This window comes from Tachypleus tridentatus, chromosome 1 (genome assembly GCF_004210375.1).
Source record: "Tachypleus tridentatus isolate NWPU-2018 chromosome 1, ASM421037v1, whole genome shotgun sequence".
Classification (NCBI taxonomy): domain Eukaryota; kingdom Metazoa; phylum Arthropoda; class Merostomata; order Xiphosura; family Limulidae; genus Tachypleus; species Tachypleus tridentatus.
The window spans coordinates 174701960-174774048 of NC_134825.1; the positions used below are offsets into that span (position 1 = coordinate 174701960).

At 34.1% G+C, this 72089-nt stretch overlaps 2 protein-coding genes across 2 annotated transcripts; both read right to left on the reverse strand.

Moving 5' to 3' along the window:
* Window positions 1-19810: 19810 nt before the first annotated feature.
* Window positions 19811-41885, reverse strand: LOC143257320 (uncharacterized). Its single transcript, XM_076515839.1, has 5 exons — window positions 41751-41885; window positions 39449-39497; window positions 33666-33739; window positions 32047-32348; window positions 19811-20173 (listed from the first exon to the last, which is right to left on the reverse strand). The coding sequence occupies exons 3-5, from the start codon at window positions 33676-33678 to the stop codon at window positions 19913-19915; spliced, it is 576 nt and encodes a 191-aa protein (XP_076371954.1). The 5' UTR covers window positions 33679-33739; window positions 39449-39497; window positions 41751-41885; the 3' UTR covers window positions 19811-19912.
* On the reverse strand, window positions 39445-57959 carry LOC143233657 (uncharacterized). The gene is made up of 7 exons (XM_076470126.1): window positions 57873-57959; window positions 55633-55695; window positions 47624-47675; window positions 46581-46773; window positions 45914-46025; window positions 41751-41829; window positions 39445-39497 (listed from the first exon to the last, which is right to left on the reverse strand). The coding sequence occupies exons 1-7, from the start codon at window positions 57957-57959 to the stop codon at window positions 39445-39447; spliced, it is 639 nt and encodes a 212-aa protein (XP_076326241.1).
* Window positions 57960-72089: the final 14130 nt, after the last annotated feature.

Consider the following 72089-nt stretch of genomic DNA (forward strand, 5'->3'; position numbering starts at 1 on the left):
CTATCACTGGTTCAAGGTATCATTTAAACCACTACATCTTCTATATTATAATGGTGGGGTCTATCACTGGTTCAAGGTATCATTTAAACCACTACATCTTCTATATTATAATGGTGGGGTCTATCACTGGTTCAAGGTATCATTTAAACCACTACATCTTCTATATTATAATGGTGGGGTCTATCACTGGTTCAAGGTATCATTTAAACCACTACATCTTCTATATTATAATGGTGGGGTCTATCACTGGTTCAAGGTATCATTTATATCTTCTATATTATAATGGTGGGGTCTATCACTGGTTCAAGGTATCATTTAAACCACTACATCTTCTATATTATAATGGTGGGGTCTATCACTGGTTCAAGGTATCATTTAAACCACTACATCTTCTATATTATAATGGTGGGGTCTATCACTGGTTCAAGGTATCATTTACACTACTACATCTTCTATATTATAATGGTGGGGTCTATCACTGGTTCAAGGTATCATTTACACTACTACATCTTCTATATTATAATGGTGGGGTCTATCACTGGTTCAAGGTATCATTTAAACTACTACATCTTCTATATTATAATGGTGGGGTCTATCACTGGTTCAAGGTATCATTTACACTACTACATCTTCTATATTATAATGGTGGGGTCTATCACTGGTTCAAGGTATCATTTAAACCACTACATCTTCTATATTATAATGGTGGGGTCTATCACTGGTTCAAGGTATCATTTAAACCACTACATCTTCTATATTATAATGGTGGGGTCTATCACTGGTTCAAGGTATCATTTAAACAACTACATCTTCTATATTATAATGGTGGGGTCTATCACTGGTTCAAGGTATCATTTACACCACTACATCTTCTATATTATAATGGTGGGGTCTATCACTGGTTCAAGGTATCATTTAAACCACTACATCTTCTATAATATAATGGTGGGGTCTATCACTGGTTCAAGGTATCATTTACACTTTCAAGGTATCATTTACACTACTACATCTTCTATATTATAATGGTGGGGTCTATCACTGGTTCAAGGTATCATTTAAACCACTACATCTTCTATATTATAATGGTGGGGTCTATCACTGGTTCAAGGTATCATTTAAACCACTACATCTTCTATATTATAATGGTGGGGTCTATCACTGGTTCAAGGTATCATTTAAACCACTACATCTTCTATATTATAATGGTGGGGTCTATCACTGGTTCAAGGTATCATTTAAACCACTACATCTTCTATATTATAATGGTGGGGTCTATCACTGGTTCAAGGTATCATTTAAACCACTACATCTTCTATATTATAATGGTGGGGTCTATCACTGGTTCAAGGTATCATTTAAACACTACTACATCTTCTATATTATAATGGTGAGGTCTATCACTGGTTCAAGGTATCATTTACACTACTATATCTTCTATATTATAATGGTGGGGCCTATCACTAATTCAAGGTATCATTTAATCTACTACATCTTCTATATTATATTGGTGGGGTCTATCACTGGTTCAAGGTATCATTTAAACCACTACATCTTCTATATTATAATGGTGGGGTCTATCACTGGTTCAAGGTATCATTTAAACTACTACATCTTCTATATTATAATGGTGGGGTCTATCACTGGTTCAAGGTATCATTTAAACCACTACATCTTCTATATTATAATGGTGGGGTCTATCACTGGTTCAAGGTATCATTTAAACACTACTACATCTTCTATATTATAATGGTGGGGTCTATCACTGGTTCAAGGTATCATTTACACTACTACATCTTCTATATTATAATGGTGGGGTCTATCACTGGTTCAAGGTATCATTTATACTACATCTTCTATATTATAATGGTGGGGTCTATCACTGGTGGGTGGGGTCTATCACTGGTTCAAGGTATCATTTAAACCACTACATCTTCTATATTATAATGGTGGGGTCTATCACTGGTTCAAGGTATCATTTAAACCACTACATCTTCTATATTATAATGGTGGGGTCTATCACTGGTTCAAGGTCTGGTTCAAGGTATCATTTAAACCACTACATCTTCTATATTATAATGGTGGGGTCTATCACTGGTTCAAGGTATCATTTAAACCACTACATCTTCTATATTATAATGGTGGGGTCTATCACTGGTTCAAGGTATCATTTAAACCACTACATCTTCTATATTATAATGGTGGGGTCTATCACTGGTTCAAGGTATCATTTACACTACTACATCTTCTATATTATAATGGTGGGGTCTATCACTGGTTCAAGGTATCATTTAAACCACTACATCTTCTATATTATAATGGTGGGGTCTATCACTGGTTCAAGGTATCATTTACACTACTACATCTTCTATATTATAATGGTGGGGTCTATCACTGGTTCAAGGTATCATTTAAACCACTACATCTTCTATATTATAATGGTGGGGTCTATCACTGGTTCAAGGTATCATTTAAACCACTACATCTTCTATATTATAATGGTGGGGTCTATCACTGGTTCAAGGTATCATTTAAACAACTACATCTTCTATATTATAATGGTGGGGTCTATCACTGGTTCAAGGTATCATTTAAACCACTACATCTTCTATATTATAATGGTGGGGTCTATCACTGGTTCAAGGTATCATTTACACTACTACATCTTCTATATTATAATGGTGGGGTCTATCACTGGTTCAAGGTATCATTTAAACCACTACATCTTCTATATTATAATGGTGGGGTCTATCACTGGTTCAAGGTATCATTTAAACAACTACATCTTCTATATTATAATGGTGAGGTCTATCACTGGTTCAAGGTATCATTTACACTACTACATCTTCTATATTATAATGGTGGGGTCTATCACTGGTTCAAGGTATCATTTAAACTACTACATCTTCTATATTATAATGGTGGGGTCTATCACTGGTTCAAGGTATCATTTAAACCACTACATCTTCTATATTATAATGGTGGGGTCTATCACTGGTTCAAGGTATCATTTACACTACTACATCTTCTATATTATAATGGTGGGGTCTATCACTGGTTCAAGGTATCATTTAAACTACTACATCTTCTATATTATAATGGTGGGGTCTATCACTGGTTCAAGGTATCAGTTACACTACTACATCTTCTATATTATAATGGTGGGGTCTATCACTGGTTCAAGGTATCATTTAAACCACTACATCTTCTATATTATAATGGTGGGGTCTATCACTGGTTCAAGGTATCATTTAAACCACTACATCTTCTATATTATAATGGTGGGGTCTATCACTGGTTCAAGGTATCATTTAAACCACTACATCTTCTATATTATAATGGTGGGGTCTATCACTGGTTCAAGGTATCATTTAAACTACTACATCTTCTATATTATAATGGTGGGGTCTATCACTGGTTCAAGGTATCAGTTACACTACTACATCTTCTATATATTATAATGGTGGGGTCTATCACTGGTTCAAGGTATCATTTAAACCACTACATCTTCTATATTATAATGGTGGGGTCTATCACTGGTTCAAGGTATCATTTAAACCACTACATCTTCTATATTATAATGGTGGGGTCTATCACTGGTTCAAGGTATCATTTAAACAACTACATCTTCTATATTATAATGGTGGGGTCTATCACTGGTTCAAGGTATCATTTAAACCACTACATCTTCTATATTATAATGGTGGGGTCTATCACTGGTTCAAGGTATCATTTACACTACTACATCTTCTATATTATAATGGTGGGGTCTATCACTGGTTCAAGGTATCAGTTACACTACTACATCTTCTATATTATAATGGTGGGGTCTATCACTGGTTCAAGGTATCATTTAAACGATACATCTTCTATATTATAATGGTGGGGTCTACATCTTCTATATTATAATGGTGGGGTCTATCACTGGTTCAAGGTATCATTTAAACCACTACATCTTCTATATTATAATGGTGGGGTCTATCACTGGTTCAAGGTATCATTTAAACCACTACATCTTCTATATTATAATGGTGGGGTCTATCACTGGTTCAAGGTATCATTTACACTACTACATCTTCTATATTATAATGGTGGGGTCTATCACTGGTTCAAGGTATCATTTAAACCACTACATCTTCTATATTATAATGGTGGGGTCTATCACTGGTTCAAGGTATCATTTAAACCACTACATCTTCTATATTATAATGGTGGGGTCTATCACTGGTTCAAGGTATCATTTAAACCACTACATCTTCTATATTATAATGGTGGGGTCTATCACTGGTTCAAGGTATCATTTAAACCACTACATCTTCTATATTATAATGGTGGGGTCTATCACTGGTTCAAGGTATCATTTAAACCACTACATCTTCTATATTATAATGGTGGGGTCTATCACTGGTTCAAGGTATCATTTAAACCACTACATCTTCTATATTATAATGGTGGGGTCTATCACTGGTTCAAGGTATCATTTAAACCACTACATCTTCTATATTATAATGGTGGGGTCTATCACTGGTTCAAGGTATCATTTAACCACTACACTACATCTTCTACATATTATATATGGTGGGGTCTATCACTGGTTCAAGGTATCACTTACACTACTACATCTTCTATATTATAATGGTGGGGTCTATCACTGGTTCAAGGTATCATTTACACTACTACATCTTCTATATTATAATGGTGGGGTCTATCACTGGTTCAAGGTATCATTTAAACTACTACATCTTCTATATTATAATGGTGGGGTCTATCACTGGTTCAAGGTATCATTTACACTACTACATCTTCTATATTATAATGGTGGGGTCTATCACTGGTTCAAGGTATCATTTACACTACTACATCTTCTATATTATAATGGTGGGGTCTATCACTGGTTCAAGGTATCATTTAAACCACTACATCTTCTATATTATAATGGTGGGGTCTATCACTGGTTCAAGGTATCATTTACACAACTACATCTTCTATATTATAATGGTGGGGTCTATCACTGGTTCAAGGTATCATTTACACTACTACATCTTCTATATTATAATGGTGGGGTCTATCACTGGTTCAAGGTATCATTTAAACCACTACATCTTCTATATTATAATGGTGGGGTCTATCACTGGTTCAAGGTATCATTTACACTACTACATCTTCTATATTATAATGGTGGGGTCTATCACTGGTTCAAGGTATCATTTAAACCACTACATCTTCTATATTATAATGGTGGGGTCTATCACTGGTTCAAGGTATCATTTAAACAACTACATCTTCTATATTATAATGGTGGGGTCTATCACTGGTTCAAGGTATCATTTAAACCACTACATCTTCTATATTATAATGGTGGGGTCTATCACTGGTTCAAGGTATCATTTAAACCACTACATCTTCTATATTATAATGGTGGGGTCTATCACTGGTTCAAGGTATCATTTAAACAACTACATCTTCTATATTATAATGGTGGGGTCTATCACTGGTTCAAGGTATCATTTACACTACTACATCTTCTATATTATAATGGTGGGGTCTATCACTGGTTCAAGGTATCATTTAAACCACTACATCTTCTATATTATAATGGTGGGGTCTATCACTGGTTCAAGGTATCATTTAAACCACTACATCTTCTATATTATAATGGTGGGGTCTATCACTGGTTCAAGGTATCATTTACACTACTACATCTTCTATATTATAATGGTGGGGTCTATCACTGGTTCAAGGTATCATTTACACTACTACATCTTCTATATTATAATGGTGGGGTCTATCACTGGTTCAAGGTATCATTTAAACTACTACATCTTCTATATTATAATGGTGGGGTCTATCACTAGTTCAAGGTATCATTAACACTACTACATCTTCTATATTATAATGGTGGGGTCTATCACTGGTTCAAGGTATCATTTAAACTACTACATCTTCTATATTATAATGGTGGGGTCTATCACTGGTTCAAGGTATCAGTTACACTACTACATCTTCTATATTATAATGGTGGGGTCTATCACTGGTTCAAGGTATCATTTACACTACATCTTCTATATTATAATGGTGGGGTCTATCACTGGTTCAAGGTATCATTTACACTACTACATCTTCTATATTATAATGGTGGGGTCTATCACTGGTTCAAGGTATCATTTACACTACTACATCTTCTATATTATAATGGTGGGGTCTATCACTGGTTCAAGGTATCATTTAAACCACTACATCTTCTATATTATAATGGTGGGGTCTATCACTGGTTCAAGGTATCATTTAAACCACTACATCTTCTATATTATAATGGTGGGGTCTATCACTGGTTCAAGGTATCATTTACACTACTACATCTTCTATATTATAATGGTGGGGTCTATCACTGGTTCAAGGTATCATTTAAACCACTACATCTTCTATATTATAATGGTGGGGTCTATCACTGGTTCAAGGTATCATTTAAACCACTACATCTTCTATATTATAATGGTGGGGTCTATCACTGGTTCAAGGTATCATTTAAACCACTACATCTTCTATATTATAATGGTGGGGTCTATCACTGGTTCAAGGTATCATTTAAACCACTACATCTTCTATATTATAATGGTGGGGTCTATCACTGGTTCAAGGTATCATTTAAACCACTACATCTTCTATATTATAATGGTGGGGTCTATCACTGGTTCAAGGTATCATTTAAACCACTACATCTTCTATATTATAATGGTGGGGTCTATCACTGGTTCAAGGTATCATTTAAACCACTACATCTTCTATATTATAATGGTGGGGTCTATCACTGGTTCAAGGTATCATTTACACTACTACATCTTCTATATTATAATGGTGGGGTCTATCACTGGTTCAAGGTATCATTTACACTACTACATCTTCTATATTATAATGGTGGGGTCTATCACTGGTTCAAGGTATCATTTACACTACTACATCTTCTATATTATAATGGTGGGGTCTATCACTGGTTCAAGGTATCATTTAAACCACTACATCTTCTATATTATAATGGTGGGGTCTATCACTGGTTCAAGGTATCATTTAAACCACTACATCTTCTATATTATAATGGTGGGGTCTATCACTGGTTCAAGGTATCATTTACACTACTACATCTTCTATATTATAATGGTGGGGTCTATCACTGGTTCAAGGTATCATTTAAACCACTACATCTTCTATATTATAATGGTGGGGTCTATCACTGGTTCAAGGTATCATTTACTAACTTCTACTACATCTTCTATATTATAATGGTGGGGTCTATCACTGGTTCAAGGTATCATTTAAACCACTACATCTTCTATATTATAATGGTGGGGTCTATCACTGGTTCAAGGTATCATTTAAACATTACTACATCTTCTATATTATAATGGTGGGGTCTATCACTGGTTCAAGGTATCATTTACACTACTACATCTTCTATATTATAATGGTGGGGTCTATCACTGGTTCAAGGTATCATTTAAACCACTACATCTTCTATATTATAATGGTGGGGTCTATCACTGGTTCAAGGTATCATTTAAACCACTACATCTTCTATATTATAATGGTTGGGGTCTATCACTGGGGTCTATCACTGGTTCAAGGTATCAGTTACACTACTACATATTTTATATTATAATGGTGAGGTCTATCACTGGTTCAAGGTATCATTTACACTACTACATCTTCTATATTATAATGGTGGGGCCTATCACTAATTCAAGGTATCATTTAAACTACTACATCTTGTATATTATAATGGTGGGGTCTATCACTGGTTCAAGGTATCAGTTACACTACTACATCTTCTATATTATAATGGTGGGGTCTATCACTGGTTCAAGGTATCATTTACACTACTACATCTTCTATATTATAATGGTGGGGTCTATCACTGGTTCAAGGTATCATTTAAACCACTACATCTTCTATATTATAATGGTGGCGTCTATCACTGGTTCAAGATATCATTTACACAAGTACATCTTCTATATTATAATGGTGGGGTCTATCACTGGTTCAAGGTATCATTTACACAACTGCATCTTCTATATTATAATGGTGGGGTCTATCACTGGTTCAAGGTATTATTTAAACCACCACATCTTCTATATTATAATGGTGGGGTCTATCACTGGTTCAAGGTATCATTTACACTACTACATCTTCTATATTATAATGGTGGGGTCTATCACTGGTTCAAGGTATCATTTAAACCACTACATCTTCTATATTATAATGGTGGGGTCTATCACTGGTTCAAGGTATCATTTAAGCAACTACATCTTCTATATTATAATGGTGAGGTCTATCACTGGTTCAAGGTATCATTTACACTACTACATCTTCTATATTATAATGGTGGGGTCTATCACTGGTTCAAGGTATCATTTAAACTACTACATCTTGTATATTATAATGGTGGGGTCTATCACTGGTTCAAGGTATCAGTTACACTACTACATCTTCTATATTATAATGGTGGGGTCTATCACTGGTTCAAGGTATCATTTAAACCACTACATCTTCTATATTATAATGGTGAAGTCTATCACTGGTTCAAGGTATCATTTACACTACTACATCTTCTATATTATAATGGTGGGGTCATCTTCTATATTATAATGGTGGGGTCTATCACTGGTTCAAGGTATCATTTAAACCACTACATCTTCTATATTATAATGGTGGGGTCTATCACTGGTTCAAGGTATCATTTAAACCACTACATCTTCTATATTATAATGGTGGGGTCTATCACTGGTTCAAGGTATCATTTAAACTACTACATCTTCTATATTATAATGGTGGGGTCTATCACTGGTTCAAGGTATCATTTAAACCACTACATCTTCTATATTATAATGGTGGGGTCTATCACTGGTTCAAGGTATCATTTAAACTACTACATCTTCTATATTATAATGGTGGGGTCTATCACTGGTTCAAGGTATCATTTACACCACTACATCTTCTATATTATAATGGTGGGGTCTATCACTGGTTCAAGGTATCATTTAAACCACTACATCTTCTATATTATAATGGTGGGGTCTATCACTGGTTCAAGGTATCATTTAAACCACTACATCTTCTATATTATAATGGTGGGGTCTATCACTGGTTCAAGGTATCATTTAAACCACTACATCTTCTATATTATAATGGTGGGGTCTATCACTGGTTCAAGGTATCATTTAAACCACTACATCTTCTATATTATAATGGTGGGGTCTATCACTGGTTCAAGGTATCATTTACACAACTACATCTTCTATATTATAATGGTGGGGTCTATCACTGGTTCAAGGTATCATTTAAACCACTACATCTTCTATATTATAATGGTGGGGTCTATCACTGGTTCAAGGTATCATTTACACCACTACATCTTCTATATTATAATGGTGGGGTCTATCACTGGTTCAAGGTATCATTTAAACTACTACATCTTCTATATTATAATGGTGGGGTCTATCACTGGTTCAAGGTATCAGTTACACTACTACATCTTCTATATTATAATGGTGGGGTCTATCACTGGTTCAAGGTATCATTTACACTACTACATCTTCTATATTATAATGGTGGGGTCTATCACTGGTTCAAGGTATCATTTAAACCACTACATCTTCTATATTATAATGGTGGGGTCTATCACTGGTTCAAGGTATCATTTACACTACTACATCTTCTATATTATAATGGTGGGGTCTATCACTGGTTCAAGGTATCATTTACACTACTACATCTTCTATATTATAATGGTGGGGTCTATCACTGGTTCAAGGTATCATTTACACTACTACATCTTCTATATTATAATGGTGGGGTCTATCACTGGTTCAAGGTATCATTTAAACCACTACATCTTCTATATTATAATGGTGGGGTCTATCACTGGTTCAAGGTATCATTTAAACGACTACATCTTCTATATTATAATGGTGGGGTCTATCACTGGTTCAAGGTATCATTTAAACCACTACATCTTCTATATTATAATGGTGGGGTCTATCACTGGTTCAAGGTATCATTTAAACTACTACATCTTGTATATTATAATGGTGGGGTCTATCACTGGTTCAAGGTATCAGTTACACTACTACATCTTCTATATTATAATGGTGGGGTCTATCACTGGTTCAAGGTATCAGTTACACTACTACATCTTCTATATTATAATGGTGGGGTCTATCACTGGTTCAAGGTATCATTTACACTACTACATCTTCTATATTATAATGGTGGGGTCTATCACTGGTTCAAGGTATCATTTACACTACTACATCTTCTATATTATAATGGTGGGGTCTATCACTGGTTCAAGGTATCATTTAAACTACATCTTCTATATTATAATGGTGGGGTCTATCACTGGTTCAAGGTATCATTTAAACCACTACATCTTCTATATTATAATGGTGGGGTCTATCACTGGTTCAAGGTATCATTTACACTACTACATCTTCTATATTATAATGGTGGGGTCTATCACTGGTTCAAGGTATTATTTAAACCACATCTTCTATATTATAATGGTGGGGTCTATCACATCTTCTATATTATAATGGTGGGGTCTATCACTGGTTCAAGGTATCATTTAAACCACTACATCTTCTATATTATAATGGTGGGTCTATCACTTGTTCAAGGTATCATTTAAACCACTACATCTTCTATATTATAATGGTGGGGTCTATCACTGGTTCAAGGTATCATTTACACAACTACATCTTCTATATTATAATGGTGGGGTCTATCACTGGTTCAAGGTATCATTTAAACCACTACATCTTCTATATTATAATGGTGGGGTCTATCACTGGTTCAAGGTATCATTTAAACCACTACATCTTCTATATTATAATGGTGGGGTCTATCACTGGTTCAAGGTATCATTTACACTACTACATCTTCTATATTATAATGGTGGGGTCTATCACTGGTTCAAGGTATCAGTTACACTACTACATCTTCTATATTATAATGGTGGGGTCTATCACTGGTTCAAGGTATCAGTTACACTACTACATCTTCTATATTATAATGGTGGGGTCTATCACTGGTTCAAGGTATCATTTACACTACTACATCTTCTATATTATAATGGTGGGGTCTATCACTGGTTCAAGGTATCATTTAAACCACTACATCTTCTATATTATAATGGTGGGGTCTATCACTGGTTCAAGGTATCATTTACACTACTACATCTTCTATATTATAATGGTGGGGTCTATCACTGGTTCAAGGTATCATTTAAACCACTACATCTTCTATATTATAATGGTGGGGTCTATCACTGGTTCAAGGTATCATTTAAACCACTACATCTTCTATATTATAATGGTGGGTCTATCACTGGTTCAAGGTATCATTTAAACCACTACATCTTCTATATTATAATGGTGGGGTCTATCACTGGTTCAAGGTATCATTTACACTACTACATCTTCTATATTATAATGGTGGGGTCTATCACTGGTTCAAGGTATCATTTAAACCACTACATCTTCTATATTATAATGGTGGGGTCTATCACTGGTTCAAGGTATCATTTAAACCACTACATCTTCTATATTATAATGGTGGGGTCTATCACTGGTTCAAGGTATCATTTACACACTACACTACATCTTCTATATTATAATGGTGGGGTCTATCACTGGTTCAAGGTATCATTTACACTACTACATCTTCTATATTATAATGGTGGGGTCTATCACTGGTTCAAGGTATCATTTAAACCACTACATCTTCTATATTATAATGGTGGGGTCTATCACTGGTTCAAGGTATCATTTACACTACTACATCTTCTATATTATAATGGTGGGGTCTATCACTGGTTCAAGGTATCATTTAAACACTACATCTTCTATATTATAATGGTGGGGTCTATCACTGGTTCAAGGTATCATTTAAACCACTACATCTTCTATATTATAATGGTGGGGTCTATCACTGGTTCAAGGTATCATTTACACTACTACATCTTCTATATTATAATGGTGGGGTCTATCACTGGTTCAAGGTATCATTTACACTACTACATCTTCTATATTATAATGGTGGGGTCTATCACTGGTTCAAGGTATCATTTACAACTATCTATATCTTCTATATTATAATGGTGGGGTCTATCACTGGTTATAATGGTGGGGTCTATCACTGGTTCAAGGTATCATTTAAACCACTACATCTTCTATATTATAATGGTGGGGTCTATCACTGGTTCAAGGTATCATTTACACTACTACATCTTCTATATTATAATGGTGGGGTCTATCACTGGTTCAAGGTATCATTTACACTAACTACATCTTCTATATTATAATGGTGGGGGTCTATCACTGGTTCAAGGTATCATTTAAACCACTACATCTTCTATATTATAATGGTGGGGTCTATCACTGGTTCAAGGTATCATTTAAACCACTACATCTTCTATATTATAATGGTGGGGTCTATCACTGGTTCAAGGTATCATTTAAACCACTACATCTTCTATATTATAATGGTGGGGTCTATCACTGGTTCAAGGTATCATTTAAACTACTACATCTTCTATATTATAATGGTGGGGTCTATCACTGGTTCAAGGTATCATTTAAACCACTACATCTTCTATATTATAATGGTGGGGTCTATCACTGGTTCAAGGTATCATTTAAACCACTACATCTTCTATATTATAATGGTGGGGTCTATCACTGGTTCAAGGTATCATTTAAACCACTACATCTTCTATATTATAATGGTGGGGTTCTATCACTACATCTACATCTTCTATATTATAATGGTGGGGTCTATCACTGGTTCAAGGTATCATTTAAACCACTACATCTTCTATATTATAATGGTGGGGTCTATCACTGGTTCAAGGTATCATTTAAACCACTACATCTTCTATATTATAATGGTGGGGTCTATCACTGGTTCAAGGTATCATTTAAACCACTACATCTTCTATATTATAATGGTGGGGTCTATCACTGGTTCAAGGTATCATTTACACAACTACATCTTCTATATTATAATGGTGGGGTCTATCACTGGTTCAAGGTATCATTTACACTACTACATCTTCTATATTATAATGGTGGGGTCTATCACTGGTTCAAGGTATCATTTACTGGTGGGGTCTATCACTGGTTCAAGGTATCATTTACACTACTACATCTTCTATATTATAATGGTGGGGTCTATCACTAGTTCAAGGTATCATTTAAACTACTACATCTTGTATATTATAATGGTGGGGTCTATCACTGGTTCAAGGTATCAGTTACACTACTACATCTTCTATATTATAATGGTGGGGTCTATCACTGGTTCAAGGTATCAGTTACACTACTACATCTTCTATATTATAATGGTGGGGTCTATCACTGGTTCAAGGTATCAGTTACACTACTACATCTTCTATATTATAATGGTGGGGTCTATCACTGGTTCAAGGTATCATTTACACTACTACATCTTCTATATTATAATGGTGGGGTCTATCACTGGTTCAAGGTATCATTTAAACCACTACATCTTCTATATTATAATGGTGGGGTCTATCACTGGTTCAAGGTATCATTTAAACATACTACATCTTCTATATTATAATGGTGGGGTCTATCACTGGTTCAAGGTATCATTTACACTACTACATCTCTCTATATTATAATGGTGGGGTCTATCACTGGTTCAAGGTATCATTTAAACCACTACATCTTCTATATTATAATGGTGGGGTCTATCACTGGTTCAAGGTATCATTTACACTACTACATCTTCTATATTATAATGGTGGGGTCTATCACTGGTTCAAGGTATCATTTACACTACTACATCTTCTATATTATAATGGTGGGGTCTATCACTGGTTCAAGGTATCAGTTACACTACTACATCTTCTATATTATAATGGTGGGGTCTATCACTGGTTCAAGGTATCATTTACACTACTACATCTTCTATATTATAATGGTGGGGTCTATCACTGGTTCAAGGTATCATTTAAACCACTACATCTTCTATATTATAATGGTGGGGTCTATCACTGGTTCAAGGTATCATTTAAACTACTACATCTTCTATATTATAATGGTGGGGTCTATCACTGGTTCAAGGTATCATTTAAACACTACTACATCTTCTATATTATAATGGTGGGGTCTATCACTGGTTCAAGGTATCATTTACACCACTACATCTTCTATATTATAATGGTGGGGTCTATCACTGGTTCAAGGTATCATTTACACTACTACATCTTCTATATTATAATGGTGGGGTCTATCACTGGTTCAAGGTATCATTTACACCACTACATCTTCTATATTATAATGGTGGGGTCTATCACTGGTTCAAGGTATCATTTAAACCACTACATCTTCTATATTATAATGGTGGGGTCTATCACTGGTTCAAGGTATCATTTACACACTACATCTACATCTGGTCTATATTATAATGGTGGGGTCTATCACTGGTTCAAGGTATCATTTAAACCACTACATCTTCTATATTATAATGGTGGGGTCTATCACTGGTTCAAGGTATCATTTAAACCACTACATCTTCTATATTATAATGGTGGGGTCTATCACTGGTTCAAGGTATCATTTACACTACTACATTTCATATTATAATGGTATCATTTAAGGTATCATTTAAACTACTACATCTTCTATATTATAATGGTGGGGTCTATCACTGGTTCAAGGTATCATTACACTACTACATCTTCTATATTATAATGGTGGGGTCTATCACTGGTTCAAGGTATCATTTACACTACTACATCTTCTATATTATAATGGTGGGGTCTATCACTGGTTCAAGGTATCAGTTACACTACTACATCTTCTATATTATAATGGTGGGGTCTATCACTGGTTCAAGGTATCATTTAAACCACTACATCTTCTATATTATAATGGTGGGGTCTATCACTGGTTCAAGGTATCATTTAAACCACTACATCTTCTATATTATAATGGTGGAGTATATCACTGGTTCAAGGTGTCATTTACACTACTATATCTTCTATATTATAATGGTGGGGCCTATCACTGGTTCAAGGTATCATTTACTCTACTACATCTTCTATATTATAATGGTGGGGTCTATCACTGGTTCAAGGTATCATTTACACTACTACATCTTCTATATTATAATGGTGGGGTCTATCACTGGTTCAAGGTATCATTTAAACCACTACATCTTCTATATTATAATGGTGGGGTCTATCACTGGTTCAAGGTATCATTTACACAACTACATCTTCTATATTATAATGGTGGGGTCTATCACTGGTTCAAGGTATCATTTAAACGATACATCTTCTATATTATAATGGTGGGGTCTATCACTGGTTCAAGGTATCATTTAAACAACTACATCTTCTATATTATAATGGTGGGGTCTATCACTGGTTCAAGGTATCATTTACACAACTACATCTTCTATATTATAATGGTGGGGTCTATCACTGGTTCAAGGTATCATTTACACAACTATATTATAATGGTGGGGTCTATCATGGTTCAAGGTATCATTATATTATAATGGTGAGGTCTATCACTGGTTCAAGGTATCAGTTACACTACTACATCTTCTATATTATAATGGTGGGGCCTATCACTAATTCAAGGTATCATTTAAACTACTACATCTTGTATATTATAATGGTAGGGTCTATCACTGGTTCAAGGTATCAGTTACACTACTACATCTTCTATATTATAATGGTGGGGTCTATCACTGGTTCAAGGTATCAGTTACACTACTACATCTTCTATATTATAATGGTGGGGTCTATCACTGGTTCAAGGTATCATTTAACCCACTACATCTTCTATATTATAATGGTGGCGTCTATCATTGGTTCAAAATATAATTTACACAAGTACATCTTCTATATTATAATGGTGGGGTCTATCACTGGTTCAAGGTATCATTTACACAACTGAATCTTCTATATTATAATGGTGGGGTCTATCACTGGTTCAAGGTATCATTTACACTACTACATCTTCTATATTATAATGGTGGGGTCTATCACTGGTTCAAGGTATCATTTAAACCACTACATCTTCTATATTATAATGGTGGGGTCTATCACTGGTTCAAGGTATCATTTAAGCAACTACATCTTCTATATTATAATGGTGAGGTCTATCACTGGTTCAAGGTATCATTTACACTACTACATCTTCTATATTATAATGGTGGGGTCTATCACTGGTTCAAGGTATCATTTAAACTACTACATCTTCTATATTATAATGGTGGGGTCTATCACTGGTTCAAGGTATCAGTTACACTACTACATCTTCTATATTATAATGGTGGGGTCTATCACTGGTTCAAGGTATCATTTACACCACTACATCTTCTATATTATAATGGTGGGGTCTATCACTGGTTCAAGGTATCATTTACACTACTACATCTTCTATATTATAATGGTGGGGTCTATCACTGGTTCAAGGTATCATTTACACTACTACATCTTCTATATTATAATGGTGGGGTCTATCACTGGTTCAAGGTATCATTTAAACCACTTGATCATCTATATTATAATGGTGAAGTCTATCACTGGTTCAAGGTATCATTTAAACCACTACATCTTCTATATTATAATGGTGGGGTCTATCACTGGTTCAAGGTATCATTTACACTACTACATCTTCTATATTATAATGGTGGGGTCTATCACTGGTTCAAGGTATCATTTACACTACTACATCTTCTATATTATAATGGTGGGGTCTATCACTGGTTCAAGGTATCAGTTACACAACTACATCTTCTATATTATAATGGTGGGGTCTATCACTGGTTCAAGGTATCATTTAAACCACTACATCTTCTATATTATAATGGTGGGGTCTATCACTGGTTCAAGGTATCATTTACACAACTACATCTTCTATATTATAATGGTGGGGTCTATCACTGGTTCAAGGTATCATTTACACAACTACATCTTCTATATTATAATGGTGGGGTCTATCACTGGTTCAAGGTATCATTTAAACCACTACATCTTCTATATTATAATGGTGGGGTCTATCACTGGTTCAAGGTATCATTTACACTACTACATCTTCTATATTATAATGGTGAGGTCTATCACTGGTTCAAGGTATCAGTTACACTACTACATCTTCTATATTATAATGGTGGGGTCTATCACTGGTTCAAGGTATCAGTTACACTACTACATCTTCTATATTATAATGGTGGGGTCTATCACTGGTTCAAGGTATCAGTTACACTACTACATCTTCTATATTATAATGGTGGGGTCTATCACTGGTTCAAGGTATCATTTAAACCACTACATCTTCTATATTATAATGGTGGGGTCTATCACTGGTTCAAGGTATCATTTACACTACTACATCTTCTATATTATAATGGTGGGGTCTATCACTGGTTCAAGGTATCATTTAAACCACTACATCTTCTATATTATAATGGTGGGGTCTATCACTGGTTCAAGGTATCATTTAAACCACTACATCTTCTATATTATAATGGTGGAGTCTATCACTGGTTCAAGGTATCATTTAAACGACTACATCTTCTATATTATAATGGTGGGGTCTATCACTGGTTCAAGGTATCATTTACACTACTACATCTTCTATATTATAATGGTGGGGTCTATCACTGGTTCAAGGTATCATTTAAACCACTACATCTTCTATATTATAATGGTGGGGTCTATCACTGGTTCAAGGTATCATTTAAACCACTACATCTTCTATATTATAATGGTGGGGTCTATCACTGGTTCAAGGTATCATTTAAACCACTACATCTTCTATATTATAATGGTGGGGTCTATCACTGGTTCAAGGTATCATTTAAGCAACTACATCTTCTATATTATAATGGTGGTGTCTATCACTGGTTCAAGGTATCATTTAAACGATACATCTTCTATATTATAATGGTGGGTTCTGTCACTGGTTCAAGGTATCATTTACACTACTACATCTTCTATATTATAATGGTGGGTCTATCACTGGTTCAAGGTATCATTTAAACCACTACATCTTCTATATTATAATGGTGGGGTCTATCACTGGTTCAAGGTATCATTTAAACAACTACATCTTCTATATTATAATGGTGGGGTCTATCACTGGTTCAAGGTATCAGTTACACTACTACATCTTCTATATTATAATGGTGGGGTCTATCACTGGTTCAAGGTATCAGATACACTACTACATCTTCTATATTATAATGGTGGGGTCTATCACTGGTTCAAGGTATCATTTACACTACTACATCTTCTATATTATAATGGTGGGGTCTATTACTGGTTCAAGGTATCAGTTATTCAACTACATATTCTATATTATAATGGTGGGGTCTATCACTGGTTCAAGGTATCATTTACACTACTACATCTTCTATATTATAATGGTGGGGTCTATCACTGGTTCAAGGTATCATTTAAACCACTACATCTTCTATATTATAATGGTGGGGTCTATCACTGGTTCAAGGTATCATTTACACAACTACATCTTCTATATTATAATGGTGGGGTCTATCACTGGTTCAAGGTATCATTTACACTACTACATCTTCTATATTATAATGGTGGGGTCTATCACTGGTTCAAGGTATCATTTACACTACTACATCTTCTATATTATAATGGTGGGGTCTATCACTGGTTCAAGGTATCATTTACACAACTACATCTTCTATATTATAATGGTGGGGTCTATCACTGGTTCAAGGTATCAGTTACACTACTACATCTTCTATATTATAATGGTGGGGTCTATCACTGGTTCAAGGTATCATTTACACTACTACATCTTCTATATTATAATGGTGGGGTCTATCACTGGTTCAAGGTATCATTTAAACCACTACATCTTCTATATTATAATGGTGGGGTCTATCACTGGTTCAAGGTATCATTTAAACAACTACATCTTCTATATTATAATGGTGGGGTCTATCACTGGTTCAAGGTATCATTTAAACAACTACATCTTCTATATTATAATGGTGGGGTCTATCACTGGTTCAAGGTATCATTTAAACCACTACATCTTCTATATTATAATGGTGAGGTCTATCACTGGTTCAAGGTATCATTTAAACCACTACATCTTCTATATTATAATGGTGGGGTCTATCACTGGTTCAAGGTATCATTTACACAACTACATATTCTATATTATAATGGTGAGGTCTATCACTGGTTCCACTCTCCATTCTACCTCCATCACATTTTTTCCATGGTGTAATTTGTATTTGTTGTGTTAATAATTGTGTTGTATTTATATTAGTAATGCTAAAAATGGTCATGGTATAATTTATATCAATAGCGTTAATAACAGTAATGGTGTAACTTATATCGGTAATGTTGATAACGGTCATGGTCTAACTTATATCGGTAGTGTTAATAATGGTCATGGTCTAACTTATATCATTAGTGTTAATAAAGGTCATGGTCTATCTTATATCAGTAGTGTTGATAACGGTCATGGTCTAACTTATATCAGTAGTGTTGATAACGGTCATGGTCTAACTTATATCGGTAGTGTTGATAACGGTCAATTGATATTAGAAATACAAAACTGTTCAAATGTCGAGTTCAAAGGTCAAGAGTGCGTTGTGCGGTATCATTAAAGCTGGATATATTACATGATTTAGAAATACCCAAAAATCCATGATTTTCACACGTTACAATGTTATCAGAACAGAATATAGCACACGTTACTAAATAAAGATAACATGACAACAGAACTTGAGATTATTAATTTTTCTCTCTGGTTTCAAACGACATAAGCTTGGTATCTGGTAATGAAAGAACTATATATATAGCACGTGCAGTTCATTATATTACAACTTCAAATCAGTACATTCGTCTCCGGCTGAACTTCCAGGATTCCTCTGATGGCGGAGGAGGTCGCAAAGGTGATGGTGAACGCAGTAGTTGCCATATGGGCGATCCGTCGGAATCAGAAGACATGGTAGTCAAATGACGGAGATGTCTACGGCGAGATCGAGTCTTCTCGGAGATGATACATGTGCTATTTGTCTGTACAGATTCTGCACTTACAGGCATATAGAAATCCAGAGAATCCAGAATGTCTGGATTAAACGTATCTTCAACCTGTAACAAAATAATATTGAAAGAGTAACCTTGCCTTAAACTTATGTTCAATCTGTAAAAAAATATTATTCAAAAAGTAACCTTGCCTTAAACTTATGTTCATTCTGTAAGAAAATAATATTCAAAGAGTAACCTTGCCTTAAACTTATGTTCAACCTGTAACAAAATAATATTCAATGAGTAACCTTGCCTTAAACTTATGTTCAACCTGTAACAAAATAATATTCAAAGAGTAACCTTGCCTTAAACTTATGTTCAACCTGTAACAAAATAATATTCAAAGAGTGACCTTGCATTAAACTTATGTTCAATCTGTAACAAAATAATATTCAAAGAGTAACCTTGCCTTAAACTTATGTTCAACCTGTAACAAAATAATATTCAAAGAGTGACCTTGCATTAAACTTATGTTCAATCTGTAACAAAATAATATTCAAAGAGTGACCTTGCATTAAACTTATGTTCAATCTGTAACAAAATAATATTCAAAGAGTAACCTTGCCTTAAACTTATGTTCAATCTGTAACAAAATAATATTCAACGAGTAACCTTGCCTTAAACTTATGTTCAATCTGTAACAAAATAATATTCAAAGAGTAACCTTGCCTTAAATTTATGTTCAATCTGTAACAAAATAATATTCAAAGAGTAACCTTGCATTAAACTTATGTTCAATCTGTAACAAAATAATATTCAAAGAGTAACCTTGCCTTAAACTTATGTTCAGTCTGAAACAAAATAATATTCAAAGAGTAACCTTGCCTTAAACTTATGTTCAGTCTGTAACAAAATAATATTCAAAGAGTAACCTTGCCTTAAACTTATGTTCAATCTGTAACAAAATAATATTCAAAGAGTAACCTTGCCTTAAACTTATGTTCAGTCTGTAACAAAATAATATTCAAAGAGTAACCTTGCCTTAAACTTATGTTCAGTCTGTAACAAAATAATATTCAAAGAGTAACCTTGCCTTAAACTTATGTTCAGTCTGTAACAAAATAATATTCAAAGAGTAACCTTGCCTTAAACTTATGTTCAGTCTGTAACAAAATAATATTCAAAGAGTAACCTTGCCTTAAACTTATGTTCAATCTGTAACAAAATAATATTCAAAGAGTAACCTTGCCTTAAACTTATGTTCAATCTGTAACAAAATAATATTCAAAGAGTAACCTTGCATTAAACTTATGTTCAATCTGTAACAAAATAATATTCAAAGAGTAACCTTGCCTTAAACTTATGTTCAATCTGTAACAAAATAATATTCAAAGAGTAACCTTGCCTTAAACTTATGTTCAATCTGTAACAAAATAATATTCAAAGAGTAACCTTGCATTAAACTTATGTTCAATCTGTAACAAAATAATATTCAAAGAGTAACCTTGCCTTAAACTTATGTTCAATCTGTAACAAAATAATATTCAAAGAGTAACCTTGCCTTAAACTTATGTTCAATCTGTAACAAAATAATATTCAAAGAGTAACCTTGCATTAAACTTATGTTCAATCTGTAACAAAATAATATTCAAAGAGTAACCTTGCCTTAAACTTATGTTCAATCTGTAACAAAATAATATTCAAAGAGTAACCTTGCCTTAAACTTATGTTCAATCTGTAACAAAATAATATTCAAAGAGTAACCTTGCCTTAAACTTATGTTCAACCTGTAACAAAATAATATTCAAAGAGTGACCTTGCCTTAAACTTATGTTCAATCTGTAACAAAATAATATTCAAAGAGTAACCTTGCCTTAAACTTATGTTCAACCTGTAACAAAATAATATTCAAAGAGTGACCTTGCCTTAAACTTATGTTCAACCTGTAACAAAATAATATTCAAAGAGTGACCTTGCCTTAAACTTATGTTCAACCTGTAACAAAATAATATTCAAAGAGTGACCTTGCTTTAATTTAGAATAACCTTGCTTTAATTTAGAGTAACCTTGCTTTAATTTTATTGTTTTGGTAACAAATTTAATTATCAATAATAATTAATGTTTTGACATAAAAATGTATTATCTATTTGTCTAATTACTACGAGATAATTTATTTAGAGATCTTGTACATTGCTAAACTGAACATCATCCATGAGGTTAGACAAAATGCATGACCTTCCTGCATGACCTTCCTTACGATTAGTTGATTCTATAAAATTCATATGTTTTTACAAACTTTTCACTTATAAATTATCGACGAGAAAATACCGTACTGACCCGATTATAGGGCGATCTCTAATATAAGGCAACCCCCAGAAAGCAAGGGAAAGAATAAAATGAATGTCATAACGTCTACTTTTTGGCAAAATCACAAACAGCTTAGAGGTGAATTAGTTGCAAGAATTACCGATGATTTTAAGCGAACGTCTTGCGCGCATATGTAAACTTTAAATCCGAGATCCCAACCCATTGATACACATCGCCAGCAACCAATTACCAACCCTTATAGAATTCACTACCACCAAAACTAACTTTATGTTTTATAACCAAAACTACCTGCAAATAAATGGCCTAAGAATGGGGAATCTCGTGTCACCAGTTCTATCCAACATTTTTATGACACATTGAATCTCAATCGATCAAATCAGCCTTACACCCACCACTATACTGGTACAGGTATGTTGATGATACAGTTGCTGAATTCACATCTACAGAACACACATTTAGTTTTTTCAGTCACGTTAACTCGATACATCCCAACATTAAGTTCACCTGTGATCAGGAATAAGATAACCAAATAGCATTTCTTAACATCAAAATCACTAGAACCGATACATAATTCAAAACAGAAATCCACAGAAAAATCACCCTTACTAGATTATACATTTCCTGGAACTTAGCACATGAAACAAAACAAAAACTCGACATATTAAGAAACCAAATACACACAACCACAAAACTATGTTCACCAGATAACATTAACGATAAAATCAACAAAATAAAACAATACTTCATCAACATCAACAAATGTCCTCAAAATAACGTGGAAAAAATTATACGCACACACCTAGACCAACAACAAACAAACAACAGTAAATCACAAGATACAATAAATTACAAAACATTATATACTGTTGCATATCATATGTTCCGACATCAGCGAAAAAATAACCAACATTTGGAAGAAAAACAACTTATAACAAAGCACAACATTCCAGTTAATACCAAATTTATTTTAAAAAACCAGTTATAAAACTAAAGTCCATACTATGTAAAAACTATACTGACAAACACAACGCCAACATAATTGATGAAATACAATGCAACATGTTATTTGTTATTCTGAATTTCGCGAAAAGCTACTGAAGGCTGTCTGCGCTAGCCGTCCCTAATTTAGCAGAGGGAAGGCAGCTAGTCATCACCACTCACTGCCAACTCTTGGGCTACTCTTTTACCAACGAATAGTGGGATTGACTGTAACATTATAACGCCCCCACGGCTGAAAGGGCGAGCATGTGTGGTGCGACCGGGATTCGAACCCTCGGATTAGGAGTCGAACGCCTTAACACACTTGACCATGCCGAGCCTACAATGCAACAACTTCCACGACTTCTATATTGGAGAAACAAGCAGAAAAATAGAATCTAGATTCAAAGAATACCTTTACACGTTTTTGAACACTGCAAATCAAATAAACACAACATAACCATAGAAAACACTCAGATATTAAATAGGGAAACAAATATAAACAAACGCAAATTAAAGAAGCCCTACTTATACAAACAACTAAACCCAAAATAAAGAAACACCTTTATACCTATACTAATTAATAACCTGACATTCACCTGTAACGCCCCCTATAATCCCGTACTCGTTTATACTTTCGTCCCTAAGACATGTGTCCGTCAATGGTCAATTTCAGACTCTCTCTTTCTTAACCTGAAGATGACCTAGGAAGGTCGAAACGTTGTTCTTTACTTTATCAGTAAAAAATATTAATACCCGTAGCAGCCGTTCTGAAATACATTTTTACTTCAAGTGGGTTTCTCGTCATCAAGAAGGAACTGTAGTTGGCCGCGATTATAAGGCGAACACAAATTTTACAGCCTCATTATTAATCGAAAACCACAGCTTTATAATCGGGCCAAAACGGCAGGTCCGCTCACAACAAGCGAGTGTTCTACCAACTCAGCTAAGGGTTAGTTAACCCGATAGTAACTGCGAATAAGGCATTATTTATAACAACTCAAACACCTACAACAGCATATTGTCCCATTAGTGAACCGTCAAGTTATGAACAAAGAAACATGGTCAGGGAAGAAAAAAAACGAGATAAACAATTAAGTATATACTTATTTTATATTTTTATCATTGGTTAATAAATCTTGATGAGTAGTAAACAATATCTAACAAGTCGAACTCAGCACGAGCCTCATGATGTATCGTATTTTTGAACTGTATATAAAATATTAATCATTTTGGCTCCATTACTTAAACCGTCTGTGTCTGTTATATAACCTATACCTAAACGATAGTTGTCAATAAAAAACTCAGTTTGTTCAGTTTCTGTTATTTATGTCGTAATCATCAGTTACTCAACATTTAAAGTAATAATCTAGTATCGCTTTACTGTTGTTGCTTTAGCGTAAAGCTACACCATTTGCTAACTACGCGCTATATACCCGAGGAATGGAACCCCATATTTCCGCGTTGTAAGTTCACAAACTTACCGCTAATCCTCCGACGGACGAAGCTGGTGCTAAAAAAAATGAAAAAGGCAAATGTTGGTGTATCAGATACAAGTGAATAATGAAGTGTTAATACGGTAGAATTGGAATGAAGTAAGTCATACACATTTTTAATTTATTCAATTACAATTTGTATTTGTATAAAATTTGTTAAATTTAGACTACTTACTGTAAAACATTTTTGTTTCTAAGTTTCTCATTGTAAGGTAATATGTTTCATTGGTATTTTGTTCTTCCTGGCAGAATATAAATAAAACTATAAAAACAATTAAAAACCAGCAGCATTTAGTGGTTTATATAAACATAATATTACTGGCGTTCCTTTATACCCTTAGGTACCAAACATTATATTACTGGCGTTCCTTTATACCCTTAGGTACCAAACATTATATTACTGGCGTTCCTTTATACCCTTAGGTCCCAGGCACTCGACTCGTAACCTGAGGGTCGCGGGTTCCAATCCTTGTCACACCAAACATGTTCGCCCTTTCAGCCGTGGGGGCTTTATAATTTGAAGGTCAATTCCACTATTCGTTGGTAAAAGAGTAGCCCAAAAGTTGGCGGTGGGTGGTGATGACTAGTTGCCATTATACTGCTAAATTAGAGGCGGCTAGCGCAGATAGCCATCGAGTATCTGCGCGAAATTCAAAACAAACCAAAAGAAAATCAAACCTTTATGTACTCTCTCTTCACACGATTTATGGTAGTTTACTTCAAGTGGATTACTCAACAAACAGAATTAATAAAACTAAAAAAAAAAATATTGAATAATCGTGCAAATTTGCATACGTTATAACCATCATGCATCGCCGGCTCGGAAAAGATGTTCACTCCATAATAAATGACGAACCAAGTTGCTCTCCACTCCCCCTGGTAGCCAGTAGTAAGTTCACAGTCTTACTCTGAATGGCTTGTCCCCCTCTTCCGGTTGGACAGTAGTAAGTTCACACACTTATACCAAATAGCTTGTCTTCCCGATTAAACATCAGTCAATTCACAGGCTTACAAACTTAAAATGCGATGAACACAGCAGATAACTCAACGTAGATTTGCTCTAAGTTAAACAAAATTGTATGGCTTATATAAATGTTACGGCCACTACTGTGTTTCTCGTATCCAAGGCGGAATGATGAGATCTGGACTGGGCGAAACGTGTCGTCGGCAACAGATGTAGCACATACAGTGTGGTTAGAATACTATTATTGTATACACTTCTAATTCTTGAAAATCCTTAAGGGAATAAATTACGAGAAGAGATTTCAGTCTTTAAAGATAGTTTTTTTTCATATTTACAAAACTTTATTTAAAGTAGTGTTTAAACCTGATATTCAAAGGCTAAGCTCTACTTCACAATGAAGGCCTTAACTCTAATACATTTAACTTGCCATCTACTCTTTGTGTGTGTACTTTTTATCAAGTCAAATTTAAAACTACATGTAAGATTGTAGTCATATTTTTGTTACTATTGGCAACCAGCCAATCCTCCAGAATTTCGTTTTCAGTACCAATCGGAATAAGCCCGACATGGCCAGGTGGTTAAGGAACTTAATCTGAGGGTCGCGGGTTCGAATCTCCGTTACACCAAACATACTCGCCCTTTCAGCCGTGGGAGCGTTATAATGTTACAATCAATCCAACTATTCGTTGGCGGTGGTTGGTGATGACTAGCTGCCTTCCCTATAATCTAATACTGCTAAATTAGGGACAACTAACGCAGATAGCCCTCGTGTAGCTTTGCATGAAATTCAAAACAAACAAATAGAAAAACTGGTGATTTGTGTTTTACTAAGGAAGTCTTATAACAACACCGATTAAAGGAAGTCATATAAAAACACCGATCAACACTCTTTCAGAGCCGTGCGGTTATGGCGCTGTACTCGCAATCTAAGGATCGCCGGTTCGAATCCCCATCACGAGAAACATGCTCGCTCTTTCAGCCGTAGAGGCGTCACAATGTGACGGTTTATATTACTATCCGTTTGCGATTGTTGGTGATGACTAGCTGCCTTTCTTCTAGTTTTACACTGCTAAATTAGGAACGATTGAAACAAATAGCCCACGTGTAGCTTAGCGCGAAATTCCAAAACAAACAACTAAGGATGATCTACTAAAACAAACAACTAAGAATGATCTATCAATACAAACAACTAAGGATGATCTACCAAAACAAACAACTAAGGATGATCTATCAAAACAAACAACTAAGGATGATCTACCAAAACAAACAACTAAGGATGATCTACCAAAACAAACAACTAAGGATGATCTACTAAAACAAACAACTAAGGATGGTCTATCAAAACAAACAACTAAGAATAATCTATCAATACAAACAACTAAGGATGATCTACCAAAACAAACAACTAAGGATGATCTATCAAAACAAACAACTGAGGATGATCTACCAAAACAAACAACTAAGGATGATCTATCAAAACAAACAACTAAGGATGATCTATCAAAACAAAAAAAACTAAGGATGATCTACTACAACAAACAACTAAGGATGATCTATCAAAACAAACAACTAAGGATGATCTATCAAAACAAACAACTAAGGATGATCTACCAAAACAAACAACTAAGGATGGTCTATCAAAACAAACAACTAAGGATGATCTACCAAAACAAACAACTAAAAATGATCTATCAAAACAAACAACTAAGGATGATCTACCAAAACAAACAACTAAGAATGATCTATCAAAACAAACAACTAAGGATGATCTATCAAAACAAACAACTAAGGATGATCTACCAAAACAAACAACTAAGAATGATCTATCAAAACAAACAACTAAGGATGATCTATCAAAACAAACAACTAAGGATGATCTACCAAAACAAACAACTAAGGATAATCTATCAAAACAAACAACTAAGGATGATCTACCAAAACAAACAACTAAGGATGATCTATCAAAACAAACAACTAAGGATGATCTACCAAAAACAAACAACTAAGAATGATCTATCAAAACAAACAACTAAGGATGATCTATCAAAACAAACAACTAAGGATGATCTACCAAAACAAACAACTAAGGATAATCTATCAAAACAAACAACTAAGGATGATCTACCAAAACAAACAACTAAGGATGATCTATCAAAACAAACAACTAAGGATGATCTATCAAAACAAACAACTAAGGATGATCTACCAAAACAAACAACTAAGGATGATCTATCAAAAGAAACAACTAAGGATGATCTACCAAAACAAACAACTAAGGATGATCTATCAAAACAAACAACTAAGGATGATCTACCAAAACAAACAACTAAGGATGATCTATCAAAACAAACAACTAAGGATGATCTATCAAAACAAACAACTAAGGATGATCTACCAAAACAAACAACTAAGGATGATCTATCAAAACAAACAACTAAGGATGATCTATCAAAACAAACAACTAAGGATGATCTACCAAAACAAACAACTAAGGATGATCTATCAAAACAAACAACTAAGGATGATCTACCAAAACAAACAACTAAGGATGATCTATCAAAACAAACAACTAAGGATGATCTACCAAAACAAACAACTAAGGATAATCTATCAAAACAAACAACTAAGGATGATCTACCAAAACAAACAACTAAGGATGATCTATCAAAACAAACAAGTAAGGATGATCTACCAAAACAAACAACTAAGGATGATCTATCAAAACAAACAACTAAGGATGATCTACCAAAACAAACAACTAAGGATGATCTACCAAAACAAACAACTAAGGATGATCTATCAAAACAAACAACTAAGAATGATCTATCAAAACAAACAACTAAGGATAATCTATCAAAACAAACAACTAAGGATGATCTACCAAAACAAACAACTAAGGATGATCTATCAAAACAAACAACTAAGGATGATCTACCAAAACAAACAACTAAGGATGATCTATCAAAACAAACAACTAAGGATGATCTACCAAAACAAACAACTAAGGATGATCTACCAAAACAAACAACTAAGGATGATCTATCAAAACAAACAACTAAGAATGATCTATCAAAACAAACAACTAAGGATGATCAATCAAAACAAACAACTAAGGATGATCTATCAAAACAAACAACTAAGGATGATCTATCAAAACAAACAACTAAGGATGATCAATCAAAACAAACAACTAAGGATGATCTATCAAAACAAACAACTAAGGATGATCTACCAAAACAAACAACTAAGGATGATCTATCAAAACAAACAACTAAGGATGATCTACCAAAACAAACAACTAAGGATGATCAATCAAAACAAACAACTAAGGATGATCTATCAAAACAAACAACTAAGGATGATCTACCAAAACAAACAACTAAGGATGATCTACCATCGTTTTTCGATATGTTAAAGTCCGTCTTAAAACATTACCAGTTTTAAATTTGTATTTTAAATGTTTAAAGTCTTGTTCAGGATACCATAACTTAAACTACATCGGTGGTTCACTGGTAAATCTGATGGTTAATGAGCCTATTGTCCTTACCACCAAAGACAACTTAGTAATATCCAAACGTATTGAAACCTATAAACGTTATATATACTTGTGTAGAATAAATAGAGAAATATTTACCTACAACATACACTATCTGAATAACAAACCTTACCTCTGTCATTTCATTCACTCTTGTATTAGTTTACAAATTCATTTGATTTATACACCAACAAGTATCATATATAGATTTTATTTGGAAAACAATTTAACATTTATAAAGTTACGTCGTTTCACGTGCTATTCACGTAAAATTCGCATTATTCGATCCAATCAAGAAAATTCTATATTATTGTTGTTACATGACGTCATACGCAAGGCTAGTGTATTTTACTAAGTAATTCGCAAATGAGATTCATAATTCAATAAACTGACAAGTATGAACACCCTCTCCATATATTTAAGTTTGGTATTTAAGACGTATTGAAGCAACATGGTGTAATTCTGTACTAGTCAAGACTTGTTGTTGTAGCCCGAAGTAACATTTTTCCACGCCTCTTGAATGCAACGAAACACGTCTTATTGATTTGAATAGCGCCACGTTCCTCTAGACCTAAAATACAGTTACTAGAATATTTGGTATTATGTTTTTTATTTCCGGTTACACAATCTTTCCTCGTCTCACCGCAGTCGTCATAAAGTAACTTATTACCATTCTCAATCAAAGTTTTAATCAAAATTGTGTCCTTAGGTTTAACCAAACTTCGCTTTTATGGGTTGTGAGAACTTGTTAACTTCAAGTGTAATACGAATTATGAACTTGTTTACGATTCTCCATACAATACTGTTATTTGTTACTTTATCACTAGCCCCGGGTATTATCCTAAAACTTTTGTATCCTGATTTCAACTACGAAGACCATAGTTCGACTTTTAGGGTTTTCCATTTGGTGTTTTCACTGTCTCGTTACTGAGTCAATGGGTTTTGAATAAACTATGTTACGTTATTTATTAAAATACGCTTTACGACGGAACATAAATAACGTTGCGTTTATAATTCATACATTACTCAGCCAAACAATAATGCAATTTAAGTGTGCACTGAAATAACGTATGGGTAAGACATTGTCTCTCAAAGCATTGGCATGACTAGTGCAGGATGTGTTGTTTATACAATTTGTTAAACAAATAGAGGGGAGTTTCAGATAATGTGTTTATTTATGTATATTCAAAATTATTACTTGTGTAGTTTATAACTGATGCTTTACTTAAATACAAATATGGAATGTTAACATAAATTTGGTAAAAACGTTTGAGCGCCATGTTTTAGTCGGACACGTCAAATGTGGAAATATTATGGCTTTAATACTAAAAACACGCGATTAAATTAGTTTGGAAAAGGAAAGTGTAAAACTTCGCAAGGGACTTCATTTCACACAAGCCTAACATGAAATTACTGCTACTGTTGTTTGTTTAAAAAACATGAAATTACTCCTACTGTTGATTGTTTAAAAAACATGAAATTACTCCTACTGTTGATTGTTTAAAAAACATGAAATTACTCCTACTGTTGTTTGTTTAAAAAACATGAAATTACTCCTACTGTTGTTTGTTTAAAAAATAAAGACTTAGTTTTATATGAAAGTGATGCCGTCGCACGGGCCCGGCATGGTCAGGTGGGTTAAAGCGTTCGACTTGTGATTTGAGGATCGCGGGATCGAATCCCGGTCCCACCAAACATGCTCGCCCTTTCAGCCGTGGAGGCGTTATGAAACTACGATCAATCCCATTATTCATTGGTAAAAGAGTAGCCCAAGACTTGGCGGTAGTTGGTGATGACTAGCTGCCTTCCCTCTTGTCTTACACTGCTAAATTAGGGACGGCTAGCACAGATAGCCCTCGTGTAGCTTTGCGCGAAATTAAAAACAACAAACAAGCCGTCGCACGTGGTCTTACCTTACTCAACGAACAATGGCAAAGACAGTTTAAATATGAAATATCAAATTGTGTTTTGATTCGTATAGTTGCACTGTACCATACAAATTAATACAAAATGACTAATAACTTACAAACCTAAGGTAAATAAAGCATTAAACTGAGTGAAATCTCTAACCCAATGTATGGAAAGAAACCTATCATTACAGGCCATGTAACTTTCATGTAATTCATTATTTCCTTCCATAACATAAGGATGTGTTAGATAGTAAGTTTTGGTGTGTTTCATGCTGACAACAAGGTTTCACAACGAGCTTCCAATTATTTTCACACCACCGGTATCGAAGCCCGATTTTAACATCGTAAACATGTAGATTAAGCCACTAGAGGGCATTAGTTACTGTTAGAAGCAATGAAAAAATATCATTATTTAAGTCACGTGCTTTGAATAAGACCGAAACTTCAAAAGTAAGATTTACGCCGTACACGGTGTATGTGTAACAGTTTACAGACCGTTAAGCTGAAGTCATTCATTGACGTTGTTTCCTAACAGTCATAATCGTCGCTATAACTGAAATTTGAAACAAGTTTCGTAATCACTTACAAATAAAGAGCGACAAAGTAGTATTCGATAATTTTAAATCATATTTCGAATTGTTGTCACTTTACGATAAATGTACAATTGGTTGGAAATCATGAAAAACAAGACATAATAACTGAGGAGACATATGACATTGATACATATCTGACCTTTTAATTAACAGATGTTTCAGGCAATCAGCGTTCTATGGGATAAGTCATACCTTTGAGACCTGATGTGGTACACCTTCATCTGGAAAGGAACCTGAAGAAGTCTTAGTACAACAAGAAAACCCGAGGTCAACAGTGGGAAATCTCGAACCATCTCCTCTGTCCATGAATACAGGTCTGTAAACTAAATCCTCCTGACTGGATGTATGCGCGTCTGTGAAAAAAAGTTTGAAGGGTTGGTTGGAATAATCACCTCTGTCCACCTGACTATCGTGGCTCGAGCTCTTGAGAAGTTTCGAATAGCAGCGAATAGTTTCAGCTGAACTGACAGTGTGACTACACACGGCAGCACTTTCTAAGAAGAACAAAAGCAACAAATTTGTTGTTGTGAAATCATAATATGTTACAGTTTCTACAGCAATTCTAAAGGGTTTGATTTGCTTTGAAATTCGCAAAAACCTACAGAAGGGCTACTCGTATTAGCCGTTCCTAATTTTAATTGGCACACTAGAGAACAGACACACACCTTCCAACACAAACTCACACGTGGAACTATGGGATTTTACTGTCACTCTTATTACTTAGTGTTATTCAACATCACATATTAGTCCACTTTAATAAACAGGCACACTTAAATATAAAACAATACGTTAGTTGTACAGTATTGCAAATATAATTGTTAAGGTTATTCAACATCACATATTAGTCCACTTTAATAAACAGGCACACTTAAATATTAAACAATACGTTAATTGTACAGTATTGCAAATATAATTGTTAAGGTTATTCAACATCACATATTAGTCCACTTTAATAAACAGGCACACTTAAATATTAAACAATACGTTAGTTGTACAGCATTGAATATATAATTGTTAAGGTTATTCAACATCACATATTAGTCCACTTTAATAAACAGGCACACTTAAATATTAAACAATACGTTAGTTGTACAGCATTGAATATATAACTGTTAGTTATTTCAGCATCACATCCACTTTGATAAATAGGTACATTTAAATATCAAACAATACGTTAATTGTACAGTACTGGAAATACAGCAGTTAGTGTTACAGAATTTCTATGGAATATACTAAACGCTTGTTTCAATTCCACTATGTTATAGATTTGTTTTTTTAAAGTACAGAACAGAGAGTGGCAACATTAAAGAGGTTCCAGGTTACGTACGTCACTAATCGATACAAACGGAACACCTTTGTTAAGGACTGTTATAACAGGTCCAAACCCAAGCTTCTTGTGGTTTATTATATAGACGTTCCGTAACAATTAGTTACGGCATCGAGATCAAGGTTCACATGTTCTGATGGGTTTACTTTTTCAAATAGAGAACAAATTCTCAGAGTAACAACATTATCTCTAAAATTCCATTATGCTCAAATAGGACATAAAATATCTGTTTCCGTTCTATTCTTATTTTCTGTCGTAACAACCAGAAATACTACAACATATTTCAACACCATTAAAAATAAGTATTATCGTAATTGTATGACTGTTTCTGACTACTGGATACTATATGTTAACATATTTGTATGACTGTTTCTGACTACTGGATACTATATGTTAACATACCTCACTGATTACTAAGGGTTATGTGCTAACATATCTGTGTCCGTGACAGCTATGTGTTAACATACCTGTATGACTTACTTACCTTCGTTCTCCATACGTCTTTCTGAATTGCTTTGCTGTGAATATTCTGACGTTGACTTCAACAAATTTCTTCTTCTAGAGTTTGAAAAAAAAATTGGTTAAAACGTTACTACATCATCAAGCGATGTATTCAGTAAATTAAACCATAAAATTCAATAACGATTGTACGCCCCCTATTTCTGTGGATCTGAAGGTAAAGTCAATTGAAGGCTAAGTTCTCACAATTTTGGTTTTACTCATGAGATGCAGTTAACAGTTTTATTAATTACGTACATATATTTTAATTAATTTCGAATTACTCTGTAGATAACGTACCAGCCAACCGACATCAGTGTACAGAAGTTGTATAATCTAATACTAGATCATCAATAGTACATTAAGCCTAGCGTATGTTTGCCCTGTTGCTATAGTGCCAAATTGAGAGTAGTATCCAGCAAATAGTAAATCGGTAAGCCTATTCATTAAATTTTAATACATTAACGTCTGGGAAGGGAGAAACTTCCAAATACATATAAAGAGTGAGATTTGGTTTAGAATAAGATATTGTAAATACAGTCTTGACTGTCTTAAACATATTATATTAAAAATGTAAAAAAAAACACGAAAACACCTAGCTGAATTAAGACTAGACAACTTTTTCTTTCAAAGTCTGGTGTAAAACATCAGTTTGGGTGAAACTAAGATTACAATAAATAACCTGGATTACTCTGGGCATTTATATACTATAGTGCTGATAGTGTATTGTGCGTGTGTTTGTCTTGTTACTATAGTGTCGAGTGGCATATAGGTCTTGAATTACGTCGTACTAAAAACACATTTCCATGCTATTTAGATTGTAAACTTGTTTAGAAATAATACCCCATCACACCAAACGTTCTCGCCCTTTCGGCCGTGGGAGCGTTATAATGTGTCTGTTTGTTTGTTTCTGAATTTCACGCAAAGCTACACGAGGGCTATCTGCGCTAACCGTCCCTAATTTAGCAGTGTAAGACCAGAGGGAAGGCAGCTAGTCATCACCACCCACGGCCAACTCAGCACGACCAGGTGGGTTAAAACGTTCGAATTCCCGTTGCACCAAACATGCTCGCCCTTTCAGCCGTGTGGGCGTTATAATGTGACAGTCAATCCCAATATTTGTTTGTAAAAGAGTAGCCCAAGAGTTGGTAATGGGTGGTGATGACTAGCTGCCTTCCCTCTGGTCTTACACTGTTAAATTAGGGATGGCTAGCGCAGATAGCCCACTTGTATCTTTGCGCGAAATTCAAAAACAAACAAGCAATATAATAAAGTTTAAATTAATAAATAAATTAATATCAAAATGAAAAAAAAATTACAATATCAACAAGTTGTTGACAAGCAGTTTTGTCCCTGCGGAAGGTGGTTTGAAAAATACTGACATTATTAGTAGCTGAAGAGATGACCTTCTAAATATTTTCACACTACATAAAGTCAGTAAACAGGGTGGATGACCTTCTAAACAATGTGATATTACTTGAAGTGTGTAAACAGGCGGAAAAACAATCTTAACAATGTGATATTACTTGAATTCAGTGAACAGGCGGGAAAACATTCCAAACAATGTGATATTACTTGAAGTCGGTAAACAGATGAGTCAACATTCTACACGATTTTCCTTATACTAAGCTAGATGTGTTACATTAAGGTATCTTTCTCGAACGTGCCATTTGGTTTTCTTCATACAGACAGTATTTGATTTACAAAACTAAAACAACAGTAGTTTTATCAATAAAGTGAATATTTTATGTAATATTTACTCTTCACAGTTTAGTGGTTTTTCCTATCATAGCAATACATATGTTAAGGATACACCTTTAAAATTATTGAGGTTTTTACTGATATATTGCCAGTTCAAAAACGTATTAGGTTTTTGTAAAGAACTGTTGTGTCTAGTCACCTACTGCTCAACCAAATTGATAACACAGTTACAGGTTGGTTAGTTTGTCATGTACCTATTTATAGGGTCGAAATTATTCCAGGAAGTAATGTAGTTTCCTCATTAGTTCATCCAGTAACGCTAAACCTAATAACCAGATGTGAAGTAACCCTAGAAAGAAGGCGTAACACCACTTGAAGCCTAATGACTTTTCCATTGGTGAAAAACCAGTTTTCATTCTCATGAACTGAGATCAAATTTACTACTAAGTAAAAGTATGAAATAAAAACTGAAATCCATATATGACTCTAATTATTTCGATAACTTTTAGAATATAGAATTTTTTTCTTTTCCCTAAACTGTAACCCATACAAACATGAATCGTACGTACAGTAATATCACGAAAATACTAATTGAACGCACTTTCAACGTAATTCGAACACATTAAAATACATCGAGTATTATTAAAAACTCGTAATAACAATGAAAATCAAGCGTTGTGTACTGAAGCACATCATGCTAATAGATGAGCAAGATAACCAACAATGATCTGTGAGAATAATAAAAAAACGCAATCCTTTTATCTGAAGGAGAAAATATTCTGTTCAGAATGCAGTAAGGTCTCGAAGTAATGTTGACAAAGAGGTTTTAGAACTCCGGTGAGTATTACAGATTCTCGCGAATTTAAACTTCATAAAAGTTGTTTTGGTTTCAATAACGGGTTTGTTTGTAGCAAAGTTAAGTCGAGTTATCTGCTGAGTCCACGAGGGAAATCGAACCCCTGGTTTCAGCATCGTAAATCTGTAGACTTACCGTTGTACCAGTGGGGGACTTTTAATAACGGATTTTCAATAATTCAGGATTCAAAAATAATATATTGTTCTATAAATTATGGATTGATTTAAAAATTGCGAAGAAAATAAACTCTTATTTAGATTAAATTATTGATTGTTTGCCATAAGAAATATTTTTTTATTATCGCGTTCCCGCTCTAGAACGATCGATTAGACTCACGTCGCGACTGGTCTAGAGAAATCTACAGCCAGTGGTTATCAATATTTTAAGCGTGCTAAACTGTAACCCGATTTGAGTGAAAGTCACACATTAATACAAAAGTACATATGAAGTTTTGTGAGAAAAAAAAAAAAAACGTGCATGACAGAGAAAAGTTGATGTCATTTTCGGATTCACAGTGCAGGAATTTCTATTGCACATGTAGAAATATCATGTGTTATGAAAGACTGTGCTTAATACTAAACAAGCTGTTAAAACATGAATATAACAGAGATCGTAGATACATCTATCGAATCAAGGATAATCCAAGAGTAATCAGTACACCTGTTTTAATCTAGAATCAAAGATAACATGAAAGTAATAAATACACCTATTTTAACCTACAATCAAAACTCATATAAAATGGATAAATACAAATGTCACTACAGAGAAAAAGACCTGAGATGAGCACAGAATAAGATCAGAGATTACCTATTAACAAAATGTTATTTTTCATACATTACAGGTTACTTATTTCTTGGAGGGTTCATTTTATTTCTATATGTATTGACTTCACTAAATAACACTCAGGTAGAAAGCGTGTGAAACGAACATTTCTGAATCGCATAACAAATTGGTTTACCTCGGTAAAATATTCTGTAAGTATCTACCTAAAGTTTGAAATTCAAAGTATGCTATGTTCAAAACTTTTAGCGGCAGACAAACCATTTCTTTATATGACATGTAATAATTGTTACCCAACACTGCCACAGATAAAGTTTTTTTAAAGTCAGCGTTATAAAAACAATTTGCTTTTACGCTGTTAAGCACATGAGCTATCTGTGCTGTGGTCACCACGGATATCGAAACCCAATGTTTAGTTTTATAAGTCTTCACACCGCTGAGCCACTGGGAGAATAAATTAAGCTCGTAGTCACCAGATGGTGCTGCATGACAGTAATTCAAATGTTTTGTATATAACGAATGTATGTATAATATAACCTCAGAACGTTATCTCTTCTTACATAAAAGTTCAGGTACTTACAAAATAATTTTAAAGATACATGTTAGTAATGTTTACTTATCTTCAGAGCACTAGCCGGGGAAGATGTATCATATATCTACTTTCTTTGACTGAACCTGACACGCACGAGCGATTTTAGAAGCTAAAGTAATCGGTTCTGATAAAAATCAGATTGCAGTCAGTTGAAAACTTCTTTAAAAGATACAGAGAAAGCTGCTCCCCTCTAAACGTTAGCTAACTCAAGTTTAACAAACACCATTTAATGCAACTGGTTCCAGAAAATTCCCACAGGACAACTTCTGACTGCTACACTTTTATACCCTAATACTGGAAATTCCAATATCTGGATCTAAATTGGTTTCTAAATGATATATATATATATATATTATTTGACCTGAACGTCACTGTGGGAAGTGTACATACTAGTAAATACATGCATCTTGGTCAATGACCTGCACTTACACTGTTCACTCAAGAGACGAATTTTCTTTGATTGAAATCTTAATTTTTAAAAACAAAATTTAAATAAAAAAACGTCAATGAACAAAATTTAATTTTTTACAATTCTTATGTCATCTGTATGATTTATAGATTATACATGAAACAACGTTTTATCAGAACACGCCATTTTAGATTTAAATTTCAAAACGTTTCTTCTAGGTAGTTCCATTAACTCCTACCAGCGGGAAAACGAATGTCTCATTCCCCCACGCTTAACTCAACGTTAAGACTAGCTACCTCCAAACAAGCCTTCATAATAAAGGTTCCTTGTGTTTTGTTCAGTTTATTAAGCCTAGCTTCCTCCAAACAAGCCATCATAATAAATGTACCCTCTGTTTTGTTTACTATATTAAGCCTAGCTTCTTCCAAACAAACCATCATAATAAATGTTCCCTGTGTTTTGTTTACCATGTTAAGCCTAGCTTCTTCCAAACAAGTAATCACAAAAAGGTACCTTGTGTTTTTCTCTATACTTTTATTTGCTTTGTAAAGCTTAGCTACCCCAAAAAACACCATTAAAATAAATTCTTCGTGTTTTTTCCTCTTTACTTTTGTTTACTTTGTTAAGCCTATCTACCTCCAAACAAGTCATCACAATAAACGTTCCTTGTGTTCTTCTCTGCTTTTCGTTTACTTTGTTAAGCCTGTCTACCTCTAAACAAGCCATTATAATAAACGTTATTTGTGTTTTATTCTGTATTTTTGTTTAATTTGTTAAGCCTATCTACCTCCAAATAAGTCATCACAACAGACGTTTCTTGTGTTTTCCTCTGCTTTTTTTGTTTACTTTGTTAAGCCTAGCTCCCTCCGAATAATTAACTTGTCTTTTCTGGTAGCTCTATGAACACCTTGAGTTATGTTCGTGTTGATAGCTCTCCAAGAAGTCGTCAAGCTGCTGTAGAACAATCCTCCATGTTGGAAATACGCTGCTTTACTTATGCAGTTCCATAAATTTTACCAGGCCATAAAAAAGCCATGATAAGCTTACTATCGCGTAACCCTAAAGTACAATAATAGTGTTTGAATCACTTGGTCAGGAAATAAAGTAGAATAGCTTCAAAATCAGCTCAATAAACCGATTCCATTAAGTACTTTCTTATCACCTTTACATGTTTTACGATGCAAAGGTTTTCCGTAATAGAAACAAACCAAAATACAGAACTCTCTTAAACAGTCTGTAGCATATGAAAAAAAAATTAATATCTTACCTCAGACATGACTGAACAAAAACAAGCTTTCATGAATAGTCTTCAAAATAGTAACAAAACTTGTAGTGTTGTTTTCGTGCTAGTATGTAGATACTTAATTACGGACACCTTCATTAATCAAAATGAACATAAGAATAGAATATTAAAACGAAAAAAAAATTTACACGTAATAATAGGTTTCCTGGAGTTCTCGCTTCAGTTTCGCCTCCCAATCTGTAATAAGAAAATGTATTCATAATAAATTTAATGAAAAACATATTATTAAAAAAATTGTATTTAATGTATAAGTTGGGGAAACCCACATTGAAACAAGTTCACATTTACTATTACCGTGAACTGAGAAACATTACAGATTTGAGTACGTTGCATTAAAACAATTCTTGATGTAAAAGCTACACAGCCGCAGCCTATGTAAAAATTATGGTAGAACGATATGTATCACAACTACATTTTGACATTCTTTAGCGAAGACCATGCAGCAGTCCTTTCTGGTCACAAAATATTCATACATTCAAATCATGAAGATGTGTTAAGTTTGAGGATTTATAATTTCCAAATGAGAGCGTATATCCCATATCACTTGGGGAACCAGGACTAACCAAAAAGAGACCTGTAACAAGTCGAGTCCCATCTGCGACAAACAAAGTGCGGCGTCTTGTAACAAGCGATAATTCATGAACATAAAAGTCAGTGACAGAAGCTATCAACGTGCTACATATGTATATAATCAAGAAGAATCCCCGTCTGGTAAAGACACATATCTTACGTGTACACATTTTGCTTCCACGAGATGTCCATTCAACACTCGCACACCTCACGTGGCTGGAGAATGAAACGAGTATTTCTCGTATATTAGATGGAATATAGAAAACATCCACTGAGGAATAATTTACTTTCAAAATCAGTGTCTTCTAAGGCAGATTTTTGCAACAGAAACTATGCTGCCGTGCTGTTCACAAAATGCAGGGTCGTCGGATAGAGTATGACCAGATGTAGCAACATGGACTATAAACGACGTGGTGAGACTTCAAAATGTTTTTTTAATACAACGAACTCAAACCTCTGTATATTACACCAAATATATGTAAAACATTAACTGAATAGAGAAAATAAACACTTGCCATACTGGAGAAGGGATAACAAACAAGACCTGGCACAGCAAGAAAGAAAAGATAAGCCTACCATGATAGCTTGACTGGTATAAAGCTGCACCTTGTTAAGCCTAACTCTTAAGTCACATACTGAATTTTTGAGCAATGTACGTAAGGCATACTGTTTCTAACCTCCAGTAAATTTATCAGTAGTTTCGTTTCTTTGGAATTATGTGTAATGTTTCAAGTTGTTTATATATTACCTCTAAAGTAAATATATATATATCATCCTTTACGCACCTGGTGATACCCATTGTACATCAGTCTCTGGTGAACATCAGCCCCCTGGTGTTTTGATACGTGATTTACATACCATAGTAATCCTATAATTACACTTATACAGAATTTGAAGAACACGTGGCATTGCAGCTACCAGATTATTCTTTTGAATAATTCAGCAGAAAAACTGTTTAAAATACTAAACATAAATATATGAAGTCAATTATCACTTGTCACCAAGCTAGGATGGTATTCTTAAAACCAGTGTAAGTCATGGAGAGGTCAAGGTACGCCACAGACAAGTCGTTAATCGAATGATAGATTAAACTTCATATTTATTTTTAGTACCTTGAATAGTATTATTTTTTATCTTCGCTGTCCATGACTTAAGCATCTAATACCCGCACAAACACAGTGTTTATAAGAAAATAGCTGTACTATTACATACTTTACAGAGTAATCTAGCTAGGCCTTAAACCTATTAGGCTTAGTTAAACTATAAAACCTGCTTCTTTTACTATTTATTCATACAATCTATTATGTATTTATATACCTAATTACTCTGACCTCTTCCACATCAAGCATTTTCAGACTTCATCCATATGATTAACTAATAGTTTAAACTCAAAATCCTTTGTGCATGCTTTACAGATTTTATAATTACAAAAGGTAAAGGTGACTCTGACTCACTTTTAGCTAATTTTTTGAGTACATGAAACTTAATAAATTCCACACAGTGAAACAGTGAAAAATGTTGAATCAATGAATCTCTTCTTCTACAAACAATTTCCTGAAAATTAACCGTAATTTATTTTACTTACATTTATATCTACACGTTTAAAAACATTCTGGTACTACTGTGACCTGATGCCTAGTTCACAAGTCAAATATCTCTGGACAAAACAGAAAATTGTAAGCACTTGACTACTCAAAACTTGTCTACCACTCTGCCCTCATTGCAGGTTTTGTTCATTATATACTAAAAATTATGTAAATAATTGTTTCATAAATATTTACGTGAAGCAGTAATAGTACAAGTGAAGCTACGTGAGTCTCTTTTGGAAGACACGATATACCAAAATATGAATAAACTCACTTGTATTTGGAAATAATGCTTCATTCTGGATTTCCAAACTGTCTTGCAACCGACGAATAATATCATCTAACGGGATATCCTGTAAAACAGAGAACTAACTGAAGGCCCTATCATCACAATATTCATCAACAAAATACTGTTTTTTAAATACACGGTGTAGTAATAGCGATCTGTTATAATATTATGATAAATCATCAGTGACTCAATTAAACTAACGATTGGTGCTTTGTTTGTTTGTTATTAACTACAGAATGGGCTAGTTTTGTTGTGCCCATCGCGTGAATATAAATAGAAATGTTTAATGTCGTAAACCCTCAGACGTACTCCTGAATCAGTAACTGTGAACCAGAATTATTCTAGAACGTGTTTCGTGCATTAAAATGAATAAAAAGGTTTTAAAATGCAACCTTACAGTAAGTGTCAGTTATAAATGCATTAGGCCTGGCATGATTGGTAGTTAGGGCACTTGACTCTTGACCTGCTGGTTACGAACATGCTTGAACTTTTAGCCGTGACAGTGTGTAATGTGACACTCAATCCCAATACTCGTTGATAAAGAGCAACCCGAGAGTAGACGATGTTGATTGGCTGTCTTCCATTTAGTCTATCACTTCAAAATTATGGACAGTTATCACAGATAGCTCCTGAGTAGCTTTGTACGAAATTCAATTAACAAACAAAAAATACAGAGGCTACAAACATCTCCACATACAAAGCTCACATATATATATTTAAAGGTGAATGTATATTTTAATAAATCCATATTTTGTTTATACACAACACTAAAATTCTGGTATGTTTTTCCATGTAAGTGTCATCACTGAATGACTCTACATGTGGTTGGTTACTGTGGACGAATCACATTAATACTTATTAACACGTGATGGTTCACGGTCACACATCAATATTTAACTACTATAATAGCACGAATGAAGCGTTATTAACTATATTAACTGTATTAACTGTTATTAACTATATTAACTGTATTAACTGTTATTAACTATATTAACTGTTATTAACTATATTAACTGTTTTAACTATATTAACTGTTATTAATTATATTAACTGTTATTACTATATTAACTGTATTAACTATATTAACTGTTATTAACTGTATTAACTATATTAACTGTTATTAACTGTATTAACTGTTATTAACTATATTAACTGTATTAACTATATTAACTGTTATTAACTATATTAACTGTATTAACTATATTAACTGTTATTAACTGTATTAACTGTTATTAACTGTATTAACTATATTAACTGTTATTAACTATATTAACTGTATTAACTGTTATTAACTATATTAACTGTATTAACTGTTATTAACTATATTAACTGTTATTACTATATTAACTGTATTAACTATATTAACTGTTATTAACTGTATTAACTGTTATTAACTATATTAACTGTATTAACTGTTATTAACTGTATTAACTGTTATTAACTATATTAACTGTATTAACTATATTAACTGTTATTAACTATATTAACTGTTATTAACTATATTAACTATATTAACTGTTATTACCTATATTAACTGTTATTAACTATATTCCTACTTTAATTCATTTTTAGTTAAATTCCTTTTACAGGTTCTTCATTCTTGTCACGAGCAATTTATCCACTTTTCCTTCTTTGTTACCCGACACTTAGTTTCTTAACAGATAAAACTACTAGTACAAATGCATACTGAGATATTTTTTATCAGGTTGCGACATAAATGACTTTAATCAATTAAACTAATCGAACGAAACGTTTCAAAAACAGAATATCTGAGTCGCCAAAATGTCACTTAATTTGTAATCTGTTTCAAAGTAATCAAATTCTTTATTACTACTACGAGAGCTTTCTTAGGCTTAATCGGACTAATGTAGAGAGTTCTTATTTTTATCCACACGTCCACTTCTCAGATGCATTATTTGTATTTCTTAAAAACGTTCATTACTCACGTAACTTGATGAAATATGTTGTCAGGTTACTGTAGAGATAGCCATTGTTTTCTAACGACATCGAATACACGTTAAAACATCGATCACATTGAATTAATGGAGAATAGTCCTCTCAGTTACTACAAATACAACTATCACATGCATTCGTATCATATGTAACAAATCGGGCCGACACGGCCAGGTAATGAGGGCGCTCGACTTATAATCTGACCAAACATGATCGCCCTTTCAGTCGTAGGGGCGTTATAATGTGACGGTAAATCCCACTATTCGTTGGTAAAAGAGTAGCCCTTGAGTTGGCGGTGGGTGGTGATGACTAGCTGCCTCCTTTTCTTGTCTTACACTGCTAAATTAGGAACGACTAGCGAAGATAGCCCTCGTGTAGCTTTGCGCGAAAATTCAAAACAAACATATGTAACAAACTTTCAGGTTTAAGATCAATATATAGTAGCACTACCTGGTAGAAATCTTAAGTTTAAATAATTCGTATTACATGTAACAAACTTTCAGACAATTTAAGATCCAAATCTAGCAGTGACCTCTGGAAAAAGATCTTAAAGTCTAAATATTTTGTTTCATACTTCTCCTCTAGGTACGCCCTCTAGTGACAGAGCAGTATGTCTGCGGACTTACATCGCTAAAATCCGTGGTCTCGATACCCGTGGTAGGCAGAGCACAGATAGCCGATTGTGTAGCCTTCAGCTTAACTTTAAAGTCACAATCCTTTATGTACTTGCAAGGTGATTTTTTCTGCCTGAATATTTTTAAATGTATACAATGTGTGTATAATTTAGTAGTCTATTTGAATAATGGTTAAAAAAAAAAACATGTTTAAAGACAGTTTTGTGCAATAGCATTAAAGTAGAATGGAAGTGAAGTTTACACAATAACATTATAAAACAAACCTAAACGTCTACTTTATTATACTTTGTGTATCTTTATTGATTTTGATACACTTATTATTATGTGAATCCCCTCTTGAAAGTACTGTTATGCAAAGCAGAGCGTTGTTACTAAAACTAAGTTTTCTTAACATATTTTGCAGTGTAATAACAAATAAAGTGGTCTAACCAAACTGCACCATGTAATGTACGAATTTATGAAACGTCACTACAAGTTACAAGAGAAACTGATTAGTTAATTCAAGTGGACAGAGTGTAGATGTAAGATTAATTTAACAAGAGATTCGGCGAGTGTCACAAAGCAGTATACTGGCTGACTTTAAAGCTAAGAATAAATGGGATAAACCAAAAGCGTAATGCACTAGGAACACAATATTTAATGATCGTGAGACAAGAACATAACGTAAACCAAAAGCGTAATGCACTAGGAACACAATCTTTAATGATCGTGAGACAAGAACATAACGTAAACCGAAAGCGTAATGCACTAAGAACACAATCTTTAATGATCGTGAGACAAGAACATAACGTAAACCGAAAGCGTAATGCACTAGGAACACAATCTTTAATGATCGTGAGACAAGAACATAACGTATGCACTTGTTGACTTGCTTCTAGTGGGTTTTCTCTGGTTAAGTTCACCGACCAGACAACTAATCGAGGGATTTCTATCTAAGAGGAAACCTCACACTTAGCACAACTGAACTACAACGTGACTAATAAACCTCATTCCATATTGATGGGGCCGTAATCTATATTACCTGTACAATAGAGGCCCTGTTCTTAAACAAAATTACAGGTAGCAATGTTTTCCACAAACAATAACAGGCGTTATCTACTTAGAAATCTATACAAAGTTAAGTTGAAGCAAGATCAACACAACGGTTTTATTATTCACATATTTAGAACAAAGAATTGTTTTAATACTTGACTCTAAAACAATTCTTTGTTCTAAATATGTGAAACGTATGATATATTCCTATATCGCAATAGTATGAAAGTCACTAGTGTGTGGAATATATAAAAAAAAAAAAAAACGAACCTGTATGTAAATGAAAAAGGTCTCGCAGATATGTTGAACTTTTACCACAACTTGTGTTTTCATGTATTCATGACTGACAGTTTCCGATACAAAAATATCGGGTCATGAAACCCTTGTTTGAAGACATTTAACAATAACTGTTTTTCACCTTACTGCAATAAATGTGCCTGTATTCTACAAATAGTGTTACAATAACAAAATCTTAATTTATAGTTGACAAACAAATGCGTTACATAGAAATAAGATCAAAATCCTCACGTCGGTTGCGTTTGACTTTGAAGTCGAAGAAGACGAAGAGGTCGTTTGAGTGATGCCACTAACTGGTTGTCTGCTTAGCCTTAGTTTCGGTTGAGGAGTCATTTGGTCACACCTTTAACCAAGTATTACATAACAGGTCATTGCTCTATTGTTATTCTTATAGTAAATTAATATCCATTACACATAAGTATAAACCAAATATGAGTTATTACTGTCATTCTGGCTGTAAACTTACCCTTGTTCAATGAAAATAATAAACTAAAGCTGAGACGCTAACACGAAACAAATTCTTACGAACAATTTCAAAAGAAATTGACATCATATTCGTTCGATTAAATATGGTTTTTAGTAACTAAAATTGTAATGTACTAAAAAGATCGTGGATTTAAACTTCATTTATTGTATTTATGACAAATGGAAAAAAAGATTCGTTTAGGGTTATACATCACCAGTTTATAGATTCAATAACAATACACATTTACACTTTAACCAATAAAGAAGCAGTTAAAACTAGAAATATATAATCTAGTGCATTTTACGGAGGTACACGGTAGATGTAAGGTTAACTTTCCTTCCAAAGATGTATGTTGTAACTTTAATACAAATACGTCACTTTTCAGTTGTGCAGGGTACTTACATATAGTGCATAAAGGAAAGTTAATCTTACTTGACTGGCGTATGAAAATCTCCCGTAACAGTACCAGACTCTGTGGTCTGACATTCTCTACTGATACCAGAATTTAGTTTTCTGTCCCGAAACCTATTCTTTGACTTTTCCGAGTCCACGAGGTAAGTCTTAGGTAAATGTAGCTCTTCATCTGGAAACCGTTTGACAAGGAGTCCACTGTCCTCCTCAGCAGCTGTAAAGTGGATGTTTCTGACGTTTGTAAGTTGATTTCTCACACAAGGAGCAAACCGAACAACAGAAACGAGCACTTAAGAGAAATGTGCAACACTCTCACAAGACTGTGAATGTCTAAAACATGCAACAGTATCACAAGACTGGGAACATATGAAACATGCAACACTATCACAAGACTGTGAATGTCTAAAACATGCAACACTATCACAAGACTGGGAACATATGAAACATGCAACACTATCACAAGACTGGGAACATATGAAACATGCAACACTATCACAAGACTGGGAACGTATGAAACATGCAACAGTATCACAAGACTGGAAACATATGAAACGTGCAACAGTATCACAAGACTGGGAAGGTACGAAACGTGCAACAATATCACAAGACTGGGAACGTATGAAACGTGCAACACTATCACAAGACTGGGAACGTCTAAAACATGCAACACTATCACTTGACTTTGAATGTTTGAAACATGCAACACTATCACAAGACTGTGAACGTCTAAAACATGCAACACTATCACTGGACTTTGAATGTCTGAAAAAGTTAAAGTTACTGTTGATTTACGAATAATTAGGAACAAGGAAGGTTCTTCAAAACTCATGTGCTATTAATTTATTTTAATCTTGAAGTTCAAGTAATTATTTTTAAGATATTAAACCTAAAACGTAAATCACCAAACTATTAATACTGTGCACTGAGTTATAAGTTTTAGTTCGTGCCTAATACTGTTTTATTTACTTAATAATTCAAACTGTTTTTGAACATTATAGAAGTTCAGAATGAATCTTGTTTATAAGGTATTCAGCAAACCTCTTATTACCTCAAGCATTTCTTACCTCTGAGAACATGGTCTGATGTTTTAGCACGACTGTATATTCCTATGGGACGCTAGTAAAAATAATAAAGACAAAAATCTGTAATTCTTAACCTCCGAAAAAAAATCGCGTCTATTTCTTAATCGTAGAATATTCGTGTTGACCCATTTTCAAATTGTCTTTTTCCATCTAGCTGATTAAAAGCGGTAACCTTGGTAGAAACAGCGATCGTGTTTCGATCGTTCTAGCTACAAGTTATTAACTTAAAACCTATAAGTGAAGAGCAATAAGTCAGTAATAACAGCTTATCTACGATAAAAAGATGGACGAACTCTTCTAATTATTAATTAAAATATAATGACGCTTTTAAAACAACTTCTATTCGACGTATTTTTCCATAAACCCTAACCTTGTCAGTCTTTGTGTCTGTGATGCTGGGCTATAGAGCTTGAAAATCCGGAATGTTTTCTTAGATTTCTGTTATACAAGTCTGGACGTTTACTAGACTTTAAATGTGAAACATTGCTGACATGTAATACTTTTCAAAATTAATGATCTAGATAAATAAAAGGAGATATTTAGACCAAAAATATTTCATATTGCAAAACTGGTAACACTTTTGAGAAGACACTTGGTTTGACGTGCATGGTTTTTCAAATCGATCAATCTTTTATTCAACTTATTTCCCATAACTGATAACGTTAATTATGGATAATGGGTTCACACCGGATTCTCCATAAAATATACTATGTGTAAACACTTAAAATGTTGATTTTCCGTTAAGGGGACCGAAGGCTGCTTGGAAAGGATCACCCTTTTTAACCATTATATAGTAGTGTGTTGTCTTCTGTAGGCTACGACGCAGCATGGCATATGAACTCTAAAATAAATGTATTTGTTACTCTTGTTTTTGTTTACTCTTGAAACAGAACACTTTGGGAAACTCTGCGGAAGTACATCTTATATCATTCCGCTACTAAGAACTAGTTCAGACTGGTTGTGAAAACAACAACTGTACTTCAGTTGTAGTTATCATGTTTTACATACACGAGACACAAGCGATTTTAATTCATGTCCAGATGTAGAATATTTTCTTTAACCATTAAAATAAAATTTATTTAGAGCGAAATTTTTTATGCGCTCTGATTTTGGGCGAAGGGCTCAGTCAGTAACTGGATGTTATATTATTATTACATATTTTTCTTTCCTTTCACTCATAGCATGTACATTTAAACATATCTGTTATCCTTGACATTTCTCAAATTCTACATTAGTGTTTCTTGGACTGTCCTTCCGCTTTTAAACAGTTGTCTTTGGTTGTTTCCGTTTAGATGCCCTTTCAAATAATTCAATAGTTACTGTATTTAGTTATAGTATTAGCTAGATTAATACATAACATTAAATTTGTTTAATAGCAATACGGTGATGTACAAAAATAATCAAGCTTTATATATATATATTATTCTTACTTCACTGTTTTATAATTTCGCGAAGCAAGTCCAACCTTATCGGGTGTTCTTGGGTTAAGGCCCGAAAACACCGTCAGTAGCGAGAGTACCCAACTGATGACCTACAAAGGAGGGGTCATGGAAGCTTAGTTAACTTTAATTGTTGTTCAGAATTGATACTAATAAATGTAATTATTAAATTATTAATATAAAAATATATGTTAATTCTGGTCAATAAAAGACACCACACGTATTCAACTAATAAATAAATAACACCAACTTTAAAATAAATATACTAAAAACATTTTTAATTCGAACAATCTGTTGCCTGTAAAAGGTTGACTACATGTTTCCACGTCATCACCAAGACTGGACTTGCTCTCTTCCTCAATAAAAGGACTTTAGTTTTTAAGGTTAAGCACATTTTTTTTACGCTCGCGATATTTGATTTATTTAATTCGCAAATTGGGTATGACTTGTGGGCAAGTTTACTATTACTGCATAAATCTCAGAAAGGGTTCCGTCACATTTTTATACAGATAATCGACGGATCTTTGTCTCTATTTAATAATGCATGATGTATGTTTAACTTTTATTACTATTTCTAACCATTCATGGATACTACTAGCTCTAATACCCTTTGGTTGATATTACTGTACTTTCTAATAATATATTTTATAATATAACCACATATTTTGTTATGGATCATGAAATTAAATCCCAGTTATGATAAAATATCAAAGGAATGTTTAATTTTCCCATATGTCCTAGGTTTAAAGGACCGGCATGGCCAGGTGAGTCAAGGCGTTTGACTCGTAATCTCAGGGTCGCGGGTTCGATTCCCGGTCGCACCAAACATGCTCGCCCTTTCAGCCATGAGGGCGTTATAATATTACGGTCAAACCCAATATTCGTTGGTAAAAAAGTAGCCCAAGAGTTGGTGGTGGGTGGTGATAACTAGCTGTCTTCCCTCTAGTCTTACACTGCTAAATTAGGGACGGCTAGCGCAGATAACCCTCAAGTAGCTTTGTGTGAAATTCAAACCAAACCTAGTCTCTTTAAAGTGGCCCCCCGCTAGTACAGCGGTATGTCTCCGGAGTTACAACGCTAAAATCAGGGGTTCAATTCCCCTCGGTGGGCTCAGCAGATAGCCCGATGTGGCTTTGCTATAAGATAAAACACAAACACAAAAACACTATTTAAAGTGTTAATAGAAAAACAAATGTTTTACTTCATATCATCGATATTGTGTTTTAGGTAATGCGAAAGATATTGTACAGATAACGCAAAAAGCTGGAATTTATAAAATTTAATGTGGATGTAGAAATATTTATATTGGTTTGAATTTCGCGCAAAGCTACACGAGAGCTAACTGCGCTAGGCGTCCCTAATTTAGCAGTATAAGACTAGAGGGAAGGCAGCTAGTCATCACCACCCACCGACAACTTTTGAGCTACTCTTTTACCAAGAAATAGTGGGATTGAGCGCCACGTTATAACGCCCCCACGGCTGAAGGAGCGAGCATGCTTAATATGACGAGGATTCGAACCCACGACCATCGGATTGCGAGTCGAGTGACTTAACCGCCTAGCCATACGGAGCGATTCATATTGGACAAACAGCAGTTAGCAGAACATAAGGGGCGTGTAGCAAAGTAATATGTACAAGAAATAAATCATAATGCATTATGAGAAAAACAGTAACACTGATTCAACCAAATCGTATTAATCAATAATTTCCACAATCTTTAAAAATAAAAACTTTTTTTAAAAAATCATTAATTAGCGCGTAGGGACAAAGTTCCGGCAAGTTCCTGCATAAGAATGTGATTGGACATCCGCTGATATTCATGCAGAAATGGTAAACTTGCACGCAGGTCACATGACCTAGTTAAAAAACAGAACAAACATGACACTAATGTCTTCATATTCGTTACTGATGATGACATGGTAAGCGTTGAAACATGTCGAATTAACACGATGCAATCAACAGAATGGCCTACATTAGAAATGTTTGCAATTATATATCTATCTCAATGTTTGGTGTTGTTCAATCATTATTCTAACATTATAAACAAGAGCCAAGAAAAAAACCACACGTGTTATTAATCTGTGTTGTCAATTACATAAATATAAAGTCACTGTGGTCAGTAATGGACAACAAAGACTAGTTTGTTCCTTTTTTGAATTTCGCGCAAAGCTAAATGAGGGCTATCTGCGCTAGCCGTCCATAATTTAACAGTGTAAGACCAGAGGGAAGGCGGCTAGTCCACCGCCAACATTTGAGCTACTCTTTTACCAAAGAATAGTGGGATTGACCGTTACTTTATAACACTCTCAACACTAAAAGATTGAGCATGTTTTGTGTGACGTAGATTCGAATCCGCGATCCTCAAATTACGAGTAGAGTGCCCTAACCACCTGGCCGTGCCGGGCTAAAAACAAAGACACCAGACACGTTATTAATTTGTATTATTATAAATTGAGATTCTCTGTGGTCAATAAAGGACGACACAGACACGTTATTAATTTGTATTATTATCTATATAAATATAGATTCACTGTAGTCAATAAAGGACAACACAGACACGTAATTACTTCCGAGAGAAAACACTCTCGGATCCAACATATTCAGTTGTTATCCATTTCGCGAAATACATCTTAAAAACGATTTGATCTGGTATTGAGTCTGTGCAAGTTTCAACCGCACATGAATAACATGTGACTAACGAATCTGACAAGGACATTTAACTGTATAATGATCTATTATTTTAAATCAGAAGTAACCTCGAAAGGCATCGAGGCAAACTGTATATACAGACGACTACTTCAACTTAGGTGATAAGAAATCTGTCATCATCTTGCACATGAATAACGCGATTAGTGGTTTGTAGTCTGACCCTGCATCACCAGGTGCTGAGTTACAACATGCTCACCCTTTCAGCTGTGGGGGTGTTATTACGTCACCGTCAATCTCACTGTTCGTTGGTAACAGAGTAGCCCATGAGAAGGCAATGGGTGGTGATGACTAGCTGCCTCCTTTTCTAGTTTTACATTGCTAAATTAGGGACGGCTAGCGCAACAAAACCTCATGTAGCTTTGCGCGAAATTCAAAAGAAAAATCCTTGTGGTTAAACCTCATGACCTTACTTTCATTGTCCAGCAACAGTTACATAAAGAATTAATAGCTGAACCTCTCTACATTTAATCTTGAAAACGTCATTCAGTTAGACGTAGCTCACTGTACCCCTACAGTCCTTGTCGAATGTTTAAAGTCGTTCTCTGGAGAAACGGGTAAACTGCCATTGACCGCTCCTAGCTCTACTGTCATTAGGTGTAAAATACTTAGTAGACGTACATCCGCAGGGTCCTAAAAAGTGTTCTGTTTTAATAGTAAATAAAACCAAAACTAACAGCAACAAATGCTTGCTTTTAAAGTTTATATTTCATAGGGTGTTTTAGCCTACAGAGTGCATAATTTTTCTCGTGATTCATGACATGCGCACGCGTTTTACTGGCGTCATGACAGTACTAGTTGCAATGTTAAGCGTCTCTTATATGACGTAACTTTAATATATACAGGTTGACTGCTGTAAATTGGTGCGAGTGGTTAAAAACAAGTGGCCGTCCATGCGGTCTTCGGTCCCCCTCTTTCGGGAAAATAACTCTGACATAACTGTTTTAAAATATTCAAAATAATAATAAAACAAATTCTGATTAAGTAATAAGAGCACAAATTGATAAAAATTTAAACGTGTACGTTGGGTGTCTTAATGATTGGTTCCTCTTGCCTACTCATTTTCATCAGACTAAGTAGCGCGTCACTGAGTTACGTTTAATTAATGCCAAAAAGAATCATACACTAAGTGTTCGAACCAGTGACAATAAACTCGTGAGTTAACCAGAAAGGTCATAGTTTGAGATACAATCAGATAATCGTAATAAAAACAATGGTATGACATGGCTTAGAAACGTATGTAATCAGATTGTTATTACAACAGAAGATATCTCTTAGCAGCACACAAATATTGCCGTATACCTCATTAATTTGATTATGCCTACTTAATTATAATTATAAGGATAACTGTTATATTAACATTACTTTAATTATGGCATTAAAGAAAAGTTATTGTTTCAGCAGATAAGTAATTGTTTCAGGCCCGTAATTATCAGATTAACTCACTGTAATTAAATTACATATATTGCGCAAGCGGGTTACTAAATATCACGTGCTCCATGATTGTTCCCCTTTGGTGACAATATCAGACTTTTTTTCTTAAATGAAAACTTAAAATATTGAACAATTTCTTTTATTGAATAGCTAAGGCCTAAAGAGCCTAAATTATATTAACAGAACCAAAGGTGATGGAATATAAGTAATTTCAAACTTTTTTATTAAGGTAAGAATATTCTGGTTTCATTTCACAGTAAACCGAACCAGATCTCAGTTACTTAAAGGTTGTTTTCTTTTAAATGTTGGTAATATCCGGGTAACCAAGTGGTACATATTTACACGTATATCAAGATGATTCAACTATTACCATTTAGTACTGAAACAAAATTAATAAAAACAAGAAATCTCCACGCGAATGAACTTCACATTTATTACAATTAAACTTCAAGGTTTAGCTTTTCCACCTTCTGTGATTACATATAATTTATCTCCATCAAATTAACGAATGAACGAACGAACGACTCGCCTTTCCCACATTAAACTAACAGTAAAAAAAAGCAACATATATATGTACGTGTTTAATTACATTTTATTGCTACGTAATTGACCTTAATGTGTGCCCAATTTATTCAGGCCAATTCTATACTTTAATACAGAACTCAGTTAATAATATTTGCATGTAATGTCATACACAGACTTAACACTCACGAAGAAACTACAGACAATATCAAGAGCTCTTATCCTTCAATGTATGCTTAAACATCTGTTCAGAATTCAACTTTAGAAGTTCAATCCAGATCTGTTAACAGACGCGCGTTACTTGTAAACTCGACTGCAAAAAGTGTTGGGGCGCTTATGTCAGCTCGACTGCCAGAAAACTAGGACATTATTCAAAGTGGCACTAATTCTTAACCTTACTCTTTAGAAACGTCTGGAAAAGAATTGGAGTTTAAGAGGAATGTGTCATTACTAGTATGATATACAAATATAGTGATTAGCATCGGTATAGAAACAACAGCTCTTAAAATTTGATATAAAATGTGTAAAAGTAGAATAGCAAACAAATTCATTGTTTCAATCCCAAATATTCATGTACAGCAAAATAATTAAATACTATATTCTCGGTAAGGCTTACCTTACACATCAAGAACCGGTTTAAACGTGAAGTTATTTTTATTTCGTTTTTGTCACTTGCGAAAAAGCGGGAACCTTAAAATTCACTCAATATTATATTGACGTTTCATGAAAAATATTTCTATGTTAAATATTTAACCTTAAGAAATTATCAATATAAAATAATACTTCGCAATCCATGACACAATAAATTCTGTTATCTGTACTTTATGAATTATACAATAACTGTTTTCGTCAATAAAAATATTATATGCGTTTTAAGAGTTTTCTTACACGAAAATCTATATAATAAACGAGGGAATTTCAGAACTAACAGAATTAGGTGGTAGTTTAATTGTTTTAAAACTTATTATCATAGATTTAATGTTTGATATTACGACTTGTAGAGCCGCCTAGTAAAAAAACTTAATAAATCTAGCTCGAAAGAAGGAACACGTCACAAGTGGAAGAAAAGAAAAAATTCTAGTAGAAGGAAAGGCAATTCTCAGGTTTAAGTAAAGACAAGAGGAAAGAAAAAAACCTGAAATGGAAAGAAACAGCAAGACTCAATTGGAAGAAAAGTCGAGTCTCAAGTGGAAACAGAGATAAGTCAAAAGTGAAAAGAAAATATGAGTCACGAATGGAAAGAAAGACAAATATTAGTGGAAATAGAGATAAGCCACAAGTGGAAGACAAGACTCTTATTAGCAATGAAAGAATATAACAATCTACATATTAAACATTTCTCAGAAACAGATGTAAGCCATGTTTGTTCAGACAGCAAAACGTTCGGTCTGATCTCACTCAAAAGAAAGGTAAAACCAACATCCTAGATTTCAAAGGTATGCTAAGTAAAATGTTTGAAAACAAGAGGAAATCCTCAATAGTCACGGCACTTGAAATTGTTTAAGACTTTATTAGAGTAAATTAAGATGTACTAGATGTTCCCCCATTTTTATTAGCTATATTTTTGAAAGTCAGTAATACCAAGGGTAGGGTGCTTGTATACCTGATTCACATTTATTACTCAACAGGGTCTCTACAAACCTACCCTCAAATTGAAATTCTTTCAGGCAGGATGCGAGTAAACTAAACTATGAGACATTGGGCGTGACCAAATACACCAACTGAAAAGGTTTGACCTCTTGAGTTATAAACTACAATTTGATCTCAAATCGTTCAAGAGATGACAGTGTTATAAAATAAAATTTTGTACTTGGTAAAAAATTGTATGGAAAAAAACTCAGAGCCGTTCTGTGAGACACTTTGCCGCAACCAAAAGGTATCTATACTTACCGTCAGTCGACAATTTGTGATAGAAGACGACACAAGATCTAACCGACCATTTTGTAAGGAGAGCTAAAAAATAAATAAATGGCTTGAAAAACAAAGAATTATATAAAATAAATACATATTAACGTATAAAGTAAAGTAAAACAAATGTTTACTATGGAATCTACTGAACGGTACAATTAGTTCACAAAATGCAATAACAGCAACTTTTATAACTACAAATTTCTTATTTAATTATTACAAAAGTTTTGATTTTTCACTGCAACGTTTACATAATCATGGCCCAATACTGTGGGTAGAAACAATATAATCAGAACTTACCTTCTATAAAGCCCCGGCATATTCAGGTGGTTAAGGCACTCGACTCATAATCAGAGGGTCGCGGGTTCGAATCACCCTCCGACCCAATATGCTCGCCCTTTCAACCGTAGGGGCGTTATAATGATACGGTCAATCCCAATATTCGTTGGTAAAACAGTAGCCCAAGAGTTAGCGGTGGGTGGTAATGAATAGCTGCCATCCCTCTAGTCTTACACTGCTAAATTAGGGACGGTGAGCGAAGATAGCCCTCGTGTAGCTTTGCGCGAAATTCAAAAAACAAACAAAACAGATCATACCAGGCGTCCTACTAATATGTTGATAGAGATGAAAGGATTTGCTTGAAATTCATCGAAAATACTGATTGTTAAAGAGAAAAACTACACCACACCCAGGAAAATACTGATTGTTAAAGTTAAAAACTACACCACACCCAGGAAAATACTGATTGTTAAAGATACAAACTACGCCACACCCAGGAAAATACTGATTGTTAAAGATAAAAACTACGCCACAGCCAGGAAAATACTGATTGTTAAAGATAAAAACTACACCACACCCAGGAAAATACTGATTGTTAAAGTTAAAAACTACGCCACACCCAGGAAAATACTGATTGTTAAAGATAAAAACTACACCACACCCAGGAAAATACTGATTGTTAAAGATAAAAACTACACCACACCCAGGAAAATACTGATTGTTAAAGATAAAAACTACACCACACCCAGGAAAGTACTGATTGTTAAAGATAAAAACTACACCACACCCAGGAAAATACTGATTGTTAAAGTTAAAAACTACGCCACACCCAGGAAAATACTGATTGTTAAAGATAAAAACTACACCACACCCAGGAAAATACTGATTGTTAAAGATAAAAACTACACCACACCCAGGAAAATACTGATGGTTAAAGTTAAAAACTACGCCACACCCAGGAAAATACTGATTGTTAAAGATAAAACTACACCACACCCAGGAAAATACTGATTGTTAAAGATAAAACTACACCACACCCAGGAAAATACTGATTGTTAAAGTTAAAACTACACCACACCCAGGAAAGTACTGATTGTTAAAGATAAAAACTACACCACACCCAGGAAAATACTGATTGTTAAAGTTAAAAACTACGCCACACCCAGGAAAATACTGATTGTTAAAGATAAAAATTACGCCACACCCAGGAAAATACTGATTGTTAAAGTTAAAAACTACGCCACACCCAGGAAAATACTGATTGTTAAAGATAAAAACTACACCACACCCAGGAAAATACTGATTGTTAAAGATAAAAACTACACCACACCCAGGAAAATACTGATTGTTAAAGTTAAAAACTACACCACACCCAGCTTTTACTTGTTTTCAGATTGTTGAAATGTTTTCTTGAGTGCCAGAAGAGAACATTTTTCCCATAATAAATCCTAATGATATACACATGAGTAATGAACTTTAACCTTAAAAATATGCGAAGAAAATAAATACTACTTTCTCCATAAAATTGTGTGTGTGTGTGTTTTCTTATAGCAAAGCCACATTGTGCTATCTGCTGAGTTCAACGAGGGGAATCGAACCCCTGATTTTAGCGTTTTAAATCCAAATATTTACCGCTGTACGAGCGGGGGACATAAAATGATGTAATTCTTAATTACCACACTGGTTTTATCTTAAACTTCACGATATTTGCACAGTCCTTCATCTGGCCTATTATTAGACCTATATTAGCTATCTAAGCTACTTACTTGCAGAGATGCAATACTGTACCATTTTAGAATATTTGTTTGTCCTAACTATATATATAATAGGCTGTATGAAATAACTTGCCTTATTTTTTTACCTGTCTGCCAAGATTGTGGTGTCGTATCATCTTTGACTATTTGTCAATTAGTATCTAGAAAGACGTATAAGAATTGATTTACCTTGTTATATTTTTTCTTCCTACGACGATTTCTATCTCCTAGACTTCTTCGCTTCTGTACCATATTCTTGTTCTTTGTTAAGTCCATTTTACCGGTTCACAAACGACCAAAGTTTTTGGCCTAAATTAAAAATAGTTCATAAACGTTTGTTTTACTAGAGAAAAAGTGACATCTAATTAACCCTAACCTATTACCTACAAAAACAATATCAACACGTTGTTTTATTAGAGAAAAAGTGACATCTAATTAACCCTAACCTATTACCTACAAAAACAATATCAACACGTATACATACACACATTCACGTGTTCAAAAAGAATCTATATATCTTAACTAGATGTACCTGTACAAAGTTCCTATAAGTCTTCAGTTTCGAGAGTAAATCAAACCAAACTTAAGAGTAATAATTACTTTTATTTCATGCTTTAAAGTTCATTGGTCATTTTGTGTTGTAGCCTACAGAAAAAATAATTATTCTCGTGATTTATGAAATGCGAGCGTTTTACTGACATTACAGCAGTACAAAATGCAACGTTAAGTGTCCCTTATGAAACTCATTTTAGTATCTACTGACTGACTGACAAACTGCTGTGTAATGGTACAAATGGTTAAAAATGGTACACTCTACCCCTCTAAGCGGCTTTCAGGAAATTAAAACATTATACAAACTCGCCTCACACGAATAACAGAAAAATTCTACAAAAATATATAATTAAACAGGTCTTTTTAACAGATCATTCAAGTATATTATTTCTCGATCACGAATGAAAATAAGAAAAAACTACAAATAGTTAAGAATTATCAACCATCGTTATTTCCTATTTATTGAGTTGAAAAATAAGGTTGACAATTTAATTATTAATTTAAGTTTTATTTGTAAAATATTCATATATCTATGTTTACACTGTAACCAATGCGGTGGATACAATCAAAACATTTCATATTACAAACACAATAACTGATATAAATGTAACTACATTTTTAATATTTTGTATAATTCACTTCTACATTTTTTATACTTTCATAGATTTCATATGCGTTAAGGCGTGCGACTCATAATTTGAGGGTCGCGGGTTCGCATCCCCGTTGCGCCAAACATGCTCGCCCTTTCAGCTGTGGGGGCATTATAATGTGACGGTCAATCCCACTATTCGTTGGTAAAAGAGTAGCCCAAGAGTTGGCGGTGGGTAGTGATGACTAGTTGCCTTCCCTCTAGTCTTACACTGCTAAATTAGGGGCAGATAGCACAGATAGCCCTCGAGTAGCTTTGTGCGAAATTCAAAAACAAACAAACAAATAGATTTCATATTTATATTTAATTCTAAAAACTACACAAACAATTTAGCAAATATCTGGTTAATTATTAATACAGTAAAGCTGTCAAAAACCAGCAGGCATTTTACTACACAAAATTTTCAATGTTACCAGATAAACTAGAAATGATAATAGTAGCAACCCTCAATACTTAGCATAAAAAATAGAAATGAAACAGTTTTACATGAGCTATGAATCGAATAAAGCAAAAAATGCTCTCTCAACAGAGACGTTTCATTTTAAAACTCTATTCACAAATATTGATTTATTTATTAATAGAATAGTTGGAATAATTAAACCTAACAGATGAATTCTAATAATTGTTTAAAACTGATTATTTTTTAACGCTATTACTCTAATGTTGTTAAATCAGGTATTTGTTTCTATGAAAGTTCTAAAATAAATAAATGCCTTTATTTCTATTTCTATAAAATATGTTCATTATAAACGCCTAACGTAAGATTTATCTTAGCCTACAGATGCTTTAATAATTTAATCCTGAATCGTTAGATAACTTACAACTACACCCTTGTGCAAATTAATTGAAACAAATGGTCATTTTACAATATTTTCAGCATGGCGGCCGGTGTAGGTTCGCTGGACCCGCTGATTTCCTTTAATAGTCATTTTCTCACACAGCCGACCTCATTAGCTGTGTTTTGCAGTACAGTCGATCTATTTTTAGGATATATGACAAAATTTTGAGGAATATTACGTCATTCGAAATTGCGTTAGAAGGGCAAGAAGACCAGTCAAAAAACAACTTCTTACCAACTCAATGAAGAAAAAACAGTATCAATGGGGTCTGAAATACAAGAACTGGACGCAAGAACAATGGAGGAAGGTGTTATTCAGTGACGAGACTCATTTCTTCGTACAGGGCCAAAGAAGTCTGTATGTTCGCAGATCTCCAGGTGAGAAACTTCGAGAATCTTACATCAGTCAGTTCATAAAACATCCCTTGAAGAAGATGTTTTGGGGCTTTTTCAGCTACTATGGCGTCGGAGGCTTACATATCCTAGAAGGTATGATGCGAGGACCACAGTACATCGAAGTTTTGCAAAGAAGAGTCGTTCCAGAATTGAAAAAGAGATTTCCAGATGGATCTGGCATTTTTCAGCAAGATTTAGCTCTGTGCCACACATCGAAACTTGTGAAGAATTTTATGACTACAACGCGAATACAGGCGCTGGACTGGCCTGGAAACTCTCTGGACTTAAATCCTATTGAAAATCTTTGGGCGATTTGTAAAGAAAGACTTCGGGGATAAAACTGTACTACGAAAGATAAGCTAATTGAGGCCATAATTGAGGTGTGGTACCGCAATCCAAACATTAGTAAAGATTGCAGTCAACTCGTGGACTCGATGCCAAAGCAGATTAAAGATCTTCTGAAAAAGTAAAGGTGGTCATATTATGTATTAATTTGCGAGTAATTTTTGGATTCTCAGAAATAAAACGCAAAAAATTGAAAAAATCGTAATTTTTCGTCTTGTTTCAATTAATTTGCACAAGGGTGTATATTAATAACATCTATCGTGTTTAACTCTAAGTACAAAAACATACTATGATACCTTATGCACAAACCCATTACTTGGATGTAAACGTAAAAAATAACCACAGATAGATTGAAGGATATACTTCAAGAATTTTCTTTACACATTTATAGCCTCAATTTATTCAATACGAACATTCCTTCGTTGTTGTCCACAATTGTAATATCATAGTTACTTAGTTTTTACAGAGCTTGCAATAAACCGAAATACTTTTCGCGGTACAACATTCAAATAATGATAAGAGTACATGTGTTGACTCTCTATGATTTCAAGACTTGTATTAAATATTTAAAGCTACGTATTATTAAATAATACTCCGATTCAAACTATCCTAATATCAAAGAAGTTCTAAATAAATTTGTTAAAAACTGTTATAGTGAGAACTATAACATATTAATGAACAAAACAGGTCCAAACAAAAAACGGAAATGAAGACGAGACATAAATTTAACGACTCCCGACAGGACAAGCGATATTGTGAGATATGTTGCTTCATTTATACGGTATATCTACTGAAGTGCACGTTTCTAGTTTTCATTTCACACATCTAACTCTTTAACCAAGAGAGAAGTTGGGTTTTTGTTATTTTTAAACTAGTTTTTTCGGAACTGGGGAAGAAAATTCCATTTTCCATTCCTCTAATACAAGTCATTTGTAACCTAGGACTCTTTTTATTTGTTATTATAATCTTCACATAGGAATGCGACTATTATGTGGTTGGAATGTCAAATGATTCTGTTGTATAAGTTACTTTATTTTTCTAGTTTTATTTTGGCTTTTATTTGGCTAGGAACAATTGCATTCCAAAGATTTGTAAACAGTGAATTGTAGTTTTAGAAGTTGTACGTTGAAGAGTTGCATTTCTGGCTACCCTTACTTTTTAATTTTTCTTTACAGGTGAAACGTACGAGTAAACTTACACCTGATGGACAGTGTATTCTTGTTTGTTTGTTTGTTTGTTTTGGAATTTCGCACAAAGCTACTCGAGGGCTATCTGTGCTAGCCGTCCCTAATTTAGCAGTGTAAGACTAGAGGGAAGGCAGCTAGTCATCACCACCCACCGCCAACTCTTGGGCTACTCTTTTACCAACGAATAGTGGGATTGACCGTCACATTATACACCCCCACGGCTGGGAGGGCGAGCATGTTTAGCGCGACGCGGGCGCGAACCCGCGACCCTCGGATTACGAGTCGCACGCCTTACGCGCTCGGCCATGCCGGGCCCAGTGTATTCTTACTGATGTGTAGATACTACTTTCCTAATACCTCTTTTACCAGGGTAAATAGTACTCTTCCATATATTGACTAAAGAAACGTTTATGTTTTAACCACTCGAACCACTACACAATAGTTTTATCTGTCAGTCAGTCAGTAGACATTAAAATGGCGTCACATAACGGGCATTTAACGTTGCAATTAGTACTGTCCTAACGTCACTAAAGCGTGCGCATGCGATGAATCACGAGGATAATTATGCCGTCTGTAAATTACAACACAGCATACATACAAACTTCAAAAGCAAGAAATAAAATATTTCTTACTCTTAATTTTGGTTTTAACAGAACACTTTCTAGTAATAGATAAATAATAGCTCAGTTAGAAAACTGTTAAAGATTACCTCGGATTTGGTTTAGGTGAGCTTTATAATTAAAATTATTTTGAACATGTTGTGTTTTACCTAACATCGAATTAATTTAAACCCTCACGTCCAGAACATTCCAAAAGCTATCTGTTTAAAACTATAATATTTGATATTACAGTAATGATAGCGGTTAATCATTACGTTATATCAGTAACTGAGTGGGAAAATTATGTCGTACAAGATAGGTTATTAATTGAAAAGTTATTTTTTGTGACAACTACAATGATTTTTGTCTGTCTAATTAATGATAGAAATTTTGTTTTAAAGTTAGGCAAGTTTTATCAGTGGTGTCTCAGCAGATAGCTTGAGTTTCTAAAACAGTACATTGTTTTTCATAGAAACAAACAAGTAAAAACAAAGTTCTTTAGTTTTGTCCAAAACAGCTGAGCTGTAATGACAATTATCCGTCATGTTTTGTGAATTTAAAGTATAAATAAATTGAGTTTCACTCTAGTAAGAGAAACATACACATCTTATCTTGCATACAACGTGTAAAAATACAACCAAAAATATGTGTATTCTCACATTATTCAATCTACCATAAATTGAATTGATTTATGTTTGTATTAACAGTGAGTGTGTTTTCTTATAACAGAGCCACATCGTATTATCTTGTGTGTCCACCAAAGGGAATCGAATCCCTAATTTTAGCGCTGTAAATCCGCAGACTTACCATTTTCCCAACGGTAGATATAATAACAAAATCTTGTAGATTAAAAATATATGTAATGACTCACAAAACTATGTATTACAGAATAGATGTTATTAACCGATTAAATCCATAAACGTTGCCCGTAATGGCTTATGTTCATGATTATATATCAACACTGTCGCCCCCCCCCGCTAGAACAGCGGTAAGTCGACGGATTTACAATGATAAAAAATGATAAAAAATCAGGGGTTCGATTCCCCTCGGTGGGCTCAACAGATACCTCGATGTGGCTTTGCTATAAGAAAACCTCCACGTTAGCAGTGTTCCACCTAATCGTGTTCTGTGAACCAGATTGATAAAGACATGTGCAAGTCCTACCTTTTCTAACAACTTAGATATTGCTTATTTGACCATAAGTTTCGTTTTGTTCTGACATTTACGAAAACAAATGGAAAAACTATTCTATTATTTGACGTACTGTTATAAGGATGTTCTTTCACTGCGTTGATTTTTTCAGGTTATTTGGGGAAAATAAGTTTTATGTTCTCTCCAAGTCATGATAACAAATTAGCTTGTTTCTTTCTTAACGTTTCTACAAGGTGCATTCACTTGAACAATGTTATAACTCCTAGAAAAAATTTACAAATGAAGTTCAAACGGAAATACCACACTAATTATGTTACGACTAACGCAAAAATAAACTTAATTGTACAATTTTTCGATTGACCAATCACGTGATTGAATATGCGCGATATTTAACACTGATCAAAAACTGAAAACAAAACTCATTGCATTATAATCTGCTCTAACCTCTCTGATATTTCTTAAATTTACTGGATTACTGATGTCAAATTTAGAGCATTCTAAATATTCTATTCGAACTTTTGTAAGCTTTTCGATTTTAACGTCATGCTCTCTACACCTGGCATCTATATTAAACTACTAAAAATACTGCATACAACACTAATTTTAATAAATCTATTTATAATTTTATAAAATTGTTTTATTTTTAAAAACCAAAAACATGGTAAACACATAATGTCATATCTGACATGGTACGACATTAAGTAGCAACGAGAGTGCGTGACATAATACCACAATCACATTGATAAAAATATAATGCACTTCACATTTTACTGGCCCTTCAAACACGCCATTATACACTCCACTTAGAGGAAACCCTTGCCGAACCATTTCATAACGAAGTGAAGTAAGTCGTTACTCGTTTCACTCCACTCTAATGCCATATACAACATACATTAACGATTTGTTCAGTTAGTAGCTTTTGTGTGTCAAATGAAACATTTTTTCTTGGATGAAGTCAGGGGGATGTGTTTTATACAATAAAGTACAACTGAATAACATAAAACATTTAAACACGTGCACACAGGCATGGAAAAGTTGAGATCGACAGCACCCCTAAATTCCCCCCTTACACATATAAAATACTTAAAAATGTAAACGTGGCCTAAGTACCATCACAAAGCATTGTTTTCAATTAAAATTACAGTTTTTAAAATGTAAACGTGGCCTAAGTACCATCACAAAGCATTGTTTTCAATTAAAATTACAAAGTTTTTAAAAATGTAAACATGGCCTAACAAAGCATTGTTTTCAATTAAAATTACAAAGTTTTTAAAATGTAAACGTGGCCTAAGTACCATCACAAAACATTGTTTTCAATTAAAATTAGAAAGTTTTTAAAATGTAAACGTGGCCTAAGTACCATCACAAAGCATTGCTTTCAATTAAAATTACAAAGTTTTTAAAATGTAAACGTGGCCTAAGTACCATCACAAAGCATTGTTTTCAATTAAAATTACAGTTTTTAAAATGTAAACGTGGCCTAAGTACCATCACAAAGCATTGTTTTCAATTAAAATTACAAAGTTTTTAAAAATGTAAACATGGCCTAACAAAGCATTGTTTTCAATTAAAATTACAAAGTTTTTCAAATGTAATCGTGGCCTAAGTACCATCACAAAGCATTGTTTTCAATTAAAATTACAAAGTTTTTAAAAATGTAAACGTGGCCTAAGTACCATCACAAAGCATTGTTTTCAATTAAAATTACAAAGTTTTTAAAAATGTAAACGTGGCCTAAGTACCATCACAAAGCACTGTTTTCAATTAAAATTACAAAGTTTTTCCGGAGCGATATAACTCCAGATTCCTTTCTCCTACTAGTACGGCATCACCACTAACTTCTTGTTTTTTCCCTCTTGGTGGCTCCTCCCTTTATAGATTTCTGACTACGTTCCTGAAGCATAAACACACATTCGATTTATTATATATACGCCATGTCCCTAGTTGGATTCGATCTAGCTTAGTTTTGGCATGAAGAAATACCCCATAATAACTCGACATTCTCAGGTTGTAAAAATATTCGTCTTGATGCTGTATTTATTTTGAATTCTAAATAGCTGTCACTCTGCGTTCATGCCAAGAATGACTCGCTGAGACATCATAAAACTACAAACTGTCCAAAATTCTATAGCATTAATAAATAAAACAAGGCCTAATGCTTTAGTTTTCAAACACTACATCAAACAATGACACTCATGAAACTCGCGCTACGTATAATTTCAAAGTAATCATCTCTTCTTTCAAATATCTATTACAACAATATGAGATGCTGTTATACTAAATTATTGCAGTTTTATTATTCAGACTGATGGTATACCATTGGTGTTAACAATTACTATGTCATTTTATTATAGTTTACAGATTTTACAGTAAATAATATTAGTTTTAGAACAGGTACGACGTTTCTATCACTCGTAATTATTATTAAGCAAACAAGTATTTATAGTAAAGAACGTTCTAGTATTTAAATCAATGTTCAAATTCTTACAACGTGTTTAAATTATATAATTGATTGTAGTTACTCATTCCAATGCCAGCCACTTTGGACATTCTTACCTTACACCTCATAGAACAACATACCAGTCACTTCCATAAACAAGCCTGAATTTTGGCTCAACCATGTAAACAAGGTTTTTGTGGCTTTACTTGTCAAGATGAACAAATCAAATTTCTCCAACAGTATACTCAAAGACACACGTTTCACAATGGAAATTGAAAACAACTACACGATATTTTTTAAATGTTAACATTACACGAAACCCTCAAGGTTTCACCACTAACATTTATATAAAAAACACATACGGCAGAAATTACATTACTGGTTTTCTAATCACCAGAAGCTAGGCACTCTAAAAAGCCTCCTAAATTTACCATACACAACATGTACAACAGAAAGCTTCGATAAAGAAGTTACTTAACTGAATGTTTCACTAACGTTAACCACTTCTCTACTGAAGTAGTTATAGAAACTATTAATAAAATTAAAAACTACAGACAAGAGACGTTTAAGAAACAAACACTACAAAACAAAGAGAACATAATTACTTGTACCCTCTTGTGTACAGCAAATATAAGTGTACCTATATTAAAATTTCGAAAAGACAAGGACATAAATACACCCTTAACATAACACTAATATTTCATTTTACCTCGTTTTTAGGTTAATAAGGTTGTACAACGAAACCACATTTGTACAATACCGTGTAACAGTTTTCAAGCCTTTTATATAGGTGAAACAGGACGTAACCTGATGATTAGAAGATTTTCAAACATTCCTTCTTAAGTCCATAAGCACATTATTAAAAACAAACAGTTTTTGTGAACAGAACGTCACAGTACTAAAACAAAAAACTAAAAGAAAAATCAGAGATGTTTTATTAATAAAACCAAACAACCAAACAGTTAACAAATATCCAGGCACGTCTCTGTGTATCCAGACACGTCTCTGTGTATCCAGGCACGTCTCTGTGTATCCAGACACGTCTCTGTGTATCCAGGCACGTCTCTGTGTATCCAGACACGTCTCTGTGTATCCAGGCACGTCTCTGTGTATCCAGACACGTCTCTGTGTATCCAGGCACGTCTCTGTGTATCCAGGCACGTCTCTGTGTATCCAGACACGTCTCTGTGTATCCAGGCACGTCTCTGTGTATCCAGACACGTCTCTGTGTATCCAGGCACGTCTCTGTGTATCCAGACACGTCTCTGTGTATCTTTCATCGTTATTTCCCTACACATTCCTAAGCTTATGCAAATATTGTGCAAAAACATATTCCATACTTTTTATATTTATTGATTTTAGTTAATCATACATAAATAATCTGTAAAATTCACGCGCTTTGAAATTTATATGAATAAATAACTACTCAATTATATAATTTAAATACGTTGTAAGATTTTGAACGTTCATTTAAATATTGAAACGTTTTTTACTGTGAAAACTTATTTACTTTATAATAATCAACCAGTGACAGAAACAACATGCCTGTTCTGTAAATTGTAACTGTATTAGTTACTTGTTTGTTTGTTTTTTAATTTCGCGTAAAGCTACACGAGGGCTATCTAAGCTAGCCGTCCCTAATTTAGCAGTGTAAGACTAGAGGAAAAGCAGCTAGTCATCACCACCCCCCGCCAACACTTAGGCTACTCTTTCACCAACCAATAATGGGATTGACCTTAACATTATAACGCCCCCACGGCTGAAAGAGCGAACATGTTTGGTGTGACAGGGGTTCAAACCCGCGACCCTCGGATTCCGAGTCGAGTGCCTTATTCACCTGGCCATACCGAGCCCATATTAGTTACTATCTCAACTCTATCTCCAACACTACTGTTGTGATATATTATTTTCACAAGTTAAATGCTATGCAACAGTTTTCCACAGATCGATAAAACATCCAATCCATTTCAGAGTTACGTCTTTTCTAAGCACCAGGATTTAGTATTGGAAAATAGTAGAAATAAAGAAGTGTTTGGATAGAACCGTCTGCATCTGTACCAATATTTTTGTATCTTGTATAGACACGGATTATGGAAACTATACTGAATCAATACATCTTACTATTTGAATTATAATGAAACACTTTCTACTGAAATAGCCTTCCTTCTTTCTTTATGTTCATTTAATAATAGGTTTAACATCATTCTTTCTGTCATAAGAACCTTCAGGTTGCTTTGTGATGCAAATTTATCAGAATTTATAAAGACAGTTCGATGACTTTGACCTGTTATATTCTTATCAGACACTGTATTGTTTTTTGTTTACTGTCGTTTCTTTGGTACTTTCTACATGTATTTTCAAGCGTGGAAAATGACAGTTAATAAAACTGATTGTATCAGATAGTGTAAGTACTGTTTGTTTGAAGTTAAGCTCAAAGTACGCAATGGGCTATTAGTACTCTGCCCACTACGGATATCGAAACCCGATGCTAGCGTTGTAAGTTCGCAGACATACCGTTGTGCCACTAGGGATCTGTATATACTATAAATGTTATGAATAGTGCAAATATTGTATATACTGTAAATGCACATTATATATATTCCCACGTGCTTTTCTCACATTCTTCACCCACATATCACGTTGAAGAATTTTTTTTTTTTCGAGTGGTAATTCTCAACTTTATTTCGAGTGAAATGTTATCACTATTGGCAGCTTTCACAAGCGCTATATGTCAAAACGTTTCTACATGGCTAAGATTTGTTTGAACGAATTACGGTCGCGCATTCAGTCATACGACAGGATATTCCTTTTGTACTTCCACTAACTAATTGACACGCCTAGTGATAGTGCTCGTTATAGCTGAGGCTTGTCCTTGGAGTGCAGCTTGTTTATGGTTCCAAACTGGCACCTTTACTACTCTTGTTCTTCTATCGTAGAATATTAGTATCTTAGGAATGTCTCTTTTGAAGCCCTGTAATACTCTTTTTTATACATTAATGGTGCTTGTGTTGACCAAAATAAACAAAACTTACCACCATCTTTCATCTGCACAGCTCTGGTCTATCGTAATAATGATATCTCTTAACATAATGACTTGTGTCTTTAAATTTTAACCACACCAGCTTTGGTTGACTTTATTTGGAAATCTAGACAGTGTATCTGTTGTCAACAGTTCGAGCGTTATTCAACATGTATTAAGTAAATGGTCACAACTTAGCAGTGTAAGACTAAAGGAAGGCAGCTAGTCATCACCACCCACCGCCAACTCTTGGGGTACTCTTTTACCAATGAATGGTGGGATTGGCTGTCACATTATAACGCCTCCACGGCTGAAAGGGCGAGCATGCTTAGTGCGACGGGGATTCGAACGTGATCACAACTTCCAGTAGGTTCAAAAAAATCGGCATGGTCGAAAACAAGACTATGCTATGGGTGAAGGCAATGTTTCTATCCTTTAAGTGAAGCCTAGATTAAACAATCAGCATACAGCTACTGAATAGTTACTCGTTATTTAGGTAAATGTCTAAGAATAGCAGATTAAGAAAGAAAGGGTTACTGACAAACATGTGGTCAGCTACCGGTAAATAGCAGGTTAAGGATTTTCTCAGTTTAACAATAACATTTGTGTTGATACGAGTGATCTTAAGAACAAGACGTTACAAAACTATCATCAAAATACCTTCTATAGTTGATCGGTTTAAACTAAACCAGACAGTTGTCACGCAATTATCGCTTGTAGTCATAGATAAAGGTGTTAGTTGAGGTCAGACCAAGAAAAACGCTATAGTAGCGCCATCTGTCCCACCTAAAATACAATAATTGAATAAAAAAATACGTTGGCAATTGAGAGATTCAAAGAATTCTCTCAGTTATTCGGAATCGAAACATTTTACTAGCTACAAGTCAATTTTGAAAATATTAAAAACAAATGCTGGTAGTTTCTTTAACAACAATACTGGTAAAAAGTGATTTCAAACTTAGCAACAAGACATTCTGAGACATGTACTGTCCTGTTGTATGGTTTTTCCATTTTGAGAAAACATTTTTTTCTAATTAATCCTTTCGCTTCTTCTAGTCGGCCATCATGCAAAACTGACGTTACCACCATTTGACTTGTAATTATCCATGGTATTTTTAGTCGTTTATTTTAAATTTGAAATGGTTCAAGTTCCATCAACGACTGACATACCATTTACTTTGGTTTAGCGTAATTCGTATCTCTCCCTCAACAATAAACTAATCAAGTATCCATAAACCCATCATTTCACGTGGATCATCCAGGTTACTAGGCCTTTTCGTATCTTCAGCAAGTTTAACTAACATCTCGTCCTTTCTCCTTCTCATGATCTTAAACTTTGCTTTCAACCTTTTTGACACGACCCTCAAAATATATTTGACATGGTAGTCACTAATTTTTGGTAACTGTTAGGGTTGCTAAAGATGGCATCCTTGTAAATAAATGTGCAGAATAACGTATAGCTTGCAGTTAACATTTTAAAAACGATTTAAAATTAAAGCTGATATACCTCCCATGATACCGTTCATCATCATATGTTAATTTTCACTGTTCAACTAGTCTGATAAATGTTGAGACCAGATGAAATGGTAATATCAGTGACGTAATTCAGGAATGTCTTACGATAAAAAGAATACAGCAGTAGTAAAAACAAAGACTAAATAGATTTTCCTATTTTATGTTTCATAATTAATCGTGTTTGAGGTGTGAATTCTTGAAGATACATGGACTGAAGAGTGACTACCTTGATTCTTGTATTTGCTGATTAGGTTTCTAGATGTTTCAATTTGATGTCGTCGTCCTTTAGTAATTTTTTTAACACTGTCGATGTCCCTTTTGACTTCTTCACTTTTGTCATGATCTTTCTGAACATGCTTTTACTTTTACTTCCTCAGTCTTACCTTCGATCAAATTTATTGTTATTGTAATTTTGTCTGTAACTCTTAAGTATCGTTCTTATAATTATACTATTAAAGTGACCCTTTCTCTTCCTTCTTTCAACTTTCTGTTTTTCTAATTTCTTGCCTTATTTCTGTCTCATCGTTTCTATAAGACTATTAATCTTGTTTCCGACACATATCATCATCTTGAATTCGAGTTTTTATTTTATATGTATCAAAATAACCTTACTCTTTAAACAAATGTTGGAACAGCTTAAAAAGATAGTTGCGTTTCTTTAGATTATTCAGCACATATTCAATCCACTTAATGAATATAAAATATATTCATTCTTCTACCACAAGTTCAACAAGCTGTAGGCTTAACAAATAAAACTATTTACTTACTAACAACTGTAAACTTTGAAAATTATATTAAGCGACTAATTACCAGACAAACAGACTAATGGACTTGTGAACTCAATAATCAGCCCAACAACTAACTAAACACTGGTGTAACTGGCATTTTTTATATACTTCAAATCATTTTCCAAACTTTCAACAAATCTCCAAACATCATGCCCTCGTCACATGACACCAAATCATTCTCTAGCAAACAAAAGTTTTAAGTTCAAATATGAAAACGGTAGAAAAATATTGTTTATTCTCTTCAAAGTTTAATACAACATGCTTAGTTTAACAACGCGTGTTTTTTTTTAACATTCTACATCCTCAATACATAATTTAGATTTGTTTCTTTGTTTTGAATTTCGCGCAAAGTTACATAAGGGCTATGTGCGCTAGCCGTCCCTAATTTAGCAGTGTACGACTAGACTAGAGGGAAGGCAGCTAGTCATCACCACCAACCGCCAACTCTTGAGCTACTCTTTTACCAACAAATAGTAGGATTGACAGTAACATTATAACGCCCCCACGGCTGAAAGGGCAAGCATGTTTGGTGCGACCAGGATTCGAACCCGCGACCCTAAGACTACGAGTCGAGCGCCTTAACCACCTGGTCATTTTAGCTTCGCACTTGGCAACACAAATAAATACCAAGTTTATTGACGTCAGAGTTAAGTTAGAAATACGGATGCTGTTTCGGAATTATCTGATTTCATAGCAATAAACAGTGTAATCGCGAAGCAGTTGTTAACACCACAAAAGGGTTTTTTGCAAACGTAATGAAAATTTATAATTTTTGAAGTAGATTTTGTTCACGTAACCACAATACAATATGTAAAACTGAATATGGTTCCAACCATAACATTTATCATTCAGTTTAGTTACAGCAAAAGGAAATCCACGACTTAAATATTTTAGGAGGTTATACCATCTAAATTACTAATGGTTAC

Coding starts and splice junctions, on each gene's coding strand:
- LOC143233657 (XM_076470126.1), bottom strand. CDS start 57,959: ATGGACTTAACAAAGAACAAGAATATGGTACAGAAGCGAAGAAGTCTA. Junction 55,696..57,872: donor GGAAGAAAAAATATAACAAG/GTAAATCAATTC, acceptor TTTATTTTTTAG/CTCTCCTTACAAAATGGTCG. Junction 47,676..55,632: donor TCACAAATTGTCGACTGACG/GTAAGTATAGAT, acceptor TATTTTTACTAG/CGTCCCATAGGAATATACAG.
- LOC143257320 (XM_076515839.1), bottom strand. Junction 20,174..32,046: donor TACCACATCAGGTCTCAAAG/GTATGACTTATC, acceptor ATTTTGTTACAG/GTTGAAGATACGTTTAATCC.